We start from the raw sequence: 58,493 nt of genomic DNA, 5'->3' as shown, positions 1-58,493 counted from the left end.
GCTCTGAGCCGCAGGCGCCGCGCCCATCTGCCCAGGGGCCGTGAGGCTGGCGACCCGATTGGGTCGGGGAATGCCAGGTGCCGCTGGGGTCGCTCGCCTCTAGTCCGTCCTGTCCGTGCAGCCCACGAGCACTAGTGTCGGTCGGGCGCGGTGGCTCACACCTGTAATCCCAGCACTTTGGGAGGCCAAGGCAAGGGGATCACCTGAGGTCAGGACTTCAAGACCAGCCTGATCAACATGGCAAAACCCCATCGCGACTAAAAACAAAAATTAGGCCGGGCGCGGTAGCTCACACCTATAATCGCAGCCCTTTGGGAGGCCGAGGCGGGTGATCACGAGGTCAAGAGATCGAGACCATCCTGGTCAACAAGGTGAATCCCCGTCTCTAGTTTAAAAAAAAAAAAAAAAAAAAAATACAAAAATTAGCTGGGCATGGTGGTGCGCACCTGTGGTCCCAGCTACTCGGAAGGCTGAGGCAGAATTGCCTGAACCCAGGAGGCGGAGGTTGCGGTGAGCCGAGATCGCACCATTGCAGCCTGGGTAACGAGCGAAAACTCCGTCTCAAAAAAAAAAAAAAAAAAAAAAAAAAACAGAAATGCACCTTTCAAACATAAAATACTTAAGCAGAAACTGTTGCAAGGGTACTGACTGCAGCACCTGTCCAAAAGTAGCAGACTGGTCTAACAAACACAGGTGTACATCAACGTTAGGCAGCTGGAACGCACCCAACATAAAAAGATCCACAGTCACCAGGTACCTAGACACAGGAATGTATCCAAGGTCTAAAGGTCTACAGAAGGAAGATTCTTACACTGTTTCCAGGAATGAATGCTGGTTTACCGCCGTCTGCGATGTGTGCATGCATCACCGTCAAAGGACTAATTCTCCACTACTGCCACTGACCTCTGGAGGAAGAGGGCACACAGTTACCTCTAAGAATTACTGTAAGACATTCAGCCTTATTTGGTTGAGCAACTCAAAATACGCTAGAAAATGATCCCTAGTTATACCTTGCACTACTCATACTGCACTTTAATGATTAAAATAAATACCATGTTGCTACCTGCTTTGGAAGACAAGACATGTAATCAATTGACTTAGTGTTCTTCACAACCAGATTACAGGCAATTTTTTCTCCCAAATACACGTTTGGGAAGCAAACAAATTATTTATGGAAGAAAAAAGGAGGAATGTTTTGCATTCACGGAGACATAATACTGTTTGGACTAGAGATTTTATTTTAGAAGTATAAAGGATAGAGGCGCAATGATATCTGGCATTTTTAATTTAGGTTTGTTTTATTTAAGTTTAATGTTAATCCATGCTGTGTTTCAGTAAGAACAATACAGATTCTGTATCTGTGGCTCCAGTCAGATATCCAGTAGTACAAATTAGCTTCAAGTTACACATACTGAACAAAAGAGGCTGAGCGAGCGGAGGAGAGGAGGACTGAGGGAGGGGAGGGGGGAGGAGGAGAAACAAAGAATTGAACAGGCATGCAGGCTTTTCCACACCACCTCCAACGCTAACCTGCTTCAGTGGGAGAGTCAAGTAGGCAAGAATGAGCAGCCACGGATTGTTGAACTGTTACCAGCACCATGCTTTTCAGCAACATTTCAGCAGAGCTTCAAACACTTTTTACAGTAAAACCATTACAACAAACTCCCTCCCCAAACAACCTGAACCATATCAAGCTAACACCCAATTACTTTCAAACACTGGTATAAAATACAGTTGAAACAATTAGAAAAATGAAAAGTGATCCCACCTCTGCCTCTACATTGTGATTAACCTCTCTTAGATGCCTGCACCAGCTACAAGTCTAACGGCTTTCACATGTAATTTCCATTTCTAATGGTGATCTTGCCATATCTGGCACGGAGACAGTATGGTCATGCTGAAAAGCCTCTATGCAGTCCTGTTAGTGTCTTAAAGAACCTAAAAGCTGGGACCAGCAAAATCCACAGAAATTCACTCTTGCCTTTTAGAACTTTTGAAAACTTTAAAAAAAAAAAAAAAAAAAAAAACCAGGGCAGGAACCTAAATTCTGAGACCAAATGTAAAGTCAGATTTGGTGGTTCTCAGTGACAGTGGGGAGTTTCCAAGGGGTGGGGAGGGGAGGTGTAGGGTTGTCAGAGATGGTTTCTCTTGTTGGCTTTTATGTCTCACTGATTTTCGTCTTCCGCATCCTGCAGCGCTTCTTTATTCTGCTCTTCACCTGTTTAAAAAAAAAGAAGACAGTTAATTATTTCATACTGACTACATGAAGCTTTGGTAGGCACAAACAAAGGTGTCATTCCAAGCATAAAACTCCTTGTATTTGTTACAACTGTATTAAACACAGACAGGCAAAGGACCATCATCCCTGACACCTGACATGCCTAAACCAAGAAGGGATCGTGGTCCTGAAAATATAGGTCAATAAAAGGCAAAAAACTGATGTGCAGTTAGACTCAATGCCTTTATGCTAAGTGAGCCCTTCAAGTACATAGCCAAGAAAACCATCTTACTAAAATGATGTTCAAGCTTCCACATACATCTTGCCTCACCTCTTCAAGAATCAAGAGTATTTTGCAAACTTCTTTCAAAATCTTATTTACCCACAAGCTAATTATCAGAAATGCTTCAACATGGTTAACTGGGCAATAAAATGTTCCCAAGAAGTTCTACAGTATTTTATTGTGGGATGCTCGGCTGTTGTGAATGAATATTTCACCTTTTGTATCTTAGCCAGATACACCAAACTGTAATCAGATTTTCCTTCAGGGAAACACAGCATGCTCAAAGTAAACCAGACCACTGAGGTTATTAAAGAACAGCATTTGGACACTTCGCTCATGCTTTTTTCCCTTTCAACAGGATGATTACCCTGGGGAGTTTCATCTGCATTACAACATGCAACAGGAAGCCAGACTATTCACTGGAAGGTCATCTACCTATTAGTAAGCATTAAACAAGTCAGCCAAAATAAAGAAGCATGCAGACTTTTCCCTTAAAAATAATGTAACGGGTAAGTTATATTCTCTGGTACTTTAAACAAACCACCTATAATTCCTACATAGTTAACCAGTTTGAATCAAAATAAATAAAAAATCAATAAACCTAACAATCTTAAGCGCTCAGATGACCATCCATTCCTAATGCTGTTAAATTATTTCATTAGGATGGACGAGTATCCCCAGACTAGCTGCCTACAAACAGGAGGCATTTTTACACTGAGGACAGCTTTAACCAGCCTAAAACATTTATCCAAAAATGATAAATGTTGTTACAGCATGAAGGTTTCAGTAAAGGTAGTTTTTTTCTGTGATGGAAATGTTTGACACTGACATTTCACATGTAATTTCCATTTCTAATGGTGATCTTGCCACATCTGGCACGGAGACAGTACGGTCATGCTGAAAAAGCCTCTATGCAGTCCTGTTAAGTGTCTTAAAGAGCCTAAAAGCTGGGACCAGCAAAATCCACAGAAATTCACTCTTGCCTTTTAGAACTTTTGAAAACTGTTAAAAAAAAAAAAAAAAAAAAAAAAAAAACCCTGAGAGCCTGAGCAACACAGTGAAGCTCTGTCTCTATAAAAAATAAAAGGCCGGGCCAGGCACGGTGGCTCATGCTGTATGTAATTCCAGCACTTTGGAAGGCCAAGGCGGGCAGATCAAAAAGTCAGGAGATAAGACCATCCTGGCTAACACAGTGAAACCCCATCTCCACCTCAAAAAAAAAAAAAAGGCCAGGCATGGTGGCTCACGCCTATAATTCCAGCACTTTGGGAGGCCAAGGAAGGTGGATCACGAGGTCAAGAGATCGAGACCATCCTGGTCAACACAGTGAAACCCCGTCTCAACTAAAAACAGTAAAACATTAGGGCATGGTGGTGCACACCTATAGTCCCAGCTACTCGAGAGGCTGAGGCAGAAGAATTGCTTGAACCTGAGAGGTGGAGGTTGCGGTGAGCCGAGATCACACCTTTGCACTCCAGCCTGGGTAACAAGAGTGAAACTCCATCACACACACACACACACACACACACACACACACACAAATTAGCCACGATGGCATATCCCTGTAGTCCCAGCTACTCGAGAGGCTGAGGCAGGAGAATTGCTTGAACCCAGGAGGCAGAGGTTGTGCTACTAGACTCCAGTCTGGGTGACAGTGAGACTCCATCTCAAAAAGTAAATAAATAATAAATACATAAATAAAAATAAAAGTAAAAAAACTATATAGGCTGAACATGGGGTCACATGTCTACAGTCCCAGCTACTTGGGGGGCTAAGGTGGAGTTCTAGTTGCAGTGAGCTTTGAATGCTACTGCACTCCAGGCTGGGCGACACAGCAAGACCGTCTTTTTTTTTTTTAATTTTAAGACCATCTTTAAAAAACTGGCCAGGTGCGTTGGCTCACACCTGTAATCCCACCACTTTGGAGGCCGAAACATGCAGATTACCTGAGGTCAGGAGTTCCAACCCAGCCTGACCCAACATGGAGAAACCCCATCTCTACTAAAAATACAAAATTATCCAGGCATGGTGGAGTATGCCTGTAATCCTACCTACTCAGGAGGCTGAGGCAGGAGAACCGCTTGAACCCAGGAGGCGGAGGCTGTGGTAACCCAAGATTGCACCATTGCACTGCAATCTGGGCAACAAGCTCAAAACTTTGTCTCAAAAAAATTTTTTATATTTTTAATTTAAAAACTACTTAAGATACATAAAGATCTTAGTAATACAGGAAATAATATGCAAAGGCAAAAACAAAAAACATGGCTTACGGATGAAAGAACTGACAGGCATCCAACTGTTCTTTAAATGACAATAACGTATTCAAACTTAGGAAACATGATAGGAACATTCACTCTCATTAACAGCAAACCACTGCCAAAATATACTTAAAACACTAGAACACAACTCACTAGTAAGCAACCATGCGATTTGTAAAAGTTCCACATAACTTTGGCATAAAAATATCTTTGCCATATACATCATCACACCCAACCACAAGTAGGCAGGAGGAGCAGTCCATAAAAGGCGCCCTGGAAGGTGGTCAGGCAGTTTGTGAGCAACAGGATGGAAAGACGCAAGCATGATTAGTGAAGAACCAAACCGAAAGCAGAATTCACTGAGCCATGATCATGACTTACAAAGTGGAGCGTTTAGGAAGGGGAGAGTTGGGTTTTCCATTAGGAATCTATATTGCAAGGAAAAAGGAAGGGAGAGCAATCATATGAAGGCAACATTACAAGAAAAGTAAACCAACAGAGCAGGACAAAGGAAAGAGTCAATGATAAAGGAGCCAGACTTGGGACTTTTTACTTCCTATAAACTTCACTCTAAAAAACAATGTCTATTCCTCCTCCCTTTTACTCTGAGGAGGATGTAAGAATATCCTCTTGAAAGGTACAGATAGGGAAAAAAAAGAGTTCCTTGGATGGTGGTGCACGCCTCTAATTCCAGCTACTTAGAAGGCTGAGGCAGGAGAATCGCTTGAACCCGGGAGGCAGAGGTTACAGTGAGCCAAGATTGCACCACTGCACTCCACCCTGGGCAACAAAAGCAAGACTGTCTCAAAGAAAAAAACCAAAGCCCGGCCAGGCCTGGTGGCATGTGCCTGCAGACCAAGCTACTCAGAAGGCTGGGGCAGGAGAATCATTTTAAACTGGGGGATGAAGGGTTGTGGAAGGGTGCACACAGTAGCGGCAGCATAGGGTGCAGTGAGCCAAGATCGCATCACTGCACCCCAGCCTGGGCAGTAAGAGCGAGATGCAGTCTCAGAAACAAACAAAAAATGTAATGCTATTATTTTTTGACAAATCCAGCCTCTCAAACAGATGAACAATTTCTCTGTACTCACATCTGTTAGTGTATTTGGAGTTTGTTAGTTGTATCAGAATGTCAATAGACTACCTAAATTTTTCATTGTTGAACCATTTCATGACTTGAAACATTACATCAATAAAAATATTTCATTTAATAAATATTAAATGAAAATGAGTCTGCTTAGCCAAACTTTTATCAGCTGTTTGATTTACAGACTAAACAAGGAACTGAATACAAATGAATTCTGTAGATTTAAAGAAACTGCCAAGGCCAGGCATGGTGGCTCGCACCTGTAATCCCAGCACTCTGGGAGGCCAAGGTGGGTGAATCACAAGGTCAGGAGTTTGAGACCAGCCTGGCCAACATGGTGAATACCCCATTCTCTTCTAAAAATACAACAAAATTAGCTGGGTGTGGTGGCAGGCACCTGCAATCCCAGCTACTCAGGAGGCTGAGGCGGGAGAATCGCTTGAACCCAAAAGGCAGAGGTTGCAGTAAGCCAAGATAGTGCCACTGCACTCCAGTCCAGGTGACAGTGCGAGACTCCATCTCAAAAAAGAAAAGAAATTGTAAAGGTATTACCCTATTTTAAGATGATCCATTTCCTAAAACTGTACTTCCAAGAATAAGGGTTATCTTTAGTTCTGTATGTGGACAGACAAGTAGTCTACTTTGATTAATCACCTACTGGTTAGCAGTGATGATGAGCTACAGAAGCACTACTTACCATAAACCATTTCATTTTGTAATCTAATTTGGTTATCAGTTGACATCCAATGTTTTTATTAAATTAAAAAAAAAAAATGCCAGGTCACCTTTATTACCCTTACCCCTACTCTCAAAAACATGTCCCTGAGGTGACAGGGACATGATTTCCTGAGGTCAATCCTGCTTCCCAAATTCTCCACACGCTTTCCTTCCAGGCTCTCAAACAGGCAGAGAGATACTAGTCTCTGAGTGGGGGTGACTGTTAGGAGTCCAGAGCTGTTTGGCCATTCTCCTTCATAGCTGTTGTTAAAAACAGATTTATTTTTCTGGTAAGACATGGCATCTTGCTCAGTCATCCAAGATGGAGTGCAGCAGCACCATCAAGGTTCATTGCAGCTTCAAGATCCCTGAATCTCAGCTGTCGGAGTAGCATTCGTTGCCACACCTGGCTATTTTTGTTCTTTTGAGACAAAGTCTTGCTCTGCCCCCCCACAGTGCAGTGGTGCAATCTCAGCTCACTGCAACCTCCGCCTCCCAGATTCAAGCAATTCTCGTCTCAGCCTCCCAAGTAGCTGGAATTACATGCGCATGCCACTGTGCCTGGCCTTTTTTTTCTTTTTTTTTTTAAAAACAGGGTCTTACTATGTTGCCCTGTTTCAAGGCTAGTCTTGAACTCCTACGCTCAAGTAATCCTCCTACTTTGGCCTCCCAAAGTGCTGGGATTACAGGCATGAGCCACTGCAACCGGCCTAGAACAGAATTTTAAAGCTAGAACCCATTGTTCAGAGTTGGTGAATTGGTTTTGAGTCCCAAGGGCTGGTACGGCTGGTAGCAGGTGCCTGAAATGCCATGTTGAGAAGTGTTCTGTGGCTCCCTCTGACATTGCTGGAAGTGTTTGAGCAGGTCCTACATATCACATATCTCACGCCAATCCTCATCTAATCAAATCCTAAGCATGTCATACAGCCAATGAGCGTTAAAAGCGGAGTCACCTAATTCTCACTTAATATCATAACCCAAAACTTACAAATCTGATCTGCTCCTTTCAAAGAAACATACACGTCCACTTTCAGAGGCATTTTCAGAAAGTGTAACACTTCCAAAGACAATGCAGTAAGTGGTTTCACCAACAGAACTACAGCTAGCGTCAAGCATGCAATGTATGTTTCAGCCTAAGAAACCTTCTTTTTTGAGATACAGTCTCGCTTTGTCACCAGGCACCAGGCTGGAGTACAGTGGTATCTCAGCTCACTGCAACCTCCACCTGCCAAGTTCAAGCAAATCTCATGCTTCACCCTCGAGTAGCTGGGACTGCAGGTGCGGCGCCACCACACCAAGCTAATTTTTGTATTTTTCGTAGAAACAGGGTTTCATCGTGTTGTCCAGGATGGTCTCAATCTACAGACCTCATGATCCACCCGCCTTGGCTTCCCAGAGTGCTGGGATTATAGGCATGAGCCACTGCACCCGGTTGTAAAAAACATTCTTAAAGGAATGGCAGCTAAAACGGACAATAAACTTTGTTTCTAACCCCCTACCCACCACCAAAAGCAAATCTAAAAATATCTTATAATGCTCATATCACACTCATTTGTCCTCTTCTCCACCCCTGCTTAACAATCTACCAGGGATAAAAATGATTCTTTAGAGACACAGCAAAATTTCCTTTAAAATCAACAAATGTAACAATGTTTAAACACCCACATACTCAACATCACGATTAAGTTTAGTAAACTACTCTAGTTAAAGTGTTTGCAATGAAAACTTTTATTTTATTGAGAGACAGAGTCTCATTCTGCTGCCCAGGCTGGAATGCAGTGCCGTGATCTCAGCTCACTGCAACCTCCACCTCTGGGGTTCAAGTGATTCTCCTGTCTCAGCCTCCCAAGTAGCTGGGATTAAAGCTAATTTTTTTTATTTTTAATAGAGACAGGGTTTCATCATGTTGGCCAGGCTGGTCTTGAACTACTGACCTTGTGATTCGCCTGTCTTGGCCTCCCAAGTGCTGGGATTACAGGCGTGAGCCACCATGCCCGGCCTGAAAATCTCTAAAAATAGAAATAGCTGGGCACTCCAGATCAGCCTGGCCAATAAGGTGAAACCCTGTCTCTACAAAAAAACAAATACAAAATTTAGCTGGATGTGCTGGCACATGCCTGTAATCCCAGCTACTCGGGAGGCTGAGGCAGAACAATCACTTGAACCTGGGAGGTAGAGGTTGCAGTGAGCAGAGGTAGCACCATTGCACTCTATCTCAATAAATAAATATATAGATAGATAGATAGATAGATAGATATAGACAGACAGACAGATAGATAGATAGATAGATAGATATCTGTATCAGGGACTGCACCAGGCTTTTTTTTTTCCCCGAGACAGAGCCTCGCTCTGTTGCCCAGTCTGGAGCGCAGTGGTGCAATCTCAGCTCACTACAAACTCCACCCTCCCGGGTTCAAGCGAGTCTCCTGCCTCAGTTTCCCAAGTGGCTGAGACTACAGGACCTGCCACCATGCCCGGCCAATTTTTGTATTTGCAGTAGAGACGGGGTTTCACCATACTTGAAACAGTGTAAAGGATGAGGTAAAAGTTTCCAGAAATGGAGCACAGTACTTTAGTACCATTTCCTACAGAGGCACTAGTTAAAATCTCAGTTTAGAAGGCAGACAGTGAGTCTAAATTGTAGTTTGATGTCAAGACATCCCAAGGAATTTAAAACCACAGCCTGAAACTCAAAGAGATGTCTGTTTTCCTTGAGGTTGTTTCCTTACCGTCACCCTGCATGTCTGAAGTCCATAGTGTCAGATTATCACGTAACAACTGCATGATAAGTGTAGAGTCCTTATAGCTTTCTTCGCTCAGCGTATCCAGTTCTGCAATTGCATCATCAAAAGCTGCTTTTGCCAACCTAGAGTATTTAAATAAATGTATTATAAAAATTAAGTCCCAAATCAAAATTAGAAATGACAGACAACAATCTTTTTTACAGTTATTCCAGTGTGTAAGTGACAGTGATATAAAAAAAAGCAAACACAATAATAAAAATTAACTTAAAGATATGTGGGGCTGGGCACGGTGGCTCACGCCTGTAATCCCAGCACTTTGGGAGGCCAAGGTGGGCGATCACGAGGTCAAGAGATCGAGACCATCCTGGCCATGGTGAAACACCGTCTCTACTAAAAATACAAAAATTAGCCGGGCGTGGTGGCACGCGCCTGTGGTCCCAGCTACTCAGGAGGCTGAGGTGGGAGAATTACTTGAACCCAGGCAAAGGTTGCAGTGAGCTGAGATTGCGCCACTGCACTCCGGCCTGGCGACAGAGTAAGACTCCATCTCAAAAAAAAAAAAAAAAAAAAAAAAAAGGTATGTGGAGCACTACTTCTTCTTCCTATGCTTTAAGCCTGCTACTGATATGCTATAATAAATATATCGACTAATAAAATATAGTGAACAAATTCCATCCTAAATCATCACCAAAAAAAATCTCCAAGTTCCAGTCAACAGAAAAAAAGACTGAAAACTAATATACAAAAATAAAAACAATTACAATTCCTCTCCTCATTTTAACATTTTCTATCTACCAACAACAAAACTATCCCACATCAGAATACTTCTCCTGACAACTATGCTAGTAGGTTGAGAGGTCTGTTTCAATACTATCCAAAGTAGTTTCAGTAAGAGCCAGAAGTACTCAGCCGAGTCTATAAAGGCAGGGCCCAGAAACAATAGGAAAGCCCAAACAGCTACCCTGAACATTCATGCTGAGAGCTTTTGCTCTTCCCCACAACTTACCTGCAGGCACGGTCAGGGGAATTAAGAATTTCGTAGTAGAATACAGAAAAATTGAGAGCAAGACCTAAGCGAATAGGATGCGTTGGTGGAAGTTCTGTCATTGCGATATCACTGGCAGCTTTATAGGCCACAAGGCTGTTCTCTGCAGCCTCCTTTCTGTCATTCCCTGTGGCAAACTCTGCCAGATACCTGTGGTAGTCCCCTTTCCTAAAACAGAACCAAAATTAAAAAAAAAAAAAAATTAAACCAGGTAACAATGATTTTTAAAGGAAAATAAAACTGTTCTAAATTATATGAAATTATGTGACAAAAATATATGTAACAACTAGCAGGTGTACTTCAGTAATTTTAAACACTCTCAGGAATAACTTTGTTTTGTTTTTTACCTTAGACATTTCACATTACTAAATATAAGCAAAAAAATCTCAAGAAGATTAACTGAGGCACCTCTAAAAAAAAAAAAAAATCAACAAAATTAACCCGATAGACTAGAATTAAGCAAGTTGTACCAAGGAATGGCATGACAGTATATTAATCAGAAAGTAAAATTTCTAAATGAAACACTAAGCACTGTGAAATGTATGCTGTTTAGAGGAAGAGAATGAGATGTCTCACAAAAGCAAAAGCGAATACATTTTAATAGCCTGACCATCTTTTTATTCCAACATTAGGTATCTTTCTAACATTAAGCAATTAATCTTAACAAAAAGTTGAAAACCTACATAGAAAAAAGTTATAATTAAAGACCAATTTCAATCTTACATTTTCCCTTCTAGTATAAAACCTACATTTTATAATAGAAAACCTTGGACTCGCCAGTGTTAGCTGCTGGAATGAGGTGTTTGTCCAGTACATCCAGAATGTCACAGCAGATTAACTTTAGCTCAGTCTCAACCTGAAAAAACAAAAGAAAATTTTTTTTAATCAGATTGTTTAAGTCTAGAAATTCAACAAATTATTACAAACATTCTATCTATCTCTGGTTTTCAGGAAAAGAGCTTAGTATTAAAAAGAATTAGCTTTCCTCTTCAAACTCCCTTTTCCCTCTTGACACAGAAGCAGAGAAAAGCTGCCTGTAAGTTATTCAAAGTATCTTTTCCTTTCTGCATGCTATTAATTATTGCACACACACACACACGGCACACACATTGCACATATGCCAGCCCCCACACCCCCTTCACAGTCCAGCTATAGAATTACCAGTGACCAAAGCTGAACACTGATGCTTCTTTCACAAGGTAGCAACGTAAGACACTGCTCCAAGATCAACTTAAAATAATTTAATGAACAAACCTAGGATTTGAACCCAGGCAGGTTGCAAGAAGCAGAATTAAAATTTAAATGCAGGCAGTTTGGATTTCAACAGTCACACTCCTAACAACATTCCACAGGCAATTCCTTTAATGGCAGAGATCCATAACTAGTTAAGACACCAAAAACCTATCTACTTAAGTAACTATTGCCACCCATCTCTATCCACTGATGCTGCTGAAAGCATACACCACCTCTATGCGTACACATCCAGCTTGCTTTCTACTTTCTGTTAACACATGGTACTACTGCTTAGCCTTTCATGAAGTTCCTCTTATGCCCCTGGAATCACCTTTCCACTGTAAAACATTCTGACTTTTTCTTGTATAATCGCATCCTTATCCCAAGCAAAACAACTATTTTCTGAATAAACCACCTCCCTGATGCTGATGGCTTGGTTCCAATAGAGACTGTTATAGAAGGAAGATTTTCCTTTTTTTCCCCCGCCCAGAGATGAAGTTTCACTCTTGTTGCCCAGAGTAAAGTACAATGGCGTGATCTTGGCTCACTGCAACCTCCACCTCCCAGGTTCAAGCAATTCTCCTGCCTCAGCCTCCTGAGCAGCTGGGATTACAGGCATGCGCCAACCACGCCAGGCCAATTCTGTATTTTTAGTAGAGATGGGCTTTCTCCATGTTGTTGAGGCTGGTTTCCAACTCCTGACCTCAGGTGATCCACCTGCCTCAGCCTCCCAAGGTGCTAAGATTACAGGTGTGAGCCACCACGCCCGGCAAGGACAAGGAAGATTTCTAAGTTCTCCTAAGCTCCTCACATATTAAATGACTGCTTTCCTATTACTCTTAAACCCTTTCTCCTCAACAAGCTAATTGTATGTTCCATTTCTCAGTTTCTGTCATCACTAGATCTCTACGCCCTTCTCCCACATTCGCTGAGTCTCTACAGCCAACCTATGCAATACCTGAGATCATACCAAGGTGTGGTGTGGCCGTGTTCCATGCAACAGACTCCAAGACTCGTACTTGTCCATACCCTGACCGTGCTGCTCCACACTACAAGTCTGAATTGAAAACACTCCACTCTTGGCCCATGCTTCCTGTTCAATTTCCTTCCTTCTTATTTCTGTTCAGGGACTCATCAAGAAATCTGATTTTTTTTTTTAAACGTTTTCCTTCTTTTTAAGTGCACGTATCTCATCTAAGACATCAGACTCTTGAACTTTCCATGTCTTCTCTCACTTCCCGCTTCCTCTCCTAGCTAGCCCAAATCCCACAACACAGCTCGTGGGCTTCTTTCTTCAGCACTTTCAACTTTCTCATTTCCTCATTCCTCTGGGACATGAAACTTGTCTACTGACCATCCAAATTCTTTGACCCACATATTTCAGGGTAGTGGTTAACACATCAATACCAGCTTACAACTTTATTTTTAAAGATAAGGCCTCACTTTTTTGCCCACTACTGGGCTGAAGCAAGCCTCTTGCCACTGTCTCCGCAAGTACTGGGGTTACAGCCATGAGCCACTATGCCCAGGCCTAGCTCACAACTTTATATGTGACCTCAGTTATGTTAAACACTAAAAACCCTTGTTTGTGCATTCATGGGTTGGGATAATACTTCCACTCCCTTTCCAGTGCCATTTTAAAGATTTCAAATACTACCTAGCACAAATATAAATAATAAAAATAGTTCAGTGCCCGGTAGAGCTGGTGAGTCACTAAGTGTGGTTCCCCCACCTTTCCTACTCCAAGCCACGCTCACTTTCAACCTGCCCTGTAATTCCCGCCCTACTCTCTTTTATGTGCTTAGGTGCCTGTCTCTTCCACCACAATCAGTTTCAAAAAGCAGCGCTCCCAGCAGTTTGGGCAGAATCACTCTTTGCTATGGGGACTGTGCTGTGCATAGCAGCATGGTAAGCAGCAACCCAGTCTCCACCCCACCAGATGCAGGAGCACCCTCCATGCAGTGACAATCTCCCTAGACACTGTCAAACATCCTCTGAAGGACAAAATCACCTCTAATTGAAAACCGTTGCATTAGAGTAATGGCTATTAAACTTTTTTTGAACAAGACCTACACGTGTATATACACACACACACACACGATGTGTAAAATAACTTCATTAAATAATTATTCTTACAGTGTCCCACTCTGATATGTTCTATTCTGTTTAAAAAAACAAACAACAACAAAAAACAATGACCAAGCCAGACGCAGTGGTTCATGCCTCTCATTCCAGCACTTTGGGAGGCCTAGGCAGGTGGATCACCTGAGGTGGTCAGGAGTTCAATGCCAGCCTGGCCAACCAACATGGTGAAACCCTGCCTCTTCTAAAAATATGGAAATTATCCAGGACTGGTGGCAGGCACCTGTAATCCCAGGTACTCAGGAGGCTGAGGTAGGAGAATCATTTGAACCCATGAGATGAAGGCTGCGGTGAGCAGAGATCACACCACTGCCTTCCAGCCTGTACAACAAGAATGAAAGTCCCTTTCAAAAAAAAAAAAAGGCGAGGCGCGGTGGCTCACATCTGTAATCCCAGTACTTTGGGAAGCCAAGGCAGGTGGATCACGAAGTCAAGAGATCGAGACCATCCTGGTCAACATGGTAAAACCCCGTATCAACTAAAAGTACAAAAAAATTAGCTGGCCATGGTGGCGCGTGCCTGTAATCCCAGCTACTCAGGAGGCTGAGGCAGGAGAACTGCCTGAACCCAGGAGGTAGAGGTTGCGGTGAGCCGAGATCCTGCCATTGCACTCCAGCCTACACTCCAGCCTAGGTAACAAGAGCAAAACTCAGTCTCAAAAAAAAAAAAAAAAAACCACCTCAGCCTCCATGAGAATAGTAATTATGTATTTCATCTTTGTATCCAAACTAAACTACATAAACAAATTGTGTGGCACACAAGAGAAACACAAATACTGAAGTTACAATGAAGCATCATTTCTGGTAGTAAATGAAGACTTTCAGTTGCCAGAACAAAAATTACATCTGTTGTCTGGTTGCACAGTGCTCAAAACTGAACAACAACCCTCTGAAGCTTCCAGAAGAAAAAGTTGTTCACCTCTGCCCTGCAATATTCTGTAGCCAAATCCATATAAGACAAAAATCCACTAAGATATAAAATGTCTACTACAATGTAATTGTGTGCCCAAGGCCGTGACCTAAAATGCTGATAACCACAGCCAAGTAAATGACAGGTCCAAGCCCGAGACCTCAGCCAGACACTGAAAAGAAACAAGTCCCCTTTCCTTGGAGACATTTTCTAAAACTATAGGAATTAAGAGCAAAAATTAGGCCGGGCGCGGTGGCTCACGCCTGTAATCCCAGCACTTTGGGAGGCCGAGGCGGGTGAATCATGAGGTCAAGAGATCGAGACCATCCTGGTAAACATGGTAAAACCCGTCTCTACTAAAAATACAAAAAATTAGCTGGGCACGGTGGCGCGTGCCTGTAATCCCAGCTACTCAGGAGGCTGAGGAAGTAGAATTGCCTGAACCCAGGAGGCGGAGGTTGCGGTGAGCCGAGATTGCGCCATTGCACTCCAGCCTGGGTAACAAGAGCGAAACTCCGTCTCAAAGAAAAAAAAAAAAAAAAGCAAAAATTAGGACATATTCACAATAACCACCACTCCCTTCCTCAAAATAATTTGTTGTATAGACGTTGAAGATTAAAAACTACAAGACTGGATATAGAAACTGAGTCTTTCAATAAAAACAGGAATGAGGCCGGGAGCGGTGGCTCACGCCTGTAATCCCAGCACTCTGGGAGGTCGAGGCAGGTAGATCACCTGAGGTCAGGAGTTCGAGACCAGCCTGACCAACGGTAAAACCCATCTCTACTAGAAACAAACGAACAAAAAAAAGTAGCTGGGCATGGTGGTGCATGCCTGCAGCCACAGGTACTCCAGAGGCTGAGGCAGGAGAATCACCTCAACCCTGGAGGCAGAGGTTGCAGTGAGCTGAGACTGCGCCATTGTACTCCAGCTGGGGCAACAAGGGTGACACTGTCTCAAAAAAAAAAAAGAGGAATGGGATAAATTAACCCAACACTCATCATTTCACTTGAAAATACAATAGTTCCCCCTTATCCGAGATGGATCCATTCTGAGACCCACCCGTGGATGTACTGAAACCATGGTTAATAGCAAACCTAATAAATACTGTTTTGTCCTATACATACATACCCGTGAAAAAGCTGAGTTTATAAACTAGGCACAAAGATTAATAACAGAACCGTTATAACATACTGTAATACAAGTAATATAAACAGAGTCTCTATTACTCTCAATCTCTTAGTGTGCAGTACCACAGGTAGCCCTCACTGCACAACAATCGCACCATTTGCCGATACTCCCGAATCATTTTTAGCTTGTCTTCTCCTCCCTTGTTTTCTTCTTTCTGTTCAATGCTGCTGATTATTCTCCAGGAGGCTCTTCTGGCTCCAATCACATTCTTATATGCAACAGATAGGAGGTTTCTTTCTTCAACTGTCAGCTCCACATCCATCCCTGCTACCTTCTTCATTGACTCCACCATTTCTAGATAAGAAAAGGAAAGTCAGATCTTAGAAATCTGAAGTTTTGTTAACATATCCTTTCAAAGTAGGTTTTTGTGTCAAGCCACAGGAAAAAAATTTTTTAAATAATTTCATAATCATTAAAACTAGTATGTGTAACAAACCAAAAACATGTAAAAGAAACCAGGAGCCAATACAGAGAATCCAGAATGTAAGCTCTATGGAATCAGGAAGACTTCATACACTACCTCATGCAATTCACTGTGGTCTGAAAGCACCTCTCATTACATAAAGTAATTAGGTACACCTAATCATTTTCCAGCAAAATAAATAAGCTGCCAATTAAAAGGAAGACTAAGAATTTGCAGGTTCTAAAACGTATTGCTTACAAATAAATGCAAAAACAGTATTTCAAAAAGAAAAAAACGAAAGGAAGGCAAATTCATTCATACAGCAAAAATAAACAGAAAATATGGTTAGCCACAAACACAAACTGGATGTTTTCTGTCCTTCCTCCTATGAAGTTCCTTCATAGGTGACTTCTGATGACTCCTAATTGTTACCACTAGGTGGCAAGCAAAGAAAGGGGCCCAGAAAAGCCACGGAATATATACCAAGCATAGAGAAATACAGTTAATACAACAGCATGTCAATGCAAAGAGCCACAAACAGTACAAGAAATAGAAACTGAATAATAAAAACTGTATTTTTGATGCCGTTATTGCCACATGGCTTGCCAACATTACCCATCTTTAACTCTGTGGTTATTGAAACTCAGGACTGCATTTTAGGCCAGGAGTACTCATACTTGTAATCCTAGCATTTTGGAAAGCGAGACAGGAGAATCACTTGAGTGCAGGAGTTCAAGACCAGCCTGGGCAACAGAGTGAGACCCTATCTCTAAAAAATAAAAACAGAGGCTAGGTGCAGTGGTTCACACCTGTAACCCCAGCGCTTTGGGGTGCTGAGGTGGACAGATCAGGTAAGGACACTGAGACCATCCTGGCCAACACGGAGAAACCCTGTCTCTACTGAAAATACAAAAATTAGCCGGGCGTGGTGGCACATGCCTATAATCCCAACTACTTGGGAGGCTGAGACAGAAGAATTGCTTGAACCACGGAGGCAGGGATTACAGTGAGCCGAGCTCACACCACTGCACTCCAGCTTGGGTCACAGAACAAGACTCCTTCTAAAATAAAATAAAATAGGCCAGGCGCAGTGCCTCATGCCTGTAATCTCATCACTCTGGGAGGCCCAGGCAGACAGATCAAGAGGTCAGGAGATCAAGAACACCCTGGCCAACATGGTAAAACTCTGTCTCTAATAAAAACATAAAAATTAGCTGGGTGTGGAGGTACACAACTGTAGTCCCAGCTACTCAGGAGGCTGATGCAGAAGAATCGCTTGGACCCAGGAAGTAGAGGTTGGAGTGGATCACTTGAGCCCAGGAGTTTGAGATCAACCTAAGTGGAGGCTGTAGAGCCGAGATCGCACCAGTGCACACCAGCCTGACAGAGCAATACTACATCTCTAAAATAAAATAAAAACAAAGACGGGCTGGACACAGAAGCTCATGCCTGTAATCCCAGAAAAACTAAAGGCCGAGGCAAGCGGATCATTTGAAGTCACGAGTTTAAGACCAGCCTGGCGACCATGCTGAAAACGTCTCTACTAACAATACAAAAATTAGCTACATGTGGTGGTACATGCCTGTAATCCCGGCTACTTAAGAAGCTCAGGCAGAACCACTTGAACATAGGAGGCAGAGGTTGCAGTGCGCTGAAATAGCGCCACTGTATGCCACCCTAGGTGACAGAGTGAGACTCCGTCTGATAATACAGATTAAAAATAGGGCCGGGCGCGGTGGATCACAAGGTCAAGGGATCGGAGACCATCCTGGTCAACATGGTAAAACCCCGTCTCTACTAAAAATACAAAAAAATCAGCTGGGCATGTTGGCGTGTGCCTGTAATCCCAGCTACTCAGTAGGCTGAGGCAGGAGAATTGCCTGAACCCAGGAGGTGGAGATTGCGGTGAGCCGAGATCGCGCCACTGCACTCCAGCCTGGGTAACAAGAGCGAAACTCCATCTCAGAAAAAAAAAAAAAAAGAAAACAGATTAAAAATAAAAAAAGAATCTGCATTTAAATAACATCCTTAGCATTCACTATCACCCTAACCATAAGCATATCTTAACTGATATGTGTAAGAGATGGTGACTTGGGGAGGGGAAATGGGAGAAATGCCTGATGGTGGGGGGTGGGGATGGTGGCAGCAAACCGCCATGGCATGTGTGTACCTATGCAACAACCCAGCAAGTTCTGCACATGCCCCAGAACTTAAAGTATAATTTTAAGAGAGAGAGAGAAAGAGAGAGATGGTGACTTCATAAAACACTACTAAATTGGGCGAAGTACAGTGGCTCGTGCCCATAATCCCAGCACTTTAGGAGGCCAAGGGCAGATCACCTGAGGTCAGGAGTTCAAGACCAGCCTGGCCAACATGGTGAAACCCTCTCTCTCCTAAAAACAGAAGAAAAAAAAAATCAGCCAGGTGTGGTGACATGCGCCTGTAATCCCACCTACTCAGGAGACTGAGGCAAGACAATCGGCTTGAATCTGGGAGGCAGAGGTTACAGTGAGCCGAGATGGTACCACTGCACTCCAGCCTGGGTGAAAGAGCAAGACTCTGTACTTTAAAAAAAAACAAAAAAAAAAAACAAAACACTAATTCTTTCATTTGTAGGAGTCTGAAAGCATTCATCTGAAACATGCCGAATTTTGTTTTGTAAACCACAGTCATGAAACAGGCTAAATTTAGAAGCAGTGGAGTAAGTAACCTCACTTCCATACTAGTTTATTCTTAAAATAAACTAGTAATAGTCTACTGTTCCAATGATAGTCTATCGTTCCAGATTCAAGTATAACTGCCTTCATTTTAAATATACACAAAACAATGCACAGAGAATTGTGCGATAAAATTACAGAAGCAGCAGTCATCCCTTCATTTAATAATAGCTTTACTTGGCCGGGTGCAGTGACTCACGCCTGTAATCCCAGCACTTTGAAAAACCAAGGCAGGCAGATCATAAGGTCAAGAGATTGAGACCACCCTGGCCAACATGGTGAAACCCCATCTCTACTAAAAATACAAAAATTAGCTAGGCATGGTGGCGCATGCTTGTAATCCCAGCTACTTGGGAGGCAGAATCAGGAGATTCGCTTGAAATCAAGAGTCAGATGCTGCAGTGAGCCGAGATCATGCCACTGCACTCCAGCCTGGCAACAGAGTGAGACTCAATCTCAAAAACAAAACAAAAAAACCCAAAACAATAGCTTTACCTGTATGTAATTGATCAAACACAAATCAGAGGTGAACCTGTAATTAAACTTTGTAAATTGATTATAAAGCAAATCAAAAGTAACCCACCTACACAAAAATCAGTACCATTAATTCTTTTAATTGTAAGGCTTTACAGTATTACATACAGAAAAACTATGCACAGATGTCCAATACTACCAAAAATTTAACAATTACGTATCAAATATTATTATGATTTAATTTTCTTCACATTTCTGTGCTTTACAAAATTTCAACAAGACTTTTTATAATGCAAGGGGAAATACTGAATACACTCAGTGATAGTCTAGTGTTCCAGATTCAAGCATAAGTGCCTTCATTTTTAGGTATGCACAAAACAATGTAGCACAGAAGACGGTGTCATAATATTACAAAAGCAGCAGTTACCCTTTATTTAAAAACAGCTTTACTTATATACAATTCACCCACTTAAAGTGTACCACTTGGCCGGGCATGGTGGCTCAGGCCTGTAATGCCTGCACTTTGGAAGGCCAAGGCGGGTGGATCACCTGAGGTTGGGAGTTCAAGACCAGCCTGGCCAACAAGACAAAATCCCGTCTCTACTAAATATACAAAAATGAACCGGGCGTGGTGGCAGGCACCTGTAATCCCAGCTACGAGGCTGAGGCAGTAGAATCACTTGAACCCAGGAGACGGAGGTTGCAGTAAACCTCCCAGGTCTGAGACGCACCACCCTAGCCTGTGTGACAGAGCGAGACTCCATCTCCAAAAAAATAAAGTGTACCATGCAACAGTTTTCAGTATATTCACAGAATTCTGCCATCATCATCATTTTAAATTTTCATCGCTTCAAAAAGAAAAGCCCCAAATCCATTAACAATCACTTCACATTTACCCAAGCCCCAGCCCGAGTCAACCACCGATCTACTTTCCACCTCTACAGACTTGTCTCTTATGCACATTTCAGGTACCGGCATACCTTGGAAGACACTGCGGGTTCAGTTCCAGAGCACTGCAAAAAAAAATATTGCAATAAAGCAAGTCACATTAATTTTTGTGTTTCCCAGTGCATAAAACGTTATCTTTAAACTACACTGTAGTCTATTAAGTGTGTAACAGCATGTCTAAACAATACACATACCTTAATTTAAAAAAACTTTATTGCTAAAAAAAATACTAATTCTCTTCTGAGCCTTCAGCAAGTTGTAATACTCAGCTGGTGGAAAGGTTCTGCCTTGATGCTGATGGCTACTGACTGACTAGGGTGATGGCTGCTGAAGGCTGGAGTAGTTGTGGCAAGAAAATGAAGTCAGCCACACTGATGGGCTTCTCCTTTCCTGCATGACTTCTCCGTAGCATCTGTGGGTAGTAAATCCAACCAGCATTTACTACCCACAGAAAAACTTTTGTTATTTATTTATTTTTGAGACAAAGTCTTCCTCTGTCATCCAGGCAGTGGCACGATCTCAGCTCACTGCAGACTCCACCTCCAGAATTCAAGCAATTCTTATGCCTCAGTCTCTCCAGTAGCTGAGATTACAAGTGGGCACCACCACACCTGGCTGATTTCTCTATTTTTTGTTTTGTTTTGTTTTAATTTCTGTATTTTTAATAGAGACGGGGTTTCACCATGCTGGTGAGGCTGGTCTCAAACTCCTGACCTCAGGTGATCTGCCCGTGTCAGCCACCCAAAGTGCTAGGATTACAGACCTGAGCCACTGCGCTCAGCCAGAAATTCAATATTACAGGATTCAAGATTACAGTGAATCCTCTCAAGCCTCAGTTGTTTTATCAACTGAGTTAATGTAATACATTCTACATCTTTTATCATTTTAACAATATTTGCAGTATCTTTACCAGGATTTGATTTCATCTCAAGAAACCACCTTCTTTGCTCATCTATAACAAGCCAGTCTTCATCTGTTGAAGTTTTTTTAGCATGAGATTTCACATCATCAGGGTCAATTTTTTTCTTCTTTTACCAGCAGGGTCTCACTTAGTAACCCGACTGGAGTGCAGTAGCCGGTTCATAACTCATATAGCAGCCTCAAACTCCTGCCTCTGCCTCCTTGGACTACAGGTACACATAACTACACCCACTAGATTATTTAAAAAATCTTTTTGAGAATCCTTTTGCCAGGTGCTGTGGCTCACGCCTGTAATCCCAGCACTTTGGGAGGCTGAGGGGGACAGATCACCTGAGGTCAGGAGTTTGAGACCAGCTGGGCCAACATGGTGAAACCCTGTCTTACTAAAAACATAAAAAATTAGCCAGGCATAGTGGTGGGTGACTATAATCCCAGCTACTCAGGAGACTGAGGCAAACTGCTTGAACCCAGGAGGCGGAGTTTGCAGTGAGCTGATGTCACGCCACTGCACTCCAGCCTGGGTGACAACAGCAAGATTCCACCTCAAAAAAAAAAAAAACAACCTTTTTAGAGATGGGGTATTACTATGCTGCCCAACCTAGTCTGGAACTCCTGGACATAAGCAACCTCCCCACCTAGGCTTCCCAAAGTGCTGGGATTACAGACAGGAGCTACCACACCCAGAAAAATTCTTAAGAGCAAACCGTGAAAGCTGAAAAGTACACCTTGATTCATGAGTTACAGAATGAATGCTGTGTTATCAGGAATAAAAACAACATTGCTCTCCTTACACAACTCCATCAGGGATCTTGGGTGACCGTGTGTATGGGGTGTCCATGTGTGAAAAAGAGAGAATTGGCCAGGCACAGTGGCTTACACCTGTATTCCCTGCACTTTGGGAGGCTGAGGAGGTCAGATCACGAGGTCAGGAGTTCGAGACCAGCCTAGCCAACATGGCAAAACCCCATCTCTACTAAAATTACAAAAATTAACCAAGCATGGTGGCATGCACCAGTAATCCCAGCTACTAGGGAGGTTGAGGCAGCAGATTGTTTGAACCCGGGAGGCAGAGGTTGCAGTGAGCCAAGATTGTGCCATTGCACTCCAGCCTGGGCAACAAAGCAAGGTTCCATCTCAAAAGAAAAAAGAAAGAAAAGGAAAGGAAAAGAAAAAGCTGCCAACTTACAGCTTCATATCTGTAGCTTTCTCATTTCTCTCAGCTTTCTTAGATTTGAAAAGAGTTAGAGAGTTGGTCTGAATTAGGCTTTGGCTTAAGTGAATAGTGTAGCAGGTTTGATCTATTCAGACCACTAAAACTTTCTCCCTATCAGCAAGAAGGCTGTTTTCGCTTTCTCATCACCCCACTGCACTCCAGCCTAGGCAACAAAACTGAAACTCCATCTCAAAAAAAAAAAAAAAAATCCATTTATTAACGAACATCTGGGTTGTTTCCCCTTTTGGACTATTATCAACAATGCTGCTAGGAACATTCTTCTAACTTTCTGTATGAATGTGCTTTCAGTTCCCTTGAGCACGCGCCTAGGAGGAACTTCAGGATCATATGGTAACTAACTCTTTGAGGAAGGACATGCCAGACTTTTCCACAGTACCGGCACCACTTTTACATTCCTACCAGCAATGCAGGGTTCTAATTTGGCCATATCCTCAGGAGCACTTGTCAGTTTTTCTTTAAACTAGTCATCCTAGTGGGTGTGAAGCTGCATCTCACTGTGGTTTTGATTTGCATTTCCTTGATAACTAAACGTTGAACATCTTTTCATGTGCTTATGAGTCTTCTGTGTATGTTCTCTTTCGGATACTTTGCCAAATATTTAATTGTCTTTTAATTATTGATATGTAGGAGTTGTTCATTTTTAAAATCCCACTGACTCCTCTTAATACCCCCCACCCTCACCATCCCTTAAGGTAGTAGATTTAGAAGTAGTCTGAGTCAGGAGACACTTTGCTTCAAGAGACATGGTCTCCCTCTGTTGCCCAGGCTGTATGTAGTGCAGAGGCTACTGACAGGCCCATATTATAGCACATGATAGCTTTCAACTCCTGGCCTCAAGTGATCCTCCTGCCTCAGCCTCCCAAGTAACTGGGACTACAGGTGCACATTACTAAGCACACCACTCCTTCAAAGATTAAGGAATCAGCTCAGTGCAGTGACTCAAGCCTGACCAACATAGTGAAACCCCATCTCTACTCAAACTACAAAACTCGGCCAGGCCTTGGTGGCAGGTGACTGTAATCCCTGCTACTTGGAAGGCTGAGGCAGGAGTATCGCTTGAATCCGAGAGGCGGGGGTTGCAGTGAACCAAGATCACGCCACTGCACTCCAGCCTGGGCAACAAGAGTGAAACTCCATCTCAAAAAAAAAAAAAAAAAAACCCACAGTTGTATAAACTCTAAAAACATAATCCTCACAAGTTCATCAAATATGGTTAAGTGTGTTTAGTTCCAGTAAGCTTCCCTTTATTGTATGGTAATATCCCAGACCCAGGTTGCGTCTGGGACACCCAATTTGCTGCTGCTAGTAGACGCAAAAGATTTTCGTAGGCCTGGGGCGGTGCCCCACACCTGTAATCCCAGCACTTTGGGAGGCCAAGGCGAGTGGATCATGAGGTCAGGAGATGGAGACGATCTTGGCTAACACGGGAAACCGTGTCTCTACTAAAATTGCAAAAATTAGCCAAGTCTGACGGTACACGCCTGTAGTCCCAGCTACTTGGGAGGCTGAGACAGAAGAATCGCTTCAACCTGGGAGGCAGAGGTTGCAGTGAGACAAGATCGCGCCATTACACTCCAACCTGAGCAACAGAGCAAGACTCCTTCCAAAAAAAAAAATTTTCATCTTGACGTTTTAATTTAGGTTTGGTTCTTGGTTGTGTTCAAGTTATTTATGCATTCATCCAACAAACTACTTGACAAATAAAACACCCCATCCTAAACTAAGCACTGTTCCAAATGCTTTGCATGTATTAATGCATTTAATCTTCTTAACAGACCTCTGAAGTAGCTGCCAGTATTATTCCATTTTAGGATAACTCCCTATAATAAAGACCATGAAGGTTAAACTTGCTCAAGATCACAAACTCAAAGGGCTATACAATTCAGGCCATCTGACTTGAGCTGTGCTTTGATTTAATCGCACTGCCTCAGATTTGAGTATTTATTTAAATCATCTGCACCAGGATCCCTTCATTTGCTGTCTGTAACAATGGAGGAAAATAACTTGTTTCAATGACACTACCAGAGAGACAAGTTTCACATATGAAAATGTGGTTTAGATCCAGGTATGGGTAGCATCTGCCTATAGACCCAGCTACCTGTAAAGCAAGAGGATTGAGAGGTTCAAGGCCAGCCTAGACAACATAGCGAGACCAAGTTTCAACAGTACTTTCATTTAAAAATAAAATGGGAGCCGGGTGCGGTGGCTCATGTCTGTAATCCTAGCACTTTGGGAGGCTGAGGTGGGTGGATCACGAGGTTAGGAGTTCGAGAGCAGACTGGCCAATATGGTGAAACCCCATCTCTACTAAAAATATAAAAATTAGCCAGGCATGGTGGAGGGGACCTGCAGTCCCAGCCACTCAAGAGGCTGAGGCAGGAGAATCACTTAACCCATGAGGCGAAGGTTGCAGTGAACTGAGATGGCACCACTCCACTCTAGCCTGGGAGAGTGAGACTCTGTCTCTAAAGACATAAATAAAATAAAACATGGTTTATTCCTGCTCAAAACACACTTTTTTTCCACTTACAGGTTAACCCCTCTCCTTAAAGTTTACTTTCTTTATGCTTTTCTCTTAAAGAGACAGGAGTCTTGCTATGTTGCCCAGGCTAGTCACTCCTGGCCTCAAGCAATCCACCCACCTCAGACTCCTGAAAACAAAAAGCTTACTTTCATACCTCTAATATCTTTACAACAGCCCAGGACATTTGATTTTCCCAAGACTGTCCCTGCCAGGTAGTAAAACAAGTTTCTGCTGAGCTTCAACAGTTTCTTATAAAGACAGAATATAAAAATCACAAAAGAAACAGTCTGCCTATCTAAAGGTCTCTGTCTATCAGACTGACCAGTCACAAGGCACAATTGTACAGCTCCTAATCAAATTCAGGGTTAGGAAAAAAGCAAACTTCAGAATCTGTCATGGGAAAAATGAGCAGGTTCTGTACTGGCTGACAGCATTAATGAACCTCTTACCAAAGCATACAGCGTCATAACTAACTTCTTTTTTTTGTGAGACCCAGTCTTGCTCTGTTGCCCAGGCTGAAGTACAATCTCAATCCAACCTCCACCTCCTAGGTTCAGGTGATTCTCCTGCCCCAGCATCCCTAGGAGCTAGGACTAGAGGTGTCTGCCACTGTGCCCAGCTAATATTTGTATTTTTAGTAGAGAGAGAGTTGTACCATGTTGGCCAGGCTGGTCTCAAACTCCTAACCTCAGGTGACACTCCCACCTTGGACTCCCAAAGTGATGGGATTATAGGCATGAGCCAACACACCCTGCCCTAATTCTGACTTTTTTTTTTTGAGGCGGAGTTTTGCTCGTTACCCAGGCTGGAGTGCAATGGCACAATCTCGGCTCACCGCAACCTCCGCCTCCTGGGTTCAGGCAATTCTCCTGCCTCAGCCTCCCGAGTAGCTGGGATTACAGGCACGCACCACCATGCCCAGCTAACTTTTTTTGTATTTTTAGTAGAGATGGTGTTTCACCTTGTTGACCAGGATAGTCTCCATCTCTTGACCTCGTGATCCACCCGCCTCAGCCTCCAAAAGTGCTGGGATTATAGGCTTGAGCCTCCGCGCCCGGCTTTTTTTTTTTTTTTTTTGAGATGGAGTCTCACTCTGTAGCCCAGGATGGAATGCAGTGACACCATCTCAGCTCACTGCAACCTCTGCCTTCCAAGTCCAGGTCCCAGTTCAAGCAATTCTCCTACCTCAGCCTCCCAAGTAGCTGGGATTACAGGCCAAGGCACCATGCCCAGCTAATTTTTGTATTTTTTAGTAGAGATGCGGTTTCACCATGTTGGCCAGTCTGGTCTTGAACTCCTGACTTTGTGTTCCGCCCGCCCTGGCCTCCCAAAGTGCTGGGATTATAGGTATCAGCCACCATACCTGGCCCCCAATCTTGATTTTAAAGGCAGAAAAATGAAGCTAAGAATAGTGTTCCTGAAGTCACACAATGGTAAAACCCAAATTCAAATTCAGATAATCTAACAAGAGCCTGAGCTTTTAGCCATCACACTTCAATGCCTTTCCAACCGAAGTGCTTACAGAAACAAATTCTCCAGGCCAAGAACAGTAAAAGCAATCATACCAAGCAAGGGGAAAAAAGGGCATGCCATCAAGCACTGATATAAGAAGGTTCAGTCAGAACTGGGAGTGTGGCTCACACCTGTAGTCCCAGTTACTCCAGAGGCTGAGACAGGAAGATCACTTGAGCCCAGGAGTCCGAGGTTATGGCAAGCTATCATCATGCCACTACACTCCACCCTGGGCAACATATCAAGACTCTGCCTCTCAAAAAGCAAAAGAGTTCGGTTGCCTAGGTTCTACAAAGGTCCTGAGCTTCCTTTATATAAGGGTTAATCGATTATCCAGTGACCTTTCCTTTTTGCCTAGGAAACATCGTCCCTCTGGATCAAACTCAAATGTCTTGCCATATAAAGACTTCCTGGCTGGGCGCTGTGGCTCATGCCTGTAATCCCAATACCTAGGGAGGGCGGGGCAGGCGGATTACCTGAGGTCAGGCACTCAAGACCAGCCTCGCCAATATGGTGAAACTCCCTCTCTACCAAAAATGAAAAAATTAGCTGGGCATGGTGGTGGGCACCTGTGATCCCAGCTACTGAGGAGGCTGAGGCACTGAGCCGGGACTGTGTGAGCCACTGTACTCCAGCCTGGCGACAGAGCAAGACTTCACCTCCAAAAAAAAAAAAAAGACTTTCTGGGCTCTCCCATCCATATGGACATTTCTCTGCACTGAGGATCAATGTTCACATTCCTAGCAAATATTACCTAAAAGGGCATCAAAAGTATCTTCATCTCTATATTCCTAGAATATAGTATCAAATGCCACAAAAATATACAAACATTCAATGAAATATTATTCCTAGAATATAGTATCAAATGCCACAAAAAGTATACAAACGTATAACCTGGGGAGAAATGCCAAATGTGGCTGAAGGGGAGAAAGGAAGCAAAACACACTGCCATGTGTGTACCTACACAACTGTCTTGCATACTCTGCTCATGTACCCCAAAACCTAAAATGCAATAAAAAATTAAAAAAAAAAAAGTATACAAACGTTCAATGAAATAATGACAAAGCTAAGCAGAACTGCGTTAGAGGCTGAGATACATGTTTCTGTAGGCATAACTGAGTATGTCTCAGGTAAATGAAAACTGTTTAAGAACCCCTCTAGATTCTGGGCCGGCACAGTGGCTCAAGACTGTCATCCCAGCACTGTGGGAGGCCAAGGAGGGTGGGTCACTTGAGGTCAGGAGTTTGAGGCCAGCCTGGCCAACATGGTGGAACCCCACCTCTACTAAAAAATACAAAAATGAGCCAGGCTTGGTGGCACATGCCTATAATCCCAGCTACCCAGGAGGCTGAGGCAGCAGAATGACTTGAACCCAGGAGGTGCTGGTTGCAGTGAGCAGAGAGTGCACCACTGCACTCCAGAAAGAGCAAGACTGTCTCAAAAGAAAAAAAAAAAACCTCTCTAGATTCTATAATCCTTTCTGGACAATTTGTATAGTTCTGTAGCCCATTTTATTTACTGGGAAATCTGGCTAAATCTGTCCCCAAAGAAGTTTCTGAGGCTGAGCATAGTGGCTCATGCCTGAAATCACAAGTCTCTCTGAAGACCTAGGTGGGCAGATCACTGGAGGTCAGAAGTCTGAGAATGGACTGGCCAACACGGTGAAACACTGTCTCTACTAAAAATATAAAAATCAAACAGGTGTGTTGGTGCCTGCCTGTAGCCCCAGCTACTCGAGAGGCTGAGGTAGGAGGATCACTTGAGCCCAGAGGTCAAGGCTGCAGTGATAACTGCGCCACTGCACTCCAACCGGGGTGTGACAATGTGACCTTGTCACAAAAAAAGAAATTATTTATACTGTAGGAAAGCTTTAGCTAGACTTTCCTTTATTTAAAAAACTAAAATGATTTCATTAGCTCTGTCCCAAATCAACAGAAAAGAAAACCAGACCAGTGCCAAGAACAGTACTGGGGAATAGGTAGAATGAGAATCAAGGGAAATATTAAAACCACCACCACAAAACACAGAGGCCAAGCAGCTTAGCACGTTGGGAGGCTGAAGTGGGTGGGTCACTCGAGCCCACAGGCTGGAAACGAGCCTGGACAACATACAGTTGACACCTGAATTGCATACAGTGTATGACAAAACTCACATACAGAATGGTGAAACTCTGCTCTCTACAGAAAGTACAAAAATGAGTCAGGTATGGTGATGCACTCCTGTAATGCAGTCACAGAAGACTGAGGTGAGAGGATAACCTGAGCCCAGGAAGTGGAGGCTGCAGTGAGCTACGATGGTGTCCCCTCACCCCAAAAAGTCAGATAACTCAATGTGATCAATGTTTCCCTTAAAATCTTAGCACTCAGGGCCCGGGCACGGTGGCTCACACCTGTAATCCCAGCACTTTGAGAGGCCGAGGCGGGCAGATCAATTGACACCAGGAGTTCAAGACCAGCCTGGCCAACATGAAAATATAACAAATTGGCCAGGTATAGTGGTGCCCACCTGCACTTCCAGCTACTCGGGAGGCTGAAGCACAAGAATCACTTGAACCCAGGAGGCAGAGATTGCACTGAGCTAAGATCATGCCACTGCACTCCACCCTGGGCAGCAGAGCGAGAACCATCTCAAAAAAGAAAAGAAAAAAAGAAACTAAAGAGTGAAAAAGAGAAACTCCTCCCAAAGGGAACTAGGCTGTCCCAAAGGGAAGAGTATTAATGCTCTTTTTCTGATTAATTCATACTCTGAGGCATGCTTTAAATCAAAATGGCCTTCACACACAGCATGCACACATTTAACATACACCATCCAAAGGATGATTTTATTTATCTTTTTTTTTTTTTTTTTTGAGACGTTTTGCTCTTGTTACCCAGGCTGGAGTGCAATGGCGCAGTCTCAGCTCACCGCAACCTCCGCCTCCTGGGTTCAGGCAATTCTCCTGCCTCAGCCTCCTGAGTAGCTGGGATTACAGGCACGCACCACCATGCCCAGCTAATTTTTTGTATTTTTAGTAGAGATGGGGTTTCACCATGTTGACCAGGATAGTCTTGATCTCTTGACCTCGTGATCCACCCGCCTCGGCCTCCCAAAGTGCTGGGATTACAGGCTTGAGCCACCGTGCCCGGCCCAATCTTTTTTTTTTTTTTGAGACGGAGTTTCGCTGTTGTTACCCAGACTGGAGTGCAATGGCACGATCTCGGTGGCTCACAGCAACCTCAGCCTCCTGGGTTCAAGCAATTCTCCTGCCTCAGACTCCCGAGTAGCTGGGATTACAGGCATGCACCACCATGCCCAGCTAATTTTTATATTTTTAGGAGAGATGGGGGTCTCACCTTGTTGACCAGGATGGTCTCCATCTCTAGACCTGGTGATCCACCTGCCTCAGCCTCCCAAGTGCTGGGATTATAGGCATGAGCCACTGTGCCCGGCCGATTTTATTTATCTTTAGAGTAACTGGCAGATAATAATGGAACAACTCTACTTCCCCTAAGATTCTAGAAGGCAGAGGAATCTGAATATATTCTACTTAGCATGAAAAGATTGAAAGCACACAACAGTAAACATTTTTTTTGCATGAAGTGTCTATCTCAGTAAACATGTTTAAAAGAATTTATAGTTCTGAATTGCAAATGACAATTCTGCATTCCCAAACAATAGGATGAATGTGCTTGTGAACCAAATTAATTCCCAAAGGGCCAGGTGACAGCAGTAGTGGTGACTCATGACTATAATCCTAGCAATTTAGGAGGCCAAGGAAGGCAGATCTGAGATCAGCAGCTCAAGACCAGCCTGGCCAAAATGGTGAAACTCCATCTCTAGTAAAAAAATTTTTTTAATTAGCTGGGCATGGTGGTGGATGCCTGTAATCCCAGCTATTTGGGAGTCTGAACCAGGAAAACCCCTCAACCCTGGAGGCGGAGGTTGCAGTGAGCCGAGATCGCGTGCCACCGCACTCCAGCCTGGGCAACAAGAGACAAACTCCGTTCAAATAAAAAAAATCACCTCCAAGAATCTGGGTGGCTAATCACAAACCTCTATTACTTCTCCTCCATATTTTTAACTCAGTCCACCATTCTGTAGCTGCACTACCCAGTACTAGAGGCTTCCCTGGTCAAAAAAAACCAGGAAATCACTTTTCACTACCTCAGTATACTTAGGCATACAATTTCTCCTTATATTTTATTGGCCAAAACAGTGCACCTGGCCTTGTCACATTTCCCAAAAAAAGGCTGGTGAAGAGGGAAAGCAGTATGTCTCAACATGGCCACCCAAAAAGCCAATTAAACTGTACTTTTTCTTTTTGAGACAGGGTGTCACTCTGTTCGCAAGGCTGAAGTGCAGTGGAACGGTCTCAGCTCACTGCAACCTCCCACTCCGGGATCACTTGAGGTCAGAAGTTCAAGCACAGCCTGGGCAACATGGCGAAACCCCGTCTCTACTAAAAACATTAGCCGGGTGTGGTGGTGCATGCCTGTAATCCAAGCAACTCAAGAGACTGAGGCACAAGAATTGCTTGAACCTGGGAGGTGGAGATTGCATGAGATGAGATCCTGCCACTACACTCCAGTCTGGGCAACAGAGCCAGAATCCGTTTCAAAAAAAAAGCCTCATGTTTTTTGTTTCCTTTTTATGTTTTACAGAGATGGGGGTTTCACCATGTTGGCTAGGATGGTCTCGATCTCCTGACCTCATGATCCACCCAACTCAGCCTACTAAAGTGCTGGGATTACAGGCGTAAGCCACCATGCCCAGGCCTTTTTTGTTTTTAAAACTCAGTCTTCCTCTTGTCCACCAGGCTGGAGTGCAATGGTGATCTCAGCTCACTGCAATCTCTGCATTCCAGTTTCAAGCGACTCTCCTCCCTCAGCCTCCCAAGTAGCTGGGATTACAGGCACCCACCATAACACCTGGCAAAAATTTCTGTATTTTTAGTAGAGACGGGGTTTCACAATGTTGGCTAGGCTGGTCTCAAACTCCTGCTCTTAGTTAATCCACCCGCCTTGGCCTCCCAAACTGCTGGAATTACAGGTGTGAGCCACCGCGTCCAGCCAAGTTAAATTGTTTTTATGGGGTGTGTGTGTGTGTGTTGGGGTGGGGGGTAGTATGGTGGAGTGCACCCGTGATCCAGCTACTCAGGAGGCTAAGGCAGGAAAATAGTTTGAACCCGGGAGGTGGAGGAAGTTGCAATGAGCTGAGATCATGCCACTGCACTAGAGCCTGGATAACAAGAACAAAACTCTGTCTCAAAAAAAAAACAAAAAACAAAAAGAAAAGAAAACAATTCAGTATGATCCCCAAGAAACATTTGGTGGTTAGTTGATAAAAGCCCATCAAGTTACATTCTCAGATGGCTAACCTGACTTACACTGGTTTTTAAACATTAACTCCCTCCCCAAATTTGGCAATTTTAATTTTATAATTAATTCAGCTGCTTGATGCCTGTACAAAGTTTGTGATGTCATCACTGTAAGGTTGATTATTTATACTCATGTCGGCGTGCTACCAAATCACTTAAGAGCTCTACAATATACTAAGACACACTTATTTTGCATGGTCTCACACCTGTAATCCCAATACTTTAGGAGGCCGAGGTGAGCGAATCATTTGAGGTCAGAAATTTGAGACCAGCCTGGCCAACATGGTGAAACCGTATCTCTACAAAAAAATATAAAAACTAGCCAGGCATAGTGGTGGTTGCATGTAATCCCAGACACCTAAGAGGCTGAGGCAGGACAATCACTTGAACTCAGGAGGCGGAGGTTGCAATGAGACGAGATGGTGCCACTGCACTCCAGCCTGGGTGACAGAGTGAGACTCCTTCTCAAAAAAAAAAAAGAAAAAATTAGCCAGGTACGGTGGCACATAAGTGTAGTCCCAGCCACTCTGGAGGCTGAGGTGGGTGGAACACCTGAGCCCAGGAAGTCAAGGCTGCAATGAGCTGTGATAATACCACTTCACTTCAGCCTGGGCAAAGAGAGCAAGACTCTGCCTCAAAAAGATTTCATATATGCAAAACTTGTAACTCAAATGATAAAAAAAATTAAGTACTTTAATTCTAATAGTAAATAACATGGAAAGAATCTAAAACTGTAATAAAAATGTCAAATCTGTTCATATTTTCTTAGAAAGATAAAATGAGTAATAGTAATCATGATGGCTGGGCACAGTGGCTCACACCTGTAATCCCAGGACTTTGGGAGGCTGACACAGACGGACCAGAAGGTCAAGGGTTAGAGACCAGCCTGACCAACATGGTGAAACCCCATCTCTACTTAAAAATACAAACATTAGCCGGGCATGGTGGAGCACACCTGTAATCCCAGCTACTTGGAGACTGAGGCAGGAGAATTGCTTGAACCCAGGAGGTGGAGATTGCAGTGAGCCAAGAGCATGCCACTGCACTCCAGCCTGGGCGACAGAGCAAGATTCCGTCTCAAAAAAAGAAAAAAAAAAAAAAGAATACAAAACTTACCTGGCGTGATGGCACACACCTTGTAGTCCCAGCTATTCAGGAGGCTAAGGCAGGAGAATCGCTTGAACCTGGGAGAAGTGAGCAGAGATCACGCCATTGCACTCCAGCCTGGCGACAGAGCTAGACCTCTTCTCAAAAACAAAAATAATAATCACTAGTTCTCTTCAATAAAAATAAGCAGCAGTACTATGGGATGTATCCTAGAGTGTGTTACAAAGAGTTATGAAGGAAGGAATAACTTGAGTAAATAGGAAACACCTGGGACTTGTTTTAAGCAAAGATTTAAAATTGTGTAAACTGAAGAGGATTAATTAGTTGACACGTAAATTATACTTTGTGTTCAGTACTGTGAAAGAAACAGGGCACAGTGGCTCAAGCCTGTAATCCCAGCACTTTGGGAGGCCGAGGTGGGTAAATCAGGAGGTCAAGAGATCGAGACCGTCCTGGTCAACATGGTGAAACCCCGTCTCTACTAAAAATACAAAAAATTAGCTGGGCATGGTGGTGCATGCTTGTAATCCCAGCTACTCAGGAGTCTGAGGCAGGAGAATTGCCTGAACCCAGGAGGCGGAGGTTGCAGTGAGCCGAGATCATGCCACTGCACTCCAGCCTGGGTAACAAGAGCGAAACTCTGTCTCAAAAACAAAAAGAAACAGAATGCCATAAACAGAAAATAACGGAAGTACTAAGAAGCTTCTCTGAAGAGGTCATATTCTAATCCAGTAACTTTGACTATTCTTGCAGTGCCCACATACCACTTGTGCTTTTATTAGACAAAAATGACACACACTTTGAGAAACAGCAAGGAAGGTACCACCACAGCACAGCACAGCGACCACAGTTAGAAAAAAAAGATTCAGAGTAAAAGACCACCTGTTTGTTTGTTTTTTTTTTTTTGAGACGGAGTCTCGCTCTGTTGCCCAGGCTGAAGTGCAGTACTACTATCTCAGCTCACTGCAACCTCTGCCTCCCACCCAGTTTCAAGAAATTCTCCTGCCTCAGCCTCCCAAGTAGCTGGGATTACAGGTACCTGCCACAACACCCAACTAATTTTTGTATTTTTAGTAGAGACAGGGTTTCACCATGTTGGCCAGACTGGTCTCAAACTCCTGACCTCAGGTGATCCTCCCACCTGACCTCAGGTGATCCTCCCACCTCAGCCTCCAAAGTGCTGGGATTACAGGTGTGAGCCCCTGAACCCGGCCGAGACTACGTTTTCATTCCTGCTTATTTATATGCTATTTAACCTGAAGCATGTCATTTAACCTCTAGGAGCTTGTTCCTCATCTATAACATGGAGGATATTCAGCCCTCACTGAGTTATGAGAGTTTAAAATGAGATTGTATAGAAAATTGTCTGGCATATAATGTGAATCCAGTTATATGTTTAATTCCTTTTCTTTGCCTCACTTCCAAGATTAAATAACAAAAAAACAAAACAGGAATCCAAAGGTGTGGGAGTGTTAATATGCCTGATGCAGTAAAGAGCTAAAAAAAGAACACACAGCTTAGAGTCTAAGTCTAATAAAGCCTTTTGTATGATATAGCTCCATTTTTTCTAACCCAGATATTCCATTCGTATGTCTATGTTTAATCCCGTATCTGGTAACATAGCCAAAGAACCTCACTCTCACACCATCCAAATCTTACCCCTCAAGTCTCATCTATCAAGTTTTCCCTAATGACCTCAACACACAATCCCGTTCTCCACAATTCTTGTATTATACAACTTGGCAATCAACATTCTTGTTTCTAGACACAGTTTCCCTGATTAGACTGGAACTCTTCCACAGTAGGAACTGTGGAAGAGTAAGTAATCATTTCATTACTCGCAAGGGGAAAGTTGTTCCCAAGACATGCTAAATAAATACATACTCATTAAAAGGCCCAACAGACCGGGCGCCGTGGATCACACCTGTAATCCCAGCACTTTGGGAAGCCTAGGATCACTTGAGGTCAGAGTTCCAGATCGGCCTGGCCAATATGGCAAAACCCCATCTCTACTAAAAACCCAAGAATTACTTTGGGTATGGTGGCACACACCTGTAATCCCAGCTACTTAGGAGGCTGAAGCACGAGAATCCCTTTACACCAGGAGGTGGAGGTTGCAGTGAGCTGAGATTGTGTCACTGCACTCCTGCCTAGGCAACAGGGCAAAACTCAGTCTCTAAATAAACAAACTAACTCAAAAAATAAGTAAATAAAAATAAAAACAAAAGGTCCAAGAATGCATTTGAAGAGGGGAGGGAAATTCCAAACTATAAACTAATCAAACTTAACATAAAAGCATTGAGGACGGCCGAGCACAATGGCTCAGCCCTGTAATCCCAGCACTTTGTGAGGCCAAGGTGCGCAGATTGCTCGAACTGAGTTCGAGACCAGTCTGGGAGAAATGGCGAAACCCTGCCTCCTTAAAAAAAAAAAAAACTACAACACGCCTATAATCCCAACACTTTGGGAGGCAGAGGCAGGCAGATCACAAGGTCAGAAATTCGAGACCAGCGTGGCCAATATGGTGAAATCCCATGTCTACAAAAAATACCAAAAAATTAGCTGGCCACGGTGCCATGTTGGAAACAGACGCTCAGTGCTGCAAAGAAAAATTAGCACTGGCCAGGTGTGGTGGCTCACGCCTATAATCCCAGCACTTTGGGAGGCCAAGGAGGGTGGATCACCAGGTCAAGAGATCGAGACCATCCTGGTCAACATGCTGAAACTCCGTCTCTACCAAAAAAAAAAAAAGAAAAGAAAAGAAAAATTAACACGGAGACAGAGGTTCTTTCAGCAACGTGATTTTTACTTCAAGACTGCAGGAAGGGTACCCTTGCTAGCCATCATGCCACAAGAGTAAAATGAACAAAGGAAAACAGACTAATTTATCCCTTACACATCTGGGTTTGTCCTTACTGCTATGTCTGATCTCCGTTGGTTGGAGCCAGACCTCACAGTCTAAACTTACACCTGATTGGGTAATAACTGAAAACTTTTCTGAACAGGCAAACCAATGGAGAGCTGGGACATGCCTGTGAGCACATCCAGCACAAATATCTTGGTTAAAGTACAAGGACATAGAAGGTACTATGTGCCTGTAAGCATGGCATGTCTAACAGCTACATAGAATAGGGGTTTCACAAAGTTATTAACACACTTATTCTTTAGCAAGACAGGAAACTTTAAAAAGAAACTTTTCTAGTTCCCACATGGCACATGCCTGTAACCCCACCTACTCGGGAGGCTGAGGCAGAATTGCTTGAACCTGGGAGGCGGATATTGCAGTAAGCCGAGATGGTAGCACTGCACTCCAGCCTGGGCAACAGAACAAGTCTCCAAATTAAAAAAAAAAAAAAACTTGGCCAGGACTGGCAGTGCATACCTGTAGTCCCAGGCATGGGACTGAGGTGGGAGCATCACTTGAGCCTGAGGTCAAGGATGCAGTAAGCCAAGATTGCGCCACTGCACTCCAGCCTGGGCAAGAGAATGAGACTCTGTATCAAAAAGTTTAAAAAAAAAGAAAGAAAAAGAAAAACACACACACATTTATAGATAGGCACTGGAGCAAAGAAGTTCTGAAAAGAGACAAGTTACTTGAAGCAGGAAGTAGTAGTTTTCATTACTTGATATGCTTGTACTGATGACTTTACATTTAAATTCATTTTTTGCAGTAAGAAATGTAAAACAGGCCAAGCATGGTGGCTCACCGCTGTAATTCCAGCACTTTGGGGAGGCTGAGTTGAGCAGAGAGACCTGCCTGACCAACATGGAGAAACCACGACGTCTCTACTAAAAATACAAAATTAGCTGAGTATGGTGGCGCATGCCTGTAATCCCAGCTATTCAGGAGGCTAAGGCAGGACAATCGTTTGAACCTGGGAGACAGAGATTGCAGTCAGCAGAGATCTTGCCATTGCGCTCCAGCCTGGGCAAGAGAAAAAACTCTGTCTAAAAACAAAATGTATACATGAGGGAAAAGAGTGTATTTTAATACTTTAAATCATATTTTCTCTGCAGGGCATGGGGGCTCATGCCTGTAATCCAGCACTTTGGGAAGCTGAGGTGGATCACATGAGGTCAGGAATTCAAGACCAGTCTAGCCAACATGGGTAAACCCCATCTCTACTCGAAGTACAAAAACTAGTTGGGTGTGGTGGTGCATGCCTGTAGTCCCAGCTACTAGGGAGGATAAGGCAGAAGAATCACTTGAACCCAGGAGATGAAGGTTGCAGTGAGCTGAGATCACATCCACCACACTCCAGTCTGGGCAACAGACGAGACTATCTCAAAAAAAAGAAAAAAAATAAAAGAAAAATCACATCTTCTTGTGATTAGTGAGACAAATCTACTTGCCAATCTATCCAGACTTGACCTGAGACCTGTAAAATGGTTTCAAACTAAATGTTCTCCTTACCTATCATCAAAGTCACAAAGAAGTAGACTGCCAAACAGAATCCTACTGAAGTCTCAATATTCCTTTAGCCTTTAAAATGGACAAAATTGGAAAACAGTACTTGTGCAGTATAACAGACAGGGAAAAAACACAAAGATAAAATGAATGAACAAATGTTGGCAGCATTCCGAAATGAGAAAAACTAACCTACAGCAATACGATAAAGGGATAGAGACCATATTAATGATGTACATTTAGTATTTGCTGAGAAGATGAAAATTTGCCAGCAACTGCTCTAGAGGAAAACATCAAGGTCCCCCATGGTCATTCCCCCAGGCCTCCCAACTACGTGCCTGAAAAGTCATCTACTGAAAAGCTACACAAAGAAAAGGCAGAACAACACTGTGATTTACTGAGTTCCTAGGGCTTCTCATCCAGCCATCTATAAAGCTTAAGTCCCATGCATCAGTGGTTCCCTACCTTTCTGGCACCAGGGAGCAGCTTCATGGCAAACAATTTTTCCAAGGACCAGTACAGGTGCATGACCCGGGCACTGGCAATCCCTGCCATGTATCAAAGAGTTAAAAACAATGTAAATTTTTCAGAGTGGGGGGAAAGAGGGAGCAAAGGAGGAGGGAGGATGGAGATGGCCCACTCCTAAATTTAATGACTCCTATTCCACTGCTAGTTCTATTATGTTACCTGGAAAATACACTCAACCTGTATTTCGTTCTGTCTTCATGCTATGTGAAGCTAAGCAAAAGACTGCTATAATTCCAGCACTTTAGGAGGCCAAGACAGGAGGACTGCTTCAGTCCAGTTGGGAGACCAGCCTGGGCAACATAGTGAAACACAGTGCCACAAAAAAAAAAAAAAAAAAAAAGGAGGGGCGGGGGAGAAAGAAAATAAAGCCTCAAGCAGTTTGGACTGATGTTTACACACAAGAAATAACTGACGTGGAAGGAATACCAGCTTTGAAGTGCAACCGACTTGGCAGAATAGACCTGGCAGAATATCAGTGTCGTTTCAAATTTGTTGTCACTTTTCCTCAGGTACTTAATCCTTATCTGTAAAATGGGTAATACTTTGCATGGTATATAGTTTGGGTAACAAGTGAAAGAAATCGCCAATAAACAGTAGGTGGTACTGTTACAGAGTTTTATCATCACAGTCAATGAAAACACTTTAAAGAAGTTTTTCAATTTGTTACTACCATTTTACACCAGTAGTGAGTGAAGAAAACACAGAGCTTTCTACAGTCTAATATAGGACAACCACTCCTGACATCAGGTAATCCACCCACCTCTGCTTCCCAAAGTGCTACTAGATACAGTACCCTGCATCTAGTGAACACCACTGTTGTCAACTAATCCGAATTAACTCATCAGTACACACAATAACAGAACAGCTCTGAAAGCAATTATGCATTCACTAGAATATAAAGCCTTTTAAGAGATCTTTTGTCTGTTTTCTTCACCGATGAATCCCAAGTGTCTAGAACAGTGCCTGATACATAGTTGGCATTCATCCGCATGGTAAATTTTCCCTTCAGTCTCAACATTTGGGGTAAGACTGTGCTCACTTTGGCAGCAAACATGCTAAAACTGGAATGACATAAAGATTTAAAAAAACAAAAAATTCAGCGCATATACTAACATTGGAATGACAGATTAAAAAACAAAAATAAAAATATTGGGGGTAGGGGAGTAATCCCTTACTCCATCAGAATGGGACATCTCCTTTCAATTTATGAGGATACTCACTTGTAAACATGTTTGGGTGGAGCAGTACCAAAAAGATGAAGCCCCAGTGAAAGCAGAGGTGGAAAATAAAGAGGCTGCAGAGATGGATGACCTAAAACACTAAGGACAGGAAAAAGAGGTGGATCAAAGCTTCAACCTTTTTTTTATATATATAAGATGGGGTTTCATCATGATGGCCAGGCTGGTCTGGTCTTGAACTCCTGACATCAGGTGATCCACCCACCTCTGTCTCCCAAAGTGCTAGGATTACAGGTGTGAGCCACCACGCCTGGCCAAGCCTCAACCTTTTTACAATTTTTATGGAATTAGAAAGACAATGAAACGAAAAATACTTTAAAACTCTGTTTTGGAATACTTAGGAAGAAAATGACTACAAATACCCCTGGGGTCCAACTGAATTTAGTAGAAGGAATTAGCTATACATTCAGATTTTATAGAAATCTCACTTGATTTCTCAAGTTGCTGATTGTTAAGAGGATATTTGGGGGGGGCGGGAGGAGACAGAGTCTTACTCTGTTGCCCAGGCTGGAATGCAGTGGCACGATCTCTGCTCACTATGGCATCTGTATCTTGGGTTCAAATAATTCTCCTGCCTCAGCCTCCCGAGCAGCTGGGATTACAGGCGCACAGCAACACACCCAGCTAATTTTTTGTATTTTTAGTAGAGATGGGGGGGGCGGTGTCCCACCATGTCGACCTGCCTGGTCTTGAATTCCTGACCTCGGGTGAACTGCCTGACTTGACCTCCCAAAGTGCTGGGATTACAGGCATGAGCCACTGCACCTGGCCTCTCTTCCGTTAAACAGAACGAGGTCTTGCAATGTTACCCAAGTTGGTCTCAAACTCCTGGCCTCAAATGACCCTCCCACCTTGGCGTCCAAAAGCACTGAGACTATAGATATGTCAAGTCTTTGATGAGCTAAGAAGCCCTCATTAAAATATCAACACTTTAATAACATATTTTAATGTTTAAATATGCATGAAGTATTTCATACTCATTAATGTTTTTAAAAATCTACAAAACTGTTGTAACTGTTATACAACAGTGACAGTGTTTTCTGGTCAAAGAATGTTTTTGAAAATTTCATGGTAATCCTATCATAAATCTTTAATAATTATTAATTAGACCTATTATAATCAAATACAACTCATTAATCCGACGAAATCTTTTTTTTTTTCCTTGAGACAGGTTCTCTCTCACTAAATCGCCCAGGTGGGAGTGCAGTGGTTTTATCATGGCTCACTGCATCGTCGACCTCCCGGGCTCAAGCAATCTTACCACCTCAACCTCCCAAGTAGCTGAGACTACAGGCACATGCCACCATGCCAGGCTAGTTTTCTTTTGTTTTTTGTAGAAACGGGGTCTCACTATGTTGCCCAGGCTGGTCTCAATCTCTTGGGCTTAAGGGATCCTCCTGCCTCTGCCTCCCAAAGTATTGGGATTACAGGCATTAGCCACAGCATCTGGCCCCCAATGAGCCTTAAAGGTGTTCACAACCATTCCAAGGTCCTGCAAAGTCCTCAACTGACTAACGCAGGGATTAAGCAGGATTTAGTAGCTTTCTCTTCACTGCCCAAGGCTTCTACAATGCTGTTAGGATCACATCTCACAAAACTGCTCATAGGTAGCAACACTCTCTTTAAGTAATCTGAGACAGCTAAAATGCAAATATTTAGCAATGATTCACATTTTTTTTTTTTTTTTGAGATGGGGCTTTGCTCTTGTTGCCCATGCTGGAGTGCAATGGCACAATCTCAGCTCACCATAACCTCCACCTCCCAGGTTCAAGCCTCAGCCTCCCCAAGTAGCTGTGAGGAGGGAGACCCAAGCATTTAAGATTTCCTCCCCCTGTCTTCCACTGTGCATCTCAATAGGAGAGAGAGTAGGCCAGCTGGCGCTGCCTGAATCTCTTTCCTGAAAACAGGCTACGCCTTGAGGAAACTCTGCAGAAGGCACGATTTTTACTTAAAACAAGATCAAACCAGAAACCTTTTCACATGACTCCTAAAACTGTAAACCAGAACCCTTTCATATGTGATTCCTGAAACTGTAAAGAGACCTTTTCACATGTGAGTCCTAAAACTGTAAACCGGAACCCTTTCATATGTAACTCCTGAAGCTGTAAACTAAAACCTTTTCACATGAGTCCTAAAACTATGAACCTAACATTCTTCCATGTGTAACATCTAAAGTATAAGCCTATATAAAGGCTGAACCTCCCTTTGTTAGAGGAGCTTAGATGTTAGACACCTATGCCACCTTGCTCCCAGCTGAAATAGATTCCTTCCTCCTGTATTCAGTGTCCAAGAGATCCTTTCCCACGGCCGGTCCTGCTACAGCTGGGATTACAAGCGTGCACTACCATGCCTGGCTAATTTTTATTTTTAGTAGAGATGGGGTTTCTCCATGTTAGTCAGGCTGGTCTCAAACTGCCAAACTCAAATGATCTGCCCACTTCTGCCTCTCAAAGCGCTGGGATTACAGGTGCGAGCCACCACACTCAGCCTACATTTTCATATTACAGAAGCTTTCATCCCAAATCCAGACAAAAGGTGTTACATTTGCTAAGAAGAAAACAGTCTCTTATTAATCTAAAATTAGTATCAAAATAACTACATACCAACTCAACATGACAAAATTATTACTTGGGAATAAATGATTTGGTCAACCTTTACTTTGGATATGCAAATTTACAGATGTAAGATGAAGGACTGAGAACATTTCATTGTGCAGATCTTACTTGAGTACTAAGTCCAGAAGAGTGCATTCGCTAAGAATAACTCGAAAGGTAGGTTATCATCTCCTAATACGAACCTAGCACAGCAAGAACAAAAACAATTATGTGACCTTTCACTTTAGGTAAGAGTGTCTCACAGTAAGTAGTACTGACACCTATTACACTTTGCAGTTTACAAAACCCCCATTTCATTCCCACCCTGTAAATTAGTAGGCAAAAGAGACATCACTAATCCCCATTCAAAAGATAAGGAACCCAATGATTCCTGTGCCTTCTGTGACTGGCAGATATGCCACATTTGCCAAATTATAAAATACTGTCATAACTCTTCTAACAGGAATGTGTTCCCTTGAAGCTTTAGATATGAAGGAAGAGTTAAACACAGTTCATGTTGCTTTAGATCCATAGAACCCTGACCTGATCCAAACCAAGCCCACCAACAACACATCTGTCACGCTACTATGACAGATTACTGGAAGGGCAATAAATTCAAGACTAAAATTTCAAAAGAGATAAGCCAGGATCATGGTCATATGTTCTCAACTATACAGAGTTCGGTGTTCTAAATAACACAGTCATAACAAGATGTGGGTGTCTTTACATTTTTATGTGGGGATTTGGTATGAAAAAGACTTGTAAAAACAAAAAAAAATAAAATTAATGTGGGGAAAGCTCTGAGCTTAGGACACCGTTATCAACACCTATGGCTGTTACATTTTTAAACACAGAACTAGCTCAAGGTAGACATAATAAAAGCAACATGCGGCTGGGCGTGGTGGCTCAAGTCTGTAATCCCAGCACTTTGGGAGGCCGACGTGGGTGGATCACCAGGTCAAAAGATCGAGACCATCCTGGACAAAATAGTGAAACCCCGTCTCTACTAAAAATACAAAAATTAGATGGGTGTGGTGGCGTGTGCCTGTAGTCCCACCTACTGGAGGCTGAGACAGGAGAACTGCTTGAACCCGGGAGGCGGAGGTTGCAGTGAGCCGAGATTGTGCCACTGCACTCCAGCCTGGCCCCTGGCAACAGAGTGAGACTCTGCCTAAAAAATAAATAAATAAATAAAACCAACATGCTTGGCATTGACACCATCAGACTGATGATTTGGTATGCCAGCAAGCTCTATTTTCAGCAACTATCCTTGCTATCCTTGACTAGCATGCTCCCATTTGTGGGGGAGGGAGCTAGGAGGAAATTTTCACTTGTCCTTTGACGTATGTTCTTCCAAATGCTAACTGCGTTTGAAAAAACTGAAAGTCAAAATCTCCTAGAGACTGAGATCTAACATATCTCTGTGACAGAAGGATGGACAAAGTTTAGGAAACTTTCCTGTGAGTCTAAATGAGAAAATCTAGCAACAAATGGCTTTAAGTAGAGTGACCACAAGGCAACTCTGTGGGGCCCAGGACAATCTCAGTTGATGCCTGCTGTCACAGCTTATGAATTAAGTCTTCTCAAGATGTGCTCATTTGGATGTGAAATTATGGTGACTATATTATTTGCTACATTTTAATAAATTTAAATGAACTTCTGAAATTGTTCTTAGGACCATGACTAGTATGACCATTTAGTTATAGCACAAACCATTAAAGTTCTGCTGGCCTTGCGTCTTTCCGGTCCGTCGTGGAAGGAGGTCTGCACCGCATCTTCCTTAAGGTTGAGAACAAAAAGATGCACCTGGACTTTCTCCGGAGCCCTCTGCATGGTTAAGCTTCGGTGGAATTTCAGGGCTCTTAGCTGCCAGCCACGCTTGCCTGATAGCAACAGAAAGCTTGCCTCCATGCCACAAAAAAGCCTCACCCAAGATCACCTGACACCCATCCTGTCAAGTGTCCATGATGCTGGGCCGAGGGAGGTGAGGGCTTTGTGGTCAAGCTCCATGGCCTTCCCTGGTCCTGCTCTGTTGAGGACGTGCAGAACTTCCTCTCTGACTGCACGATTCACAATGGGGCCACAGGTATCCATTTCATCTACACTAGAGAGGGCAGGCAGAGTGGTGAGGCTTTTGTTGAACTTGGATCAGATGATGATGTAAAACTGGCTTTGAAAAAAGAGGGAAAGCATGGGCCACAGGTACATTGAAGTGTTCAAATCCCACAGAACTGAGATGGATTGGGTATTGAAACACAGTGGTCCCAACAGTGCCGACAGCGCCAACAACGGCTTCGAGGACTCCCATTTCGATGCACAAAGGAAGAAATTGTTCAGTTCTTCTCAGGGTTGGAAATTGTGCCAAACTGGATCACACTGCCTGTGGACCCCAAGGGCAAGATTACAGGGCAAACATTTGTGCAGTCTGCCTCCCAGGAGTTAGCTGAGAAAGCTCTAGGGAAGCACAAGAAGAGGATAGGACACAGCTACATCAAGGTGTTTAACAGCAGCCAGTAGGAAGTTAGATCATAGGCAGAGGGTGCAGTGAGCAGACTATGCCACTGAACTCTAGCCTGGGTAACAGAGAAAAACACCATCTCAAAAAAAAAAAGTGTGTGTGTGTGTGTCACACACACATATAACTGAAACTGCTAATTGACCATTTCAAAAATAGTAAAAATAACCATTTTTCTTGCTGTTCCTTGCTACTCCTTAATGGATTCTGTTTGACAGCTATCTAGCCAACTATCTGGAACATTAGTGAATCATGCCAACCTCTGTCCCTCCTAAAAGACAATATCTGGCCAGGAGCAGCGGCTCACACCTATAATCCAAACACTATGGGAGGCCAAGGTGGGCGGATCATTTGAAGTTTAAGTTCGAGGCCAGCTTGACCAACATGGAGAAATCCTGTTTCTACTAAAAATACAAAATTAGCTGGGCATGGTGGTGCATGCCTGTAATCCCAGCTACTTGGGAGGCTGAGGCAGGAGAATTGCTTGAACCCGGGAAGTAGAGGTTGTGATGAGCTGAGAGTGTGCCACCACACCCCAGCCTGGGCAACAAGAGCAAAACTCAAAAAAAAAAAAAAAAAAGGCAAAAATTAGCTGGGCATGGGTGGCAGTCCTTTAATCCCAGTTACTAGGGAAGCTGAGGCAGAATCGCTTGAACCCAGCAGGTGGAGGCTGCAATGAGCTGAGATTACACTACTGCACTCTACTCTGAATGACAGAGTGAGAGACTCCCTCTCAAAAATAAAAACTAAAAAGGTTCTATAACTACAACACTAACTCAACAAGTTAAGAGCATTTGGTAAGATAAAGGTGGCTGGATGTGGTGGCTCATGCCTGCAATCCCAGCACTTTGGGAAGCCAAGTCTGACAGACTGCTTGAGTCCAGGAGTTCAAAGACCTGCCTGAGTAACAAGGCAAAACCCTATCTCTACTAAAAATACATAAAATCAGCTACATGGGAGGCTGAGGTGGAAGAATCACCTGTACCTGGAAGACAGAGGCTGCAGTGAGCCAAGATTGTGCCACTGCACTTCAGCCTGGGTGAGAGTGAGACCCTGACTTTAAAAAAAAAAGACAAAATTGAGAGAGGACAGTATTTTAAAACTTCTTTACAGAAATGCACAGCATCAGCCATATCCTAATAATGATAAACCATGGGGCTTTTTTTTGAGACAGGGTTTCCCTCTGTAGCCCAGGCTGGAGTGCAATGGTGTGATCTCGACTCACTGCAACCTCCGCCTCCCAGCTTCAAACAATTCTCTCGTCTCAGCCTCCTGAGTAGCTGGGACTACAGGTGCACAGCACCACAGGCCAGCTAATTTTTCTATTTTTAGTAGAGACTGTGTTTCACCATATTGGCCAAGCTGGTCTTGAACTCCTGACCTCCGGTGATCCACCTGCCTTGGTCTTCCAAATTGCTGGGATTACAGGTGTAAACCACTGCACCCAGCCTAATTTTTGTCTTTTAAAAGTAGAGATAGGCTTTCATCAATGTTGGCCAGGCTGGTCTTGAACTCCCAACCTCAGATGATCTGCCTGCCTTGGTTTTCCAAAGTGCTGGGATTACAGGTGTAAGCCACTGCACCCAGCCTAATTTTTGTCTTTTTTAGTAGAGATGGGCTGTCATCAATGTTGGCCAGGCTGGTCTTGAACTCCCAACCTCAGATGATCTGCCTGCCTTGGTCTTCCAACGTACAGCGATTACAGGCATGAGCCACTGCGTCAGACCAGGACTTTTTTGTTGTTGTTGCTGTTTTTCTTAAAGAGGTGAGGTCTACAAAAAGATCATAGTTTTAAAGAAACTGTATGTTAATACACATTCTGAGTATCTAAAATTCCCTTCATTTTAATTTCATTGTGCCTTGAGATGGGGATGTACCCTTCCTGGCCGGGCATGGTGGCTCACGCCTGTAATCCCAGCACTTTGGGAGGCTGAGGCGGGTGGATCACCAGGTCAAGAGATCGAGACCATCCTGGTCAACATGGTGAAACCCCATCTCTACTAAAAATACAAAAAATTAGCTGGGCATGGTGGCGTGTGCCTGTAATCCCTGAGGCAGGAGAACTGCCTGAACCCAGGAGGCGGAGGTTGCGGTTAGCCGAGATCGCACCATTGCACTCCAGCCTGGGTATCAAGAGCGAAACTCCGTCTCAAAAAAAAAAGAAAAGAAAAGAAAAGATTATTTTGATTACAATTCACCATGGATATTAGTCATCATAAATACCAGAATGTGAAGTATTATTTGAATTGTTAAAGAACAAGCATACCCTACTCACCACCCCATTCCCCTAAAAGGCAACATCTTACTTCAACATAGGTCTCTCATGAATGGTTAGGAGAAAAAGTGTACTGGTCTAAACGTCAGCAGACACCTAAGTTCTGACTTGACCATTTAATGACTGATTAGCCATATGATTATAGAAAGATCACTCACTCTCTCAAATTCACTTTTTTGAACCAGAGAACAGGAGTACACTCTACCTGCTTCAATTCTGTTACATAAAGGAAAAGAACTTTCGTCAAAGTGGTCTGTGAAATGTGAGGTGCTGCATAAATGTTACATACATATATGTAATAATATAAAGTTTAGGCCACGGGCAGTGGCTCACACCTGTAATCCCAGCACTCTGGGAGGCTGAGGTGGAAGTGCAGGAGTTCAAGATCATCCTGGGTAACATAGAGACCCTATCTCTAAAAAAAGCCACAAAAATTAGGCGGGCACAGTAGTCCCAGCTACTTGGGAGACTAAGGAAGTAGGATCACTTGAACCCAGCAGGTCAAGCCTCCAGTGAACTGTAACTGCAACAATGCACTTCAGCCTAGATGAGAGAGCAAAACCTTATCTCAAAAAAAAATCCAGGCATGGTGGCTAACTCCTGTAATCCCAGCACTTTGGGAGGCCAACGCAGGTGGATCACAAAGTCAGGAGTACAACACCAGCATGGCCAACACGGGGAAACCCCATCTCTACTAAAAATACAGTAATTAGCCAGGCGTCGTGGCGTGCGCATGTAGTCCCAGCTACTTGGAAGACTGAGGCAGGAAAATCGCTTGAACCCGGGAGGCAGAGGTTTCAGTGAGTCGAGATTGCAACATTGCACTCCAGCCTGGGCGCAGAGCGACACTCCATCTCAAAAAAAAAGTAAGTTTAAAAATGTAGCCTTCCTGGCCGGGCACGGTGGCTCACACCTGTAATCCAAGCACTTTGGAGGCCAAGGCAGGCGGATCACCTGAGGTTGGGAGTTCAAGACCAGCCTGACCAACATGGTGAAACCCCGTCTTTAAAGAAAAAAAAAAAAAAATGTAGCCTTCCTATATACACACCTAATATTATGCCGGGCGTGGTGGCACGTGCCTTTAGTCCCAGCTACTCAGGAGGCTGAGGCTGGAGGATCGCTTGAGCCCCGGAGTTTTGGGCTGTAGGGCACTATGCCGATCTGGTGTCTGCACTAAGTTCGGCATCAGTATGGTGACAGTCCAGGAGCAGGGAACCACCAGGTTGCCTAAGGAAGGGTGAACCGGCCCAGGTCAGAAATGGAGCAGGTCAAAACTCCTGTGCTGATCAGTAGTGGGACTGCACCTGTGAAGAGCCACTGCAGTGCAGCCTGGGCAACACAGCCAGAACTCATCTCAAAAACAAACAAACAAACAAAAAACACCTAATTTGTACCCACAAAAATTAAACATTTAGGTCAGGTGCAGTGGCTCACCCCTGTAATCCCAGCACTTTAGGAGGCTGAGGAGGGCAATCATCTGAGGTCAGGAGTTCAAGACCAGCCTAGACAACATAGTGAAACCCTGTCTCTACTAAAAATACAATTAGCAGGGCATGGTGGCGGGCGCTTTAATTCCTGCTACTACTCAGGAAGCTGAAGCAGGAGAATCGCTTGAACCCAGAAGGCGGAGCCAAGATTGTGCCACAGCACTCCAGCCTAGATGACAGAATGAGACTCCGCCTCTAAGAAAAAGAGAAAGAAAAAAAAAAAAATCAATGCTTTCAGATCAGCCTCTTGAAGTATTTAAAACGTATTTGTAAATGAAACATATTAATCTATGGGACAGAAATTTCACTTGGTATACCAGGTTAAAAGGCAAAAAATTTTTTTAAATTTCCTATTCCTCTGACTAGGCTATAAAACAATTATGAAAAGCCTATTTATATGGCTTTTCTATATTCTATTCCTTTTTTTTTCTTTTTTTGAGACAGTTTCGCTCTTGTTGCCCAGGCTAGAGTGCAATGGGCACGATCTCAGCTCACTGCAACCTCAGCCTCCAGGGTTCAAGCAATTCTCCTGCCTCAGCCTCCTGAGTAGCTGGGATTACAGGCGTACACCACCATGCCTGGCTAATTATGTATTTTTAGTAGAGACACGGTTTCTCCATGTTGGTCAGGCTGGTCTTGAACTCCTGACCTAAAGTGATCCCCCCTCCTCGGCCTCCCAAAGTGCTGGGATTACAGGCGTGAGCCGTCCCGCCCAGCCAATCTTGCTTTTTTAATACTTGCCATTAGTGTTCTTTCCCACCCTGTAAGAGTTCAAACTGAAACCTTTTCATATAAAGGTGAAAAAGGTGCCAGGCATGTCTATAGTGGTAAGAATTTACACTTCACAGCCGGGTGTGGTAGCTCACTCCTGTAATCCAAACACTTTGGAGGCCAAGGCAGGCAGAGCACCTCAGGTTGGGAGTTCAAGACCAGCCTGACCAACATGGTGAAACCCCGTCTTTAATTAAAAAAAAAAAAAAAAGAATTTACCCTTCACTGCAAATTGCAGTGATTCTTGATTTCATTATATCCCAAATTTGTGAAAGACAACTAAATAGAATGAAATATGCCAAATACTTATACTATACAAAAGCCTAAAGAATACATGAAAGAGCATCTGCTTTAAATATACAGGCTACTTGCAGAAGGGATTTTTTTTGGGGGGGAGACGGAGTCTCAACTCTGGCACTTAGGCTGGAGTGCAGTGGCATAATCTCAGCTCACTGCATCCTCTGATTCCCAGGTTCAAGGGATTGTACTGCCTCAGCCTCCCGAGTAGCGGGACTAGCAATATTTTTGTATTTTCAGTAGAGACATGGTTTCAACTGTGTTAGCCAGGATGGTCTCGATCTCCTGCTCTCATGATCCACCTGTCTCAGCCTCCCAAAGTGTTAGGATTACAGGCGTGAGCCGTGGAAGGAATTTTTAACACTACATTGCCCAGTTCTGTCTATGTATTTAGGTAGGAGAAAATCTTTTCTCCAAAAGTTAGTCCATTAACTGAAATGGCAATGGAAAATTGCTGGCCTATAGTCAAATAATTAGTAGTTAATCTAAATGCTTCTAAATTTATTAACAAAGTTAATTTACTACTACCCATATTTTCCCTAACAGGACTGTAGTAAAAAGTTCATTCCACACATGCTCCCTCTCCATTCTTCACTAACTAGCAGAATAAGCTAGCTGGAGGTGAGGTTCTGGTGTTTTCACAGGACAGCTCTCAAGTGACTCAACAGATGCATTCCTAGTGAATCAAAAATGACCGTCAAACTTCATCCTACCTCCCATGCAGCCAATCTTGACAGGGAGAAGATGAGGAAAGGACAAAATCAACAGCTGCTGCACAAGCCCAAATGCAGTTTATGTTGCCCCTCTGCTCCCCAAAATGGGGAAACTATTCATTTTTCCCCTCTATATTGTCCACCTTCCCCCCCTCCCCAGTGTCGCTCTGTCGTTGCCCAGTCTGGAGGGCAATGGCACAATCTCGGCTCACTGCAACCTCTACCTCCAGGGTTGAAGCAATTCTCCTACCTCAGCCTCCTGGGTGGCTATGCGCAGCTAATTTTATTTTTGTAGAGACAGGGTTTCACCACATTGGCCAGACTGGTCTTGAACTCCTGACCTCAGGTGACCCACCCACCTTGGCCTCCCAAAGTCCTGGGATGACAGGCCTGAGCCACCGCACCCAGCCTATTCCCCACGTTTTTGTACCAATTTGTATATGGGACGGTAAGACTTACTTGAGAAATGTTAAATGATGGACTTGCTTAACATGGTTTTAAACGATGTAAAAACTATTCCTTAGACCACTAGCTTGTTAAAGTAATGAGATGCTAGATGTAATCTTCAACTCCTAGCCCCAAACTTCAGTATTTCCTGTGACCCAAAATTGTCCTTTTCCTGAACACAACTTAACTCTTCCTCCCGTACCATTAAATAATCCATATAAATTGATTCCAATGCCCCAGGACAGAATTAAATGAGGCTACAAAGAAGTTTAGGCACTCGTTTAACACAGCAAGCAAAACAAAATAAACCTACTGCAGTACAGGGAGATAAGAGCGAAGGACAGCTGGAAAACCAGCACTTGCATACAAGCACCCAAAAAAGAAATCCTGCCAATACTCTTAGCTTCTTCCACCAGTCCCACCCCCTCCCCACACTTGATCAATTCCATTTGGTGACTAGAACTAAGGGAAAAACTTTTTGTCACCACAAACAAAAAAATATTGCCCTAAATAAAGGAATGGACAAAGACAGAGGCCGATTCCTGGTGTCTGTCTCCCCTCCCCTTTCTACTGAGTCCTTACCTTATGCCCAAGTCACAGGAAGAGCTCCTCACCTTGGAGATCTATTTTCCTACCGCTTTAGATGCTGAAAGGGACACCTAACATTAATAACTGCAATATTGTGGCCGTATCAAAGAATCCTACGTTCAAAACCCAATAAAGGTTCTGGTCAGAAATCCTCACGCCAAAATATAACTACAATAACCTGTAATTTATTTGGAAACTACAATCATAAGCTTTCCAATCGGTTTAAAAAAAAAAAACTCACATTCTTTCTAGTTACCACAGCCAGTTTAATTAAATAGCCCCAATCCCCACAAAACAGAAAGCATTCAAGTATCATTTGTTTCCTACGGAGAACACTAATAGATGAAGAGGGGAACATCTGGAGATGAGGGCGGAGGGGAGTCTTCCAATATAAGCACACCTATTTGTTTGATTTTTCAACACTGAAATAAAGAGAGCTGACCTTGAGCTGTACTTCCCCATTTTATCCCTTCCCTCCCCCAACAGCAACTTTGTTCAATACAAATAACAAAGAATTTACAAGACGAAATTTAGTTCAGCATATTTCGTATATTTGAGCTCTAGAGGACTTGTCTTATTTTCAAATCCCTGAATCCTCATTTCTGATAATGGGAACCAGCCCTGAGGTTATTCACATGACCAAATCGGCATTTCCAGGAAAGCAATGGCCCTCTGAAACATTTTGAAATATAGGTAGCTTAACCAGGAAAAATCTCACATCAAGGACACTAGATTCCAACCATGTCTCACCCCACCGTACCATGCAAAAGCATGAAAACCACAGCAGCCGCATACAGGACTTCTGGTTTCGGTAATACCACAGTATCGAAAAATTCTAAATGTGAGGGAAATTCAAGTCTACAGGTCAAAAAAGGTGGATGGGGGGGAGGATGAAGAAGAAACTTCCTGGCAGACACAATGGATATTTCGATCAAGTTCTGAAAGAGGACTGAAGAACCAATTAAGGGCAAAGGGACAATGAGCAAAGAGGAACTACTCAAAGTCCTACATAAACCCACTTATTTAAAATAAAAAATAATAATAAAAAAAAAGAATAGGACCTCCAACCTTCATAACTCAAAGACCCCAGGCCCAGCCGAGTGCCTGGAAGAGGCAAAGGTCCCCCACGAAGTACAAACCCGCATTTCGAGCCTGCAGAGTCAACCAAAATACAGTTACTAAACGCTACTGGAAACAACTTTATTTCAACAGGTCTTTTTTTTCCCATGTGTCATGAGGGTGCGGACAAACTGTAAAGTCATCGTTTTCCCAAACGCGAGGACGAAGGCTCGAACCCAGAGTCGCGCAGCCCCCTGGTCTCCTGGTTCCATCCATCAGAACCCGCTGCTGACGGAGCCAGAGAAAGGTTACAGGAACTTCGAGCTTCACCATTTAGAGCGCGGAAAAGGGGCGGGAGCCCGGATCTTCTGGACCTCCCCGGAAGGCGGCGAGGGGGGAAAAGCCCGAAACCCCTCACTCCGCGGCGCCGGCGGACGCAAAACAAACCCGACCGCGGCCCCGCAGCCCGCCACCGCCCAGGACCCAGAGCAGCGATGCTCGCTCGCCCGCTCCCCGCTGTCACCCAGGGCGGCCTCCCGACCCAGGCCCGAGGAAGCGCATCGCGTTCCAGGCTCTCCTTTGTGAGACTCCACGGCCGCCGCCCCACACGAAGCCTCCGGGGAGAAGCCACCGCCCCCACCCGCCATATTTCCCTGAAAGGCGCCCGCGCTACAGCTCCCGGTCTTGGCGCTCTCCCGTGTGGAGGGTGCTGCTTCCCCCGTCACCCTACCCAATCGTTCTCCACCTCCCAAGGCCGTCCCGGAAGCTTCCCTGGGGGTGGCCGGTTCCGCGGCAGCGCCCGCCATCTCCTCCCCCTCCCCCGCCCCGGGATTCGCCCTCCCCCCAGCCGCCATTTTACAACCAACTCCTCCACCCCGGCCTCTCGGCCCGCGAGGTATGTGTAGCTGAGGACAGCGAAGGGGTCACATTCCGGGGCACACGGCCTCCCGTCGCTCCGGGAGTTCCCAAGCCAGGTTCCGCTCCCCGAACCCAAGTCCCCGGGCCACGCTCGCGGACGATGCCGCCATTTTGTCTCCCGTTCCCGGCCTCTGTGGGCGGCGGCAGAGGGTCCAAGAATTCCAGCCCCCCGTTGCCCCCACAACTCACCGTCGTATCGCTCAGCCTGCTCGGCCAGCTTCGCCTGGTACACCAGATCCTCCCGATCATCCATAGCGGCAGCGGCTCCGGCAGGGTCTGCGCGACGGATGGAAACGGATAGTGTCTACGACTCTCTCAGCCTTTCGCTCCGCGTCCGGGCAGCAAAAATGGCGGCGCCTCAATCCGGGACTTCCGCCTGCGCACGCGGACAACTGCTCAGCTCTATGGCAACCGCTCCCTGGCAACTGGCGCGGGGGGCGGGTCCTGGAACCTGCGCCGGAGACGCCCCTCCTCCGTCCGCTCAGCGGGCGCCGGGGCCTAGAGGCGGGAACTGCGACTGCCGCGAGGGAGCGGCCCCCGGGGAACACGACGGCGGTGGCCAGGCCGGCCCGGGCTGCTCCTGAAAACCGCGGGCGCGAGACCTGGGCCAGACTGACGGCCGACGTCCGGCCTGCGGAAAACCACCACGGAGGCTGGGACGGTTTCTGTCATCATAGCAGGTCTTCCTGCCTGAAATCAGCGCTGTTTCTACCGCGCCCTGGTTTTCTTTTTCCTTTTTCTTTTTCTATTTTTTTGAGATGGAATTTCACCCTATCGTCCAGGCTGGAGTGCGATGGCGCGATCTCGGCTCCCTGCAACCTCCGCCTCCCGGGTTCAAGAGATTCTCCCGCCTCAGCCTCGCGAGCAGCTGGGATTACAGGCATGCGGCTCCACGCCCGACTGATTTTTGTACTTTTCGTAGCGAAGGGGGTTTCTTCATCTTGGCCAGTCTGGTCTCGAACTCCTGACCTCAGGTGATCCGCCCGCCTCGGCCTCCCAAAATGCTGGGATAACAGGCGTGAGCCACCGAGCCCAGCCAGCGTCCTGGTTTTCTCCGCCAAGCCTGGTCGTGGGCCTTTTGCAGACACTTTTACCCTCAGGGTAAAGAGCTGGGCCCTGGCCCCGGCGCGGTGACTCACTCCTGCCATCCTAGCAGTTTGGGAGGCCGAGGCCAGCGGATCACTGAAGTTGGGAGTTCAAGACCATTCTGGCCAACTTGGCGAAACCCCGTCTCTACTAAACAATGTACATATGAGGCGGGCGCGGTGGGGGGCGCCTGTAATCCCAGCTACTCCGGAGATTGACGCAACAGAATCATTTCAAACCGGGAGGGGGAGGGTGCGTTGAGCCAAGACGGCGCCATTGCACTCCAGCCTGGTCAACAAGAGCAAAACTCCATCTGAAAAAAAAAACAACACTGGGCCCTATTACAGTTGGCAGGGACAGGGGAGCTGCAGTTTTCACGCCTCCACTTTGCCCTCACACTCATCTTTATCTTCTCCTGTTTAACCTTTTTTCCCCAGAGGCTGCCATGAATGGGAGCAGGGAAATTGTTAGAAGAGGATGGTGTGGAGTACATAGTATAGAATAGTCGAACTGAGATCAATTTAAGATTGAGGAGGCAGGAATAACTCAGGGAACATTGCTTCAGTGCCTGGGCCTTGGGAGGCTGAGGCAGGAGAATCACTTGAGCCCAGGAGTTTGAGACCAGCCTAGACAACATAGCGAGATGCCATCTCTACAAAAAACTTTGTTTTTAATTAGCCAGCCATGGTGATGTCACCTGTGGTCCCAGCTACCCAAGAGACTTCGGTAGGAGGATTGCCTGAGCTTGGGAGGTCCGGGCTAAAGTGAGCCATGTTAGTGCAGCTGCACCCCTGCCTGGGCAACTGTGAAACCCTGACTCAAGAAACAAAACAAAACAAAAACAGAAAGAAAGAAAAAGGTAGGGCCCAGAGTGGTGGCTCACACCTGTAATCCCAGCACTTTGGGAGGGTGAGGCAGGTGGATCACCTGAGGTCAGGAGTTTGAAACCAGCCTGACCAACATAGAGAAATCCCGTCTCTATTTAAAACAATAATATACCTGTAATCTCAGCCACTCGAGAGGCTGAAGCAGGAGAATCGCTTGAACCCAGGAGGCAGAGGTTGTGGTGAGCCAAGATTCCCCCATTGCACTCCAGCCTGGGTGACAGAGGGAAACTCCATCTCAACAATGACAACAAAAAAAAAAGGTAGGTTAGAATCAAATTGTGAAGGACCTGGGATAGTAAGAAGTTTAAATCAATTTTTTTTTTTTTCCGAGATGGAGTCTTGCTCTGTCACCCAGGCTGGAGTGCACTTGGCACACTGCAACCTCCACCTCCTGGGTTCAAGCAATTCTCCTGCCTCAGCCTCCCGAGTAGCTGGGATTATAGACACCCATCACCATACCCCGCTAATTTTTATGTGTGTGTGTGTATATATAATTTTTTTTTTTTTTTTTGAGACGGAGTTTCACTCTTGTTACCCAGGCTGGAGTGCAATGGCGTGATCTCGGCTCACCGCAACGTCCACCTCCTGGGTTCAGGCAATTCTCCTGCTTCAGCCTCCTGAGTAGCTGGGATTACAGGCACGTGCCACCATGCCCAGCTAATTTTTTGCATTTTTAGTAGAGACGGGGTTTCACCGTGTTGGCCAGGCTGGTCTCAAACTCCTGACCTCGTGGTCCACCTGCCTCAGTCTCCCAAAGTGCTGGGATTACTGGTGTGAACCACCCTACCCAGCCATCAATTTCACTTTTTAAGAGACATAGGGGCATGTTGGCTCATGCCTCTAATCCGAGCTACTTGGGAGGCTAAGGCAGAAGAAACACTTGAACCTGGGAGGTGGAGGTCGCAGTGAGCTGAGATCCTGCCATTACACTGCAGTCTGGGTGAAAGCACAAAGCTCTGTCTCAGAAAAAAAGAGACATAGGAGCCTGGCATGCTGGCTCACACCTTGAAATCTTAGCACCTTCAGAGCCTGAAGCAGGAGGAACTCCTGAACGCAGGAGGTTGAAGCTGCAGTGAATCGTGATTGCACCAGTGCACTCCAGCCTGGGTAACAGAGTGAGACCCTGTCTCAAATAACAAAGTGGGGAGGGGGAGGGATATTGCGGTGTTTCACACACTGGCCTTAAACTGAGCTCAAGCAGTCTCACCTTGGTCCCCCAAATAGCTGGGAAAATACAGGCTTGCACCAGCACACCCAACTCTGCATCCTATTTTGTGGCCAAGGGAGCTGTATGATTTTGTATGGAGGATGATGTCATCGTTATATTTGAGAAATATTAATAAATGTTGAATAGCAATGATTAAAGAGGAGGAGAAGCAAAGGTAAGAGATGGTAGCCATGAAAATAGAAAGGAAAGGATAAATAGGAATAGCACTATAGAGGCAGGCCACACAGTTTCTAGCTGATCAGATTGGAGCTCTTTTTTTTCTGAGACAGAGTCTCACTCTGTCACTGAGACTGGAGTGCAATGGTGCGATCTCGGTTCATGCAACCTCTGTCTCCCAGGTTCAAGCAACGCTCTTCTCAGCTTCCTGAGTAGCTGGGACTGCAGGCGCCTGCCACCATGCCTAGCTAATTTTTTGTATTTTTAGTAGACAGGGTTTCACCATGTTCTCGAACTCCTGATTCGAGAACTCCAGATTACTCAGGTAATCTGCCCACCTAGGCCTCCCAAAGTGCTGGGATTACAGGTGTGAGCTACTGCATCCAGCCTTTTTTTTTTTCTTTTTTTGAGATAGATTGTCACTCTGTCTGCAGGCAGGAGTACAGTGGCATGATTTCGGCTCACTGCAAACTCCGTCTCCCGGGTTCAAGTGATTCTTCTGCCTCAGCCTCCTGAGTAGCTGGGATTACAGGCATGCGCTACCATGCCCAGCTAATTTTTTGTATTTTTAGTAGAGACGGGGTTTCACCATATTGACCAGGATGGTCTCAAACTCCTGACCTCGGGATCCAGCCGACTCAGCCTCCCAACGTGCTGGGATTAGGGGCGTGAGCCACCATGCCTGGCCGATTGCACATTCTTAAACAGCCAAGAGGTAAAAGAAATAACGAGAGAAATTAGAAACTACCAGGGTTATTTTCTCTGTGATAAGGGTGACAAAAAAAAAAATCCCACTAGAGATGAATAAAAACACAACGTTCCAAAATGTACGGAACCAGCCAAAGGAGTGCTGGGGAAAACTGTGTGTGAAAATGCCTGAGTTAAGGAAAAGGGTGTGACTAAAGGATATGGTTTGTCCTGGAGAGAAGAGACATAGGGTTTGAGGAGGAATGAGTTCTGGTTCTCTATTGCACAGCAGGGACCGGACCTCACAATGATGCCTGTGTATTTCCAACAGCTAGAAAAGAGGATTTTGAATGTTCTCAAAACAAAGAAATGATAAGTCTTTAAGGTGATAAATACACTAATTACCAAGATATCATTACACAATGTATACATGTGTGAAAACATCATGGCCAGGCACTGTGACTCACACCTGTAATTCCAGAACTTTGAGAGGCCAAGGTGGTCGGATCACGAGGTCAGGAGCTAGAGACCATCCTGGCCAACACGGTGAAACCCCGTCTCTACTAAAAGTACAAAAATTAGGTTGGCTCATACCTGTAATCCCATACCTTTATCCGCGGTGGCTCATACCTGTAATCCCAGCATTTTGAGACGCCAAGGCAGGCAGATTGCCTGAGCTCAGAAATCCGAGACCAGCCTGACCAACATGGTGAACCCCCATCTCTACTAAAAATACAAAAATTAGCCAGGTGTCGTGGTGCGCACCTGTAGTCCCAGCTACTCGGGAGGCTGAGACAGGAGAATCACTTCAACCTGGGAGGTGGAGGCTGCAGTGAGCTGAGGTCACACCACTGCACTACAGCCTGAGTGACAGCGAGACTCCATCTCAAAATAAATACATAAATAAAAATAAATAATAAAATAAAATAAAAAATACGAAGTTAGCTCCTCCTTCTGCTGCTCCAGTGCTGTTTCTGTGCCGGTTCGGTGCAGACCTGCTACCTCTTGTGAAGCGGCAGCTGAGGAGACTCCAGCGCTCACTGTGGCTGATGAAAAGCCCAAGGAAGGAGTCCAGACTGAGAACAACGATCCTATTAATCTGAAAGTGGCGGGGCGGGATAGTTCTGTCGTGCAGTTTGAGATTAAGAGGCATACACCACTTAGTAAACTAATGAAAGCCTACTGTGAACGGCAGGGATAGCCAATGAGGCTGATCAGATTCTGAGTTGACAGGCAACCAATCAGTAAAACAGACACACCTGCATCTTTGGAAATGGAGGCTGAAGACACAATTGATGTGTTCCAACAGCAGGCGAGAGGTGTCTACTGAAAAGGGTTCTTTATCCCTGAACTCTGTTCTTTAAAGACCAAGATGACATTCTCAATTAGAAAACTGCAATTTGGGCCGGGCACGGTGGCTCAAGCCTGTAATCCCAGCACTTTGGGAGGCCGAGAAGGGTGGATCACGAGGTCAAGAGATCGAGACCATACTGGTCAACATGGTGAAACCCCGTCTCAACTAAAAATACAAAAAATTAGCTGGGCATGGTGGCGCATGCCTGTAATCCCAGCTACTCAGGAGGCTGAG

General features: G+C 44.5%; 1 protein-coding gene and 1 pseudogene across 4 annotated transcripts; one reads left to right on the top strand and one right to left on the bottom strand.

Moving 5' to 3' along the window:
* Window positions 1-1,279: 1,279 nt before the first annotated feature.
* YWHAE (tyrosine 3-monooxygenase/tryptophan 5-monooxygenase activation protein epsilon) lies at window positions 1,280-53,226 on the bottom strand. Of its 4 annotated transcripts, XM_078372495.1 has the most exons (8): window positions 53,051-53,226; window positions 20,402-20,434; window positions 15,922-16,121; window positions 11,102-11,208; window positions 10,314-10,520; window positions 9,293-9,429; window positions 5,141-5,187; window positions 1,280-2,218 (listed from the first exon to the last, which is right to left on the bottom strand). In XM_078372495.1, exons 3-7 carry the CDS (start codon window positions 16,117-16,119, stop codon window positions 5,180-5,182), a joined length of 657 nt encoding a protein of 218 aa, XP_078228621.1. In that variant the 5' UTR covers window positions 16,120-16,121; window positions 20,402-20,434; window positions 53,051-53,226; the 3' UTR covers window positions 1,280-2,218; window positions 5,141-5,179. The 4 variants fall into 4 exon arrangements, with proteins under 4 accessions (XP_078228621.1, XP_008994634.1, XP_008994633.1 ...); XM_008996386.3 differs by lacking the exon at window positions 5,141-5,187; XM_008996385.5 differs by lacking the exon at window positions 20,402-20,434.
* Window positions 53,227-57,836: 4,610 nt separating this feature from the next.
* LOC100405715 (small ubiquitin-related modifier 2 pseudogene) lies at window positions 57,837-58,369 on the top strand (annotated as a pseudogene).
* The last annotated feature ends 124 nt before the right edge of the window (window positions 58,370-58,493 follow it).

This window comes from Callithrix jacchus, chromosome 5, assembly GCF_049354715.1.
Source record: "Callithrix jacchus isolate 240 chromosome 5, calJac240_pri, whole genome shotgun sequence".
NCBI lineage: Eukaryota > Metazoa > Chordata > Mammalia > Primates > Cebidae > Callithrix > Callithrix jacchus.
The sequence above is the reverse complement of the archived record's forward strand: the minus strand, read 5'-3'. Positions and strand labels throughout refer to the sequence as shown.

Bases quoted from the DNA above. Each gene is read 5' to 3' on its own strand.
- YWHAE (XM_002747823.7), bottom strand. From the start codon at position 53,114: ATGGATGATCGGGAGGATCTGGTGTACCAGGCGAAGCTGGCCGAGCAG. The intron at 16,122-53,050 runs GTGAGTTGTGGG...TTTCTTATCTAG, and splicing joins GCAGGCTGAGCGATACGACG to AAATGGTGGAGTCAATGAAG. The intron at 10,521-11,101 runs GTAGGTTTTATA...GTTCTGTTTTAG, and splicing joins AAGGTTTTCTATTATAAAAT to GAAAGGGGACTACCACAGGT.